Below are 72,089 nucleotides of genomic sequence, written 5' to 3' on the forward strand. Positions count from 1 at the left end.
TATTATTAATAATTTAAAGAAGACTTTTAAGAAACACTTAATACTACTATTTAAATATGAAACATATACTAAAATATAAAGTGATAAGATATACAATTTTCATTTTAAAAGAGAGACTTACATGGATAATATGGATAATATGACATATCCATGATTTTTAATTAATTATTTCTTTGAAGCAACACAAATATACAAACATATATACAATATCTAATTAAATACTATCTATATCACATTCCATAACATATAGTCGATAATAGGAATCTAATATAATTTACATTAGAATTTCAACCACAACATACAATGATTGTCTTAAAATAATACTTAAACCAATAATATATATATATATATATATATATATATATATATATATATATATATATATATATATATATATATATATATATATATATATATATATATATACAAACTTACAAATTAAAAACTTTAACATAATCACATGGCTCGAAAATGGTCCAAAGCCCTCAAACCAACACAAAAACCTTTAAACTTGTTTTCTTTGTGAATTTTGTATGTGATTTGTATTTGTGTGTCTCCTCAAAGAGATTGACCTTTGTATAGTAGACTATCCATTAATTGCTTATTAAACAGATTATATAAGTTATAAAACCTTTGAATAGTTAATCATTATTAAGAGACTTTTGAGTGGTATTTATTCAAATAGGAGGTTTCTAATGAATATGGTTTGAATAAAAATGCATTTATTTTAAGATATACTAGGCGAATATCTGCGCGTTGCGCATAATAAAATTAAAACTTTTGGTAATATTATGTTATTGAAAATATTTATATCATCTATATTAACTATAAAATAATAATTATTACATTTAGTTTACATAAAGTTATAATTAATTTGAACAATAGATAAAATAACCCTTATTAAAATCAAATCATTTAATGATTTCTACTCATGTTTTAAGTGTGTATAAGATTAGTTATATTTTTCAACTATTTTAATTACTACCGTTATGATTTATTAATTTAAAAAAAATGACGATGTTTTTAATTTCATCATGATGATTATTCAAATTATCAACAAGTCTTTGTAATCTAACATAATTTAATTTCTAAGTTTATATTATTATTATAAATTAATTTAAAAACAACTGAATTCAATTTTAGTTATTATAAAATATAGTTTTCAGACACCTTTTAGTTAATTCGATTAATTGATTTAGGTTCTTTTATATTTATTATATTTAATGTTTTCCTTTTAACTATGTTAAAAATATATATATTGAATTTTTTTAAATATTATTTGATATTTTACTTTAAGTTTTAAATTTTACACTAAATTTTTAAGCTTATTTGATATATTAATGCTGGTTATTTATTTTACTTTATTTGATATTTTACTTTATTTAACAATATAGTGAAGTTAACAAATTAAGTATATCATATTCATAAGTCACAAAGTCTTCCATTTATGATAATGTTTACAACTAAAAACATATTCAAGTTAATAAATTAAGTATATTATATGGAAATATGAAGAGTTTGGAGTTTCAAATGAATTTGGTGAAAGAAAAAATGTTTCCTTTATAATATAGTATGATATGATAGATATAGATTCGCTTTTACAACTACTACAACTTTTGTCAAGACTATCTATCCTACATAGTCCTCTATCAAAAAGTCTATTTTACGTATTCAGTCATTTATACTACAAGACAAAATGGGGTGTTGCATTGGCGAGTACCATTCAAAGCACCAATTGTATAACCAAGTTTCGTGAAATGCACAAGACAATTACAAAGTTCAACGGGGTGTACAACAACTTGAAAAACCAAAGAAAAAGCGGAAAAATGATATGAACGCTTTCGAGACAATGCTTGAAATATTTAAAATCGACAATATTAGTGTAACGTTGAGTTAGGGCTATACATTTAGGGAATAATAATAGATATTCGTTTTATCGAACAATTATGATACTCGAATAGGTTAATTGTTCTTCGTACTCGTTACAATTTATATAAATACTTATTTATTATATACGTGTTATGTGGACAAATATTATGTGCATATAATATTTGTATAAAATCTTGTTATTAAATTATCGAAGAGCGATAAGATAATATCTTTAATTAGATGATTATTTAGGATAAATAATCTTAACGAATGCTGTAACGACCTTAAAATCAAACTCTATATATTATAAGATGTATTTGGTCTAAATATTGTCAATGGTGAACCCAAGTAGTGAAACAATATTCATGTTACATCCGTTTTTCGAAAATAATTGTCCATATATATTTTACGCCGTTCGTTATCGATTATCGGGTGTAAAATACTATCCATTATTATATTGATATGAAATTTATAAATATATATTTAATAAGTTATAACTTTAAATAAGATATATGTTTAATATTGATTATATTAATAAAAAGTATATGTAAATGAAACATTTTTATTTAAATTAATTAATACACTAGTTTATAACCCATGGAAACCACGGTTACAAAATAAAATAATTTTTGACAGTTAAAAATCATAATTATTAATCAATTATTTTCAAAAAATTATTAATTAACTGAGTAATGTGATTGAAGATGATAACCAAAACATCAAAGGTTGAAAGAAAATGCTAAAAATTATTTGATAGTGGAAGAAATTATCGAGTAGATCTCCAGATTCCAGATTCCAGATTCCAGATTCCAGTGAGTATTTATTCAATTTTTGAAATTTGAAAACGCTATATATTAGGCTAAATTGTACGCAAATACTAATCCGATCAGTATAAATGAGTTATTCCATTTATTGTTATTGATTTACCTTCGAAGTTAAGTGGATAGTTGTTATAAAAGAAATTAATAATGTTACTGTGAATATATTTCAGTTAACTCGATGATTTAAATTAACTTTTATAAATTCTTTTTAGAATGATGTCCAGTTGTATTAGAAGCAATAATCTTAGGTACGATTATGATCGATTTTATTGATGTGGTTAAACCTTTGAGCAAGAGGTTTTGTTAATTCGTTTAAAGCTCCGTATCAAGGAAAGTGAAAAATATTTTATGTTATGATATTATATAAAGTTTCTTTAAAGAATATAAAGCATTCATGGATGTATCTTGCGTGACAAAGTGCATATCACGACATGTTGCATATATATTATATATATATATATATATATATATATATATATATATATATATATATATATATAAGGGTTCAATTGAGAAAAAAAAAATGTTGAGAATGGGGGAATCATTCTCAGCCACACATTTATTTTGCCGCAAAACACTTAGGCGTACCGTCAGAAATGGATAACGGATAAACATGTGTTTTCCAACCAAACACGTTTCCTTAAACTATGTTAATCATTACCTTAATATACATAAAAACATATTTTTTTTCGTTTTTTTTATTTTTAGAAAGCCATTATTATCGAAAAATTATTTTAAATATATCAAAATTCATAATTTTTTATTCTCTATAAATAGACATCCATATTGATATACTTTTAAGATAAAAAAAAATTTATTTTTTTTAGAGTTTCACCTCTCGTTATTCATAAGTGAATAAAAAAATCTATCAGATTTTTATTACAGTATATTCGTTATTCACTTATGAATAAAACGTATGCGTAACTTTTTTTATAGTTTAAGTACCGTTCATATATGAATATGACACGCAATAAAGTTTTCTTACTTAAAATATATTTTTTACATCATCTTTCATCATATATTATATTTATATATGAATAAAACGTGTATTAGTTGTCGTCATATTTTATATTCATATATGAATAAAATATTTATCAAATTTTTGTTACAGTTAATTTATTATTCATATATGAATAAGTAGTATAAATGATACTTAAACTGTAAAAAAAATTAATTATATATTTTTATTCATAAATGAATAACGAATGTACTGTAGCAAAAATCTGATGCATTTTTATTCACTTATGAATAACGATAGCTGAAAATATAAAAAAATAAATTTTTTATTTTATCTTAAAAGTATATCAATATGGATGTCTATTTGTAGAGAATAAAAAATCATAAATTTTTGTATATTTAAAATCATTTTTCGATATAAATAGCTTCTTAAAAATTAAAAAAACAAAAAAAAACTATGTTTTTGTATATATTAAGGTAATGATTAACATAGTTTAAGGAAACATGTTTTGTTGGAAACACATCTGTATTCCTTATCCATTTCCGCTGGTACAACAAAGGCTTTTGCGGCAAAAATAAATGAGTGGTTGAGAACGATTCCCCCATTCTCAACCTTTTTTATTTTCTCAATTGAACTTACCTATATATATATATATATATATATATATATATATATATATATATATATATATATATATATATATATATATATATATATATATATATATTTCTTCTTAATAAAAGAAACCTTAATCCACGTGTCATTCCCCTCAATACAGAATTCGGCCATTGTGATTTTACCCTTCTGCCCTCCCTTCGTTTATATATATGATATGAACCTGCGCTTTTAAATAATACGAAAATAGCTACACATATATTTGGTATGAATCCCTCTGATATACGGAAATTTTTTGGAATCATTATTTCAATCCAAAATTAACTGACTAACTCCAAGATTTAAGGAATTATTTGTGCATAAATATTCGTTTATAGGCTTTATTAGTTTTGCCAATTAATTTTTCAAATTTCAAATTATCATCATATTCAATACTTTACGGAAACTGATATCATCCCAATTCATTTTTAAAATACATACCATAATTTAGTGAATTAAATCCGGCCGGTAATTATGGAAAATCTTAAAATCAGCAATTCAGTTACCAAAATTCTTAGTTTTTTTTTTCTCGCCAGTACATTGCTTCTGTATACTCCGATTTAATTAGCAATCATTAAATCTTCCACTAATTTCTCAACTTAATCTCAATAAATAAGGATGCATATCTTCTTCAGATATTAATCGACGCAGCACCGCCACTGCATCCTCAAAACGATCGAAAGGTTGCATCCTCCTCCAAAGAAGAAATAAACTGATAGCATTCGCCTGTCAATCCATCAATGATGATGTAGATGATGTATGTTTACATGTCCTCTTTCTAACCGTGTGTGTGTCGGTGTATGTTGTATGATTACAGGTCATGAAGGTGATTGATTATTTCACTTATTCACTAATTTTTGTCTTCTTTGGTTTGTGTGCAGCCTTAAAACCCGAGATTCTCCACAGCCGAACCATTTTTCATAAAGTAGTATTCAACCTAATAAATGGGGCCTTACCGGAGGAAAAAGGCAATGATGTGCATCAGTTATTAGATATTATCAATCTAATATTTAGTTTCCCTTCCTGTCAGTTTTGTTATTGCAAATGTTGTTTCTTTATCTCAGTAAGACTACACTACACTGCTTGGTTTTTCAACTGTGTTCACGATGGTTTATATTTTTTTAGATGAGAAACATAATTAACCATTACCTTAGCTATTGGTGTTGCTCATGGTATCATAATCCCAGCACACATGAGAAAAAAGACGATTAATGAAAGGAAATGTGAGGTGGGGAGATGCCTTGAGGTAATAATCTATGATTTTATTTGAATCCGAACCTAATTTGTTGTCTTTATGGTTGGTGTTTCGTATAACTTACTTATATAAATCTAAATGATGTTTTTAATATCTGAATCCAGATTTTATTTAATTACACCTAATCTGTGTCAATGCATATTGCAATCATTCTTAGGTACAAACACATTTTGGAATCTATCAAATATTTATGTTACATGTTGATAGTCATAGTTTTTTATTATAACTATGGTAAAGAACAAGTTTATTTTATGATTAATGTAACATCCGGATACCCAGGTATCTTATTTTAAGTATTTTGTTGAATTTTAGAAAGGGACTCGGCGAGTAGGCGCTCAGACTCGCCGAGTGGAATCGCGCTTCTGCCAGCCTGGATTTAATGAAGGGACTCGGCGAGTCCATGCGTGGACTCGGTGAGTCCTCGCTGTTAAATGAAGCCCTAGTTTTCGGGGCTTGTGCCCTATTTAAAGGCCTTTATGGCCGTCATTTGAGGCCACCTTGTTCCAGAGAAACCCTAGAGAGAGTGAGGAAGGCTTGAGTGCAAGAAAGGGCTTATAATCTTCATTTTGGGGTGATTTTGCTAGAGAAAGAAGAGAGGATCCATCTAGAGCGTGAAGGGAGCTTGGATTGGAGCTAATCATCTTGAGATATTGTCTCTGGAGGTATAACCCTTTCTATTTCGTATTGATATGATAGATTTCATGATTTTAGGGTTTTTACCTCCCTTTTTTATAAGATCTAGTGAGTATGAGGTCCCCTTTGTGTTGATGATATCAGATCTGGACCTTGAGAGGTCCATAGAGTCACTACCTTCTAGCTTTTTTGCAAGCAAATAAGCAATTGGAGACTAGGTTGCCATTTCTAGTGATATTTCTCCATTTGAGGCTTGATATGGGTTGCATGCACGTAAAGGTTGCACCTTTATGTGACTTTTGAATGTTAGAAGGATGGATCTACTGTTTGGTGAAGCAGATCTGACCTCAAGAGATCTTTTGAGAGTTTTCATGGGAGGAACTCGCCGAGTCCATAAGGGACTCGACGAGTCGAGTCGGGTTGCCCCGTGACTCGCGATCTGTAACGACCCGGGGAGTATAGGGTTGACTCAGTGAGTCAAGTGAGGACCAGGGACGAGGAGGCAGGCATGTACTCGCCGAGTCACTCTAGTGCACTCGGCGAGTCTGGTCAATGTTGACTGTTGACTTCTGTTGACTTTTAGGGATTAGTCAGTGTTTGGACTTATGAGCCATTAGAGGGGCAGAATGGTCTTTTACCCTTCTCAGAGAACTTATAGAGAGGAGTTGGCCTAGCCTTTAGAAGTTGTATTAATTAGAGAATTTATTTATGTGATTAGGTGAAGGCTAGTGCAGTATTTCAGAGTTCGAGGTTTACCGAGTTACTCGAGGTGAGTCTTCTCACTATACTTTACCTAGGGTGGTAATTAGAGTTATGTGACAGAGTATTTTGTATGCTTTTGCATGATGTGATTTATATGTGATTTATGCTATGTATGTTACAGAGTTTACAGAGTTAGGACCGGAAGGTCCACAGAGTTAGGGCCAGAGGGCCCACAGAGTTATGGGACTGGAGGGTCCCACTTAGACACATTGACCGGAGGGTCAAACAGAGTTATAGCCTCGAGTGGCTAATATGTGTTGTGTGTGGTATTTTGGGGAACTCACTAAGCATTTATGCTTACAGTGTTTTGTGTTATGTGTTTCAGGTACCAGTGAGGATCGCGGGAAGGCGCCGGCATGATCAGTACACACTATTGGAATTTTATATATTATGATCTTGGGATGTGTTTTTATGGATTTGATATGTGATACATCGGAATTCGAAAATATTTATGAATGAAATTATATTTTAAAAAGTGAAAAATTGTTTTGAAATTTACGGTGTTACAAGTTGGTATCAGAGCCTTGGTTTGAGGGATTCGGGTGCATCTTCGGATGAATCTGAACTCAAACTGAGGAATTGAGAAAGTTTTCATAAAATAAACAAATTTTCTAAAAGAGTAAAAAGATTTTGAAAAAAGCAAAGCAGAGCAGTGTGTACGATCAGCTAGCGCCTGAACGGTGATTTCCCAAAATACCCTTACATTATGTGTTATAAGATGTGTTATGATATGATATGCATGCTAGAGTAGGCTAGGTATTACTATTAGGACTAGAGTGGCCTGATCTGTGATGCCTTAGCCTAGGAGTTACTGCTACTATGAGATGCTTCGAGAGTAAGTAGGTAGCAGCGAGAGGAACTTATGAGTGGTTTACTAGAGAGTAGCCTGGGTTTAGTGAGATATGGAGTACTGGTGACCTGGGATCCAAGGAGGAGGACTTAGGGTGAATACTGATGCGGTGTGGACGGTAGTATAGGGCCCGTACTACTGAAGACACCGGAGCAGTACGCACTCTAAGTAAGAATCCTTTGGGTACTAAGAGAGCAAGTAGGGTCGAGTATCGAGTGTGAATATACTCGAGCGAGTCTCTGATTCCTTTTGTGTTGTATTTCAGATACATCATGGTTGGGACGCGCCATCACCCAGGGGGCAGTGGCGCCAGTGGTACCAGTGATGAGGAGATCCGTAGGCTGATTCACGAGGAGGTGGCCGCGGCCATCCGAGCTGAGATACCAGAGATGTTTGGGTCTATCAAGACCGAGTTGATCGAGACTTTTGATGAGCGGTACGCTGCTCTCACTGAGGCTGTTGTTGCTGCGGCCACCGCAGCCGTCGCTGCTGCCAGGCCGCAGGGGGGTGACTCGTTGCTGTACCGATAGTTCAGCAACACGAAGCCACCAGAGTTTGATGGGACGCAGGATCCAATTGTTGCGATGAGATGAGTTTCTGATATTGAGGGATGCTTTTATACGTGTTCTTGTCCGGAGCATCTGAGAGTTCGATTCGCGCTGAACCAGCTTCGCTTGGGAGCGAAGGACTGGTGGAAGTTTGTGACAGCGCACTACACACCTGCAGAGTCTGCCGCAGTGACCTGGGAGAGGTTCACCACTATGTTTCGTAATGAGTACGTTCCCCCGGTGGAGAGGGAACGTTTGGCCCAGGAGTTTCTGAACCTCAAGCAGGGTATTGAGTCTGTTACTGTGATCACCAGGATGTTCCATGAGAGGGCGATGTTTTGCCCTGAGCACGTGTCTACCGAGCAGGCACGTATGAGTCGGTATCTGAGTATTTTGAGGAGGGACATACGAGAGTTTGTGGCGAACTCGTCATACCGGACATTTGTTGAGCTTCAGGCAAATGCCCGGAAGAGGGAGATAGAGCTAGAGACTCAGGCTAGAGAGGAGGCGGAGTCTCAGGGGAGAGATCAGCGACCGGCACAGTCCCAGCCGGCAGCCAAGCGGGCCAAGCTCGCGGATTCGAGATCAGGGAACTAGAAGGGCCGCACTTGTGGCAAGTGCAGCAAGGGTCACGAGGAAGTTTGTAGAGCAGGGTCTTGCTACAAGTGTGGCAAGGGGGGGCACATGGCCAAGGATTGCCCCAAGGGGTTCGCAGTTTGTTTTCACTGCAACCAGACCGGACACCGGAAGGCAGAGTGTCCGCAGTTGCGAGGGTCAGCTCAGGGAGCTTCTCAGGGATCTGTCCCTGCTGCCTTGCGAGCTACGGAGAGTCGGCCAGTGAAGGCCGAGGTTATTTGTTTCATATCATTCATATGGCGATAAAAACCAAAATTACTATATAAAGATGCTATAATATGAAGTAGGATGTCACTCACACACGTTGCTGCAGCATGAAGAATAAAAGAAGGATACTATAAAATTTTTAATTAAAAAATGATTATAGACAATAAGTTAGTGTTTGGTTTGCAAAATCTGACCCACACAACACACACAGTGATGAAATAGGAAAAGTAAATGAAGGATGCTATAAAAACATTTGTTAAAATATGGTTATAGGTAATAAGTTAGTGTTTACTTTTCAAAATATGACAGAATTAGATTAATGATTCTAGGGAACTAATTCTAGTTTGTTTGATTTTCAAAAAAATAAAATAAAATAAAAAATTTCAGACAAAAATAATCATAGGACCTCACCATCTCAAGGATTTGTTAGAATGTAGTTTTGATCCACAAACAGTTAGGTGAGAACCAAATTGCAAGTACCATAAAAGTAGCACAAAATCTTGATACCAATGAAAACAAAACAAAATGTAAGGTGGACAAGTTCTTACCTTTAGTTCAGAAGGTTTTCTGGAAAACTACTGCCCTAGTAAATCCAAAACACATCAGATGAGCCAAGTTTAATTGGGTCATTCTGAAATTATAAAAGAAGTTAGTATCAAATCAACAAAATAAGATGTGTTGATGGGATCACAAGAACAAATAATTTGAGGTAAACAAACTGGATGATGTAATATTCGTACTTAACAAACTCTTTCTTTTCCTTTTCCATTTAATGAGTGTTCAAAGTAAAAATAACATTTAGTGAAATAATAAACATTAAATGTATTGTGTGAGTTTTTAACACTTTATTTAAGCACATTACAAACACACATGTAGAACACAGGTGAAGATGGTAGAACTAGTAATCACAATCCTGAAGAACCTAGAACATCTTAGAATTCTCTAGGACACTAAAGTATAACATAGAACCTTATAGAACTTTGTATCCAAATAAAGATATTGTAAGAACGATCTAGAATACTCAAGAATATACGGAACCTAGAAACTTCCCTTTGAGGAGGTGTAAGTATCCTATAAATAGGGGGAGGACTCATTTGTCCAAACCATCGAGAAGTTTGCATTGTAAAGATGTTGTGTTCTATAATAGAAGTTTTCTTTCGTACTAGAAGTGTTCCTTGTCGTGTCTCTTGCTTTCTAAGATCATTAGTATATCTAGATCATCGAAGTTAGCCTGACTTAGTTGAAGATAAGCTAAGTGGCGCATGGTGCTTGAGTCGTCCTGTGACACGTGTCTGAACCAGATTATCCTGAAGTCCAAGCTTATTGTACTCAATGATGTCCTCATGTAGAAGCTTGAATATAGTATAAAAGCCTAAATCTCACAAGTGATTTGATAGTTAAAGCGTAATGAAGGGATACCTTGATGAATACTGAACTATTGCACAACCATCAGCTGGCTCACCATTTTTCATATGATAGTCTCATAGATAGGAAAAGAGAAAAATTAAAAACATACAAAGAAAGTTAAATTCCCAACAATTTCTTAATCGGTTGAATAAACTCACAATGGAAATAAAAAAGATAATAAAATAAAAGATTTCAAAATACTTAAAAAGTTGATATTAAGAAAATAAGTTAATGTCTCAGGAATTAAACCTTACCTCGATTTCCAATTTCCAAAATACCTCTATTGCACAAATTGAAAAACCTATCAAAATTGTACCCTATGTTCGATTTGAAAATTGAAAACAGAAGAAAAACTCTTAGGGCTCAAGTAGGCAACATACACGAAATAGAAAACGAATACCATTGATGAAGATGTCAATTATTACCATTACAAACCGAATTGAAACGGGAGGCAACGTCGGCCCAAACAGTATGCTCGTCAGATTATAAAGAGGACGAGAAGAGAAAAACAGAGAGAGGCATACTGATTCAAAAAAAATATAGCAACAAAATTACATAACGCTTACTTTGACCGTAACATATAACCCTAATCTTGTAGCTTCAAGTGAACCCACGAAAAATCAACCATTTTTTTTACATTAATTGGAGAGAAAAAAAACTTTCTGATGAGAGAGAGAGAGAGTGAGAGAGAGAGAGGAGCGGAAAATAAATTGAGAGGAAGAGGAATAGGAACCATATGACATATATGCCAAAGGTGTGTTGGGAAAGCGGTGGTATGGCGAAATGGAGAAGATGACAGATATAGTGGAGACGAGATGGCGGTGGACAGTGGTGTGCTGAAAAGGCTTGCGTTTCTTTGTTAAAAGAAGAAGATCCTTGACTCAAATCTGCAAATGATTTGGTTGCAATCGACAATGTTGATTTGGTGGGATGCGTTTTGATCAGAAACAATTTTTTCTATAAATTAGGAAACTATCTAAATATTGCCAAGGAATTGAAATCTATTACCTAATTTATAGCGATATCAAGAATAACTAAAAACACAATTGGAATTTGAGCGGGAAAATAAAATTGAGATAAATATAAGAATGACACGTGGCATTTAGTGGGTTTAGAAGAATGTCATGTGACATGTTTAGGAGTCTTTTATTAGAATAGAAGATAGTTATGTATTAAACTAGTAAATTATGAATGTTGGCGAAAGGAAAGAAAACGTATATACAATTTTGATCATATATATATATATATATATATATATATATATATATATATATATATATATATATATATAGAGAGAGAGAGAGAGAGAGAGAGAGAGAGATAGGTTCAAATGATTCTCACATCTATTATCTGTAGAATGCACCAATAAAAATTTAGTAAAATTTATATGTATATTAAATGATATTCATACTTATAATTCTTTTTTATGAAAACTAATTAAATTCTTCATTAATGTCAACATTAATATTCTTTCAGAATGAATTCGTATCTAGAAGAATGAGAGTATTCTAGAAGAATGAATTCGTATATATATATATATATATATATATATATATATATATATATATATATATATATATATATATAATGTCAACATTAATATTCTTTCAACATTAATATTCTTCCATTCAACTTTATTGTATTTTAAGTGAACGAGTTCTGAAACAAAAAAACGAACCCATACAAAAAAACCTAAATGTGAATTCATTGTGAAAAAATATTATTGTTGACATTAATGACGAATTTAATTAATTTACATAGAAAGAGAATTATAATTGTGGATATAGTTTAATATACATACAATTATGGAAATCATTTAATATATATCTTTATTTAATTAAATAATTATTTAATTTTACTAAATTCCTATTGATGCATTCTAGCACACAATATATATATATATATATATATATATATATATATATATATATATATATATATATATATATATATATATATATAGGATCCGGTTCCGGTGAGGACACCTTAAAAAAATTGAAAAAATCTAAAAACAAAAAAATACAAATCATAAAATCGAGCATAATATTATATCTGGAAAAAAATGGAAAAAAAATTTGCATCACTAAAATTGAATCATGGATCATAAAAATGATTCATGCTTCAATTTTAATGAGGCAAAAAAAATTTCCAATTTTTTTTTCTCTCGGATATAATACTATGCTCGATTTTATGATTTGTATTTTTTTTTAGATTTTTTTTTCAATTTTTTAAGGTGTCCTCACGAGTCCTCACTTTAAAAAGAGTCATCACCCGATCTTTTATATATATATATATATATATATATATATATATATATATATATATATATATATATATATATATATATATATATAATCATACATGGATTTATAAGTTATTCTATCACCACATAAAACCATGTATACATATGCATGCATACCAATATTAAGTGGATAATAAATGAGAAGACAGTAATGAATTAATTATAAATGATATTTGGATAACAAACGAATGTACACGTACCCATGTATTAATTACTAGTTGTGAGACTCATGTATTATATGAGTTAATTTTTTTTTTAAAAAAGTTAGATATAAAGTTTAAATATTTGAGAACTTTAAATTTATAAGAAAATAAGAAAAATAATGATATATTAAAATTGAAATGTTTTTTTTATATATTTTAAATTTAAACAAATAATTTAAATAAATAAACAAAAGAAATTAATAAACTTTAATTTGGGAATTTTGAAATGAGAGGTAAATCCATTAATGAAATTGATATCTATTTATTACTACATTTATTGTAATTATTACATTAAAATATTATGTGAAAATAAAATAAAAACCCTATAAAATGACATGTGGAAAAAAAATTAATTCATAATAACAAAAAAATGACATTTGGCAAATTGAATGAGAATGTGACATGTGTCAAAAAAAACTTTCATTTATTAGAGTAGATAGGGTATGTGTGTTAATTAGAAGGGATATGTGTCAAAGTTTGGTAGTTACACATCCATATTGAAAAATGACGATGCCATAAGATCGTACATAATTATGACACAAACTTTTAATATAAATAGGATCTCTTCTCCAGCATACCAATTTATATATAATTTCTATAGAGAATAATTAGTAGAGGGCATTTGAAATAAAGAAAATCGAAGACTCATATCAATCGGCAAGTTGACATATCACAGCCAACTATAAATAGCCTAAAGTGTTGTATTACGACGCCAATTACAAAAATACGCTTAGAGAACGATATAAGGTTTTAGCAAGGTAATAAGTTGGAAAACAATGTTAAGCTTGAAGCCACGACAATAGTTAGTCTCCACTAACTAGCCAAGTGAATGAATGGTTACTTTCAGTTTATACATAGATACAATTATTTAATTGCTTAAATGCTATATGTGCTTATTATTTGTATTTACAATACTTGTGTTCTACTTGACTTACTTGGCTAAACCCGGTTGTTGATATAATACTAAATTATTTATTTTATCGTATCTTAAACATATTGGGTAGCGATGGATTGTAAAAGGTGAAATAATAAAACGGCGAGGGCGTTCAGGTACTATTGTACCAAGGGTGAACTTGTTGGATTAGTGTCTAAGCCCGTAACTATATTTGGTATGTACTTGACCCGGTTGTGCATGGTCCTTTTGGGTTGCCTTCACCAAAGCAACCTGATAGGATGATTTATGGAGAAAGAGGATTAATTATGATTTATTAATATATTATATGAATAATATATTAAAGGAGAAATCATATTGTTTAATTAATATTAGTCAAGAATTAATTGATAGTTAGTTTTGTGACTAAAAGACATTAATTAAACTTAGGGGACTGGAATTGTAATTATAAGATAATTGCAATTGGGCTATGGATCACCTTGGAACATAGGTTGGACGAATTCTATGGGAAGCCCATAAAGAAATCGTCCAATGGGTGTTCTAAAGGGAGTCCATGGGCTGCTTAGGGCCTAAGCGGTCAAGTTAGGGTTTCCTAGTTGAAAACCCTAATAGCCTCACTATATAAAGACCCCTATGGCCCCAAAAACGTGGTAAACTCTCTTGGAAGAACCCTAGGTCGTTTTTGGTGCTCCTCATCCCTCTCATAAGTCATCCTCTTGCTTGTGGTGTTTGTAAGCCATTAAAGGAGTGACACTTGTGACCCTAAGATCCAAAGACAAGAAGATTCAAGCCATTGAAGAAGAGGTAATCATCTAGATCTGCTCTTATGTGATAATTTCAAAATGCATATGCTAGATTAGGGTTCTTGAGTCTTGGATGAATTGCATGTACAATAGAGAAACCTAGATCCAAGCATTAGGGTTTGCATGAGCACATAGGATGTTCTTTTGGCCCATAACCCATCAGAACTGTCGTCTAGCAAAGTATAGATGACGACCACAAGCTATTCTAAACAATTTAATGGGAACACTAGCAGACTCACAACCTGTAGGTGTTAATGAACGGTGTGTTCATTCGGTGTACTCTATCCCCCTCATGGTTGCCTTAATGAAATATATTGTTAATGAATCCCCAAGGCAACAATGTCTATTGTTGCTCACAGGTGGTCTCTTAAGATCATCATTATAGAACAAGAGAGTAAGAGTAACGGGAATGGGTAACTGTGTTATTTGTTTTTGGTGAATTGTATAATTAAAACAAATTAATTATATTATTATGGGTTGAAAACCTATGTGCTCATCAAGCTTTCCCAAGCCTGACCCACTTAGTTTCTTTGTATCACAGGTAGTGGCGTAAGAGCACAAGTGTGATGATTTTAAATATGTAGAGAGATTTCAAGGGGAATAAGCCATTAGAATAATAAACTATTGTAAGGTATGTAGTATTACGTTTATGCTTATGTTTTTGTATTGACCATGACATCCCGAGTTTTTTTTTTAAATATAAATGAAATACACTTGATCGGAAATGCTTTGATAATGATGTTGTCATGTTTTTGGGAACAAATTCTGCACTATTACGCTTTTGAAAAGAATACTCTGATTTAAATAAGCATAAACAAATCGGTCTTTTTCAGTCGTGAAATTGGGGATGTCACAATTAGAGGCCGTTAAAATTGTCGATGTTTGGAAGTTTTTATCTAACCAACAAAAATGGAAAGAGTTTATTGAAAAAGAAGAAGAAGAAGGTGGTTCAAAAAGAACAAAAAATTATGAAACGAGTTACACAACTTTATCGGATGTTCGTCTCGGGTTTAACTTGAACCAAGATGACGAGCTTGATTTCGAAGATATAGTCTACCTGATTGATATAAATAAGGTAAAAAAAAGAGGGTCTTCATCTAATGCATCAAGATTGAAAAAAAAGAATTGCCTAAGAAAAGAAAAGCATAAGAGAAGTAAAAATACGAGAAGTAAAACAAAAGGTCGTGATATGAGATTTTTAACGTTTTACAACGACATCTTTCGGGAGACAAACTCGCTATGGTTTTGAGGCAAAAGAAGAAATTATGAAAAATATTTCAAGTAGACTTATTTTGTATTTTTTTTATTTAATTGTCGTTTTCAAGTATGTAATGGCTTTTAATTAAATTAATAAAATATTTTTTCATTATTTTAAATATTTATATAATTATTAAATTATATTTTAATATATTTAATAAAAAGGAAAAAAGAAGTGAGAGATAACGATTTCCAATAAAAGGAAAAGTGAGAGGGGGAGGGGGGACCAGAAAATATTGTGTCGATGATATGGTACATTAAAAGTAAAATGTGAGGTAGACTGATGAACTCATTAAAAAAAATCTTCTTTAAAGATTAAAGATTACATTGAAACTAAATTTTTTAAGTTACATTGGGCATGTTCGCAAAACTTGATGGTAGTTGATAGCGTTTTATTAAACGCTACGTGAGATAACTTTTAGATTTAGAACATTTTGTTTAAATTAAACGAAAATTTATAGTGTCAAATGATCCTTTTTGTGTAAAACCGAAGGTTTAGTTAGATGTTAGATATTAGAAATTACAAACACTATGTACCAAAAACACCTATTGAATTTTTTTTATTTATTTTTTTTTTCAAAAATCTAAAGAAACAAAATTATATGGATACTTAATACGTTGGATTAACAATTTAATAATGTCACACCGCCAAAACCCTAATATATGCTATTGACTGGAAGAAAAAGAATTTTGTTCGTTTGACGAAAATGCCCTTGACCTTAATTCACTGTAAATAGACCAATCGCGGGACTCTCCACTTTCAAAACCCTTCAACCGCAACCCTCGCCGCCGATCACCACACGATTCTACAGGGAGACAAAGAATCAGGCCAGGATGAGTCGGAGCCTTGGGATTCCGGTAAAGCTGCTGCACGAAGCTGCCGGACACATAGTGACGGTAGAACTCAAGAGCGGTGAAGTTTACAGAGGAAGCATGATAGAATGCGAAGATAACTGGAATTGCCAACTAGAAAACATCACTTTCACTGCTAAGGTTAGTACACCTGATTCTTGTTCTCAATGTAACCGATTTGTGGTTTCTAATTCCGCTATCGCTTCGTTCATCTCTTCTTGATTTACGTTTTCTGGGGTTTCGTTAGCCACTCGAAACCTAATTTTTCGGGTGGCTCTGCAAAGGGTAAAATTTATGGTTTTATGCAACCAAACGCTGACAAAATTCGGAGTGTTCCTAAACCCTATACCATAGACGACATCTCTAAGAATGTGCTTGAAACCATAATAATCGTGTTAAAATAAGTTTGCATTGACAATACCACCACTTCAGTAGAAATTCAGATTTCTTTTATTCATATAGAAATTCTATGTAATTGTCTGGTAGAACAATATGAAATTCTAGAATCCGTTTTCAGATTTATATCTGCTTTGGAGATTTATCACCATTAGGGTATATTACCGTACTCCTTTTCGTTTGTGTAATTTTAATGGATTAAGATTTCATAGGTCTAGCAGGTTTAGATTTTAGAGTGGTCTTTTTTGTTAGTCTAGATATTGATTTAGGCCACAACATTATAATATATTGTTCTTCTGTTTTGGTTGTGTGTGATTTCCATTTCCTAGTTGTAATCGCCAATAGGTATCTTTTCATGTTTTCCACTATTACTTTCTCTTATCTACCATTGTTCTACCATTTTGAAATACCATTATCACTGACTTCATACCTTCTGATAGGATTTTGAAGCACTCAGATTAGTACCCTCTTTAATTTTCTTGTATATTCCAAGGTTAATACAGTTCTCTTTTCTTACTGATTGATCGTGTCCATATTTTTGCAAAATTTCTGTGAGTGTAATGCTAATTGTAAGTCATAATACTAATTACTAAACTTTAGAAATTATGGAGTGGAAGAAAATTGCAAATGACACAAGTTTTCTTGAACTTTTCTTTTTGTGAGATTAAGTTTATATTCTTGAAAAGCATGTAGCTTGATATTGTTGTGCATTTTTTCAGGATGGGAAGGTGGCTCAACTTGAACATGTCTTCATTCGGGGCAGCAAAGTCAGGTTTGAAATGATTTTTTGAGTACAACTTTTCATTTTTTTTCTCTCTATTTACAATAATATTTTGTTTTTTCTTACACTATTTAGTGGAAATGTTAACATATTCCTAATAAATAAATCTTGCAGGTTTATGATCATACCAGACATGCTTAAGAATGCTCCTATGTTCAAACGTTTAGAAGCTAGAATTAAGGTAATTATTATTATTGCTATTATTATTTTTATTATTATTATTAATGTAAATATATTTTTTTGTATTTTCAGGGTAAGGGTTCAGCACTTGGTGTTGGTCGGGGACGCGCTGTTGCCATGCGGGCTCGAGTAAGTATTACAGTTAGCTGTCACTCTCACTATATGATAATTTGAAAAATAAATAAAAAAACAAGTGCATATTTTTTTTTGAAAAATGTAATTTGCATTTTTTTTTTTTAAAGCTGTTGGGAGTAATGGACTAATGGTTATGCAGGCTCAAGCTGCAGGGCGTGGAGCTGGGCCTCCTGGTGGTGGTAGAGGAAGGTGATCTGATCTGTTTTAGAATTAAAGTAAAATCAAATATTTGTATTATCAATTTAAAAAAGAAACAGATGTTTTGAGTAAAATCAGGTTTACCATTTGAGTATGTAAGATTTGAATCGATGTTTAATTTGAAGAGTCTATGATGCATGTTGTTTTAGATATGTGAGTCGTATAAACGTTTTGAAAGAGCAAAAAAAGAAAAAAGAAATAAACCACCTTTTTTCTGAATTTGAACCTGTTAAGTTTGGGCTAAATATAAGAAATTAGAAATGTATTTTTTTTGATTTTTTATTTACTATAACGTTGTACTTTTATTCATTTTATTTTTGAATTGTATCTTTTAAAGAAATGTGTTTTGAAAATAAGAGAAAAATTAACACTATATTTATCTTTCCAAGGTTTAAAGAACATAACGACCATTCGTTTTGACAATTTCGTAGGGTTTTGAGTAACGGGTTCTAGCTTGCTTTTTTCTAACATCGATCCTAAAATTTTAAATTCTCATATCTAACTTGTCATTTTATAAGCTCTTCAATAACATTACAATAACTTTTCTACATTCTAGTCGTAGAATATTCATGCGTGTCCTCTACCTGAACTCATTTTTTATTATATCTTATGTCAAATGAAATGTTTAATATTTTTTATGTGATTAATTTAGAATCGAAAAAAAAAAGAGATAGGAAAAAATTAAATTTAAAATATAAGTGAATGTTGTGTAGTTTTAGATTATATTCTTATTAAGTCGTTGTAATTTGAATATCCACTATAAAAATTGGGGTTAACCAGTTTCAAATTAAACTTTTTTCATATTAAACTCGATAGAATACTGTTACAACTATGAATGTTATGAAATTAGCTTTTTGGAATACAAGGATAAACTGATTATTTAGTTTCATTAAGTCAAGACCATATGTATAAAAACTTTATCCAAACAAACATTACTCAGAACTTAACAATGAAAAAAAAGAAACAACCCCTAATCCATAAAATCAATTTAACTATCACAATTAAGAACTAACAAACCAATTAATTTAACAAGAATCGTTTTCAAAAACAGAATACACTGATTAAATCAGATAAATACTAACATCTTAATACCATAACTTTTCCTTCCAACAAAAACATAAAATCCTGAAAAATCTTATTCATTTCACCTTTGACATAAAAAAGTAAAAAAAAAAACCAATACATTCAAGCAATATGTTGTGCAAGACTCAATATCTTAACATGCTTTTTCTTCCTCAACTCATGTGGAACAGGTCCAAAGACACGTGTCCCGATAGGCTCACCTTGTTTATTCACAAGCACAACAGCATTATCATCAAACTTCACTTCACTTCCATCACACCTCCCCTTTTGCATAGCTGCCCGAACAACCACACCATAAACAACCTGCCCTTTCTTCACTTTCCCACCCGGTTGTGCTTCCTTCACTGATGCAACTATCGTGTCCCCTAATCTTGCCCCTTTCTTCCCCTTTAAAGCTTGTATGCACATTACCCGTTTTGCCCCTGAGTTGTCTACAACTTTCAGATTCGTCCTCATCTGTATGAATGTCCTTATTTGCTGTTGAAAAGTACAGAAAGATTCAAGATTTTGTAAAATGGTTTAAAAAAGAATCAAACTTTATACATTAAAGAACAACACCTGAGTTAAGACATTGTTGCAGGTGGCTTCTTGTGATGATGATCTTTGGATACTGGAAGACAACAAAGAATGACCCACTATACAAAATAGGTCAGAAAGAATCATGAAATGGAAAAGTTTGTTGAGAGAAAAGATTCAAAACTTACCACGAAAACATTTGGAAAACGAACTTGCTGCCATTTTTGAGCTACCTGTTAATGTCAGATGAAAGTTTCGGAGTTAAGTTTCATGTTTTCTGTTGAGACATTTCATCGAACACCTCATGGGCATAACTTTGTTAGCTAATGTTGATCCATCCTAGGGCTTTTCACAAGACAAATATACTAATATATTAACGTGTTCAAACAAATTCACAATGTAGAAATCCAAAAGCTCCAAATCGATTGAAGTTGAGTTAACGAGCTGGGCTCCATTTTGATCTCACACCATTGATACCCAGCAATTTGTTGGTAAACAATAATATATCAAATTAAAAAGCGATATCAATTAACAGAAAACTATCAAAACGACATCTGTAGTGGAAAATAAGTAAAAGTGATAACTAAATACTGTGTAAAAGAGAAATCCCCCAGGGATCATCCGGTAAGCTGACGTTATAGAACAGCCTACTAAGATGTCGCCGCTAAGTTGTTAACAGTTAACATTGAGGTTCAAACATAAATTGGTTCATGGCACGAAATTCACAAATTCATGACTTCAAACAAGTGACAAAAATTAACACTGAGAGCCTATATACAATGATCCAAACAAGTAATTAACATATAATACAGTCAAACTAATACACCATAACACTAATCCAACAAGTAATTTAGGGTTCACAAAATAAAAAAGCAAAATTAGGTTAAAATTTACTTGAGTTAGAGAGGTGAGTATGGAAGAAGCCGAGACAGAGCTTCGTGTTCTTGTCTAGTGTTCGTGAGGCGATTGTTCTTGATATTTGATGGGTCCAAAAATATTCCTCTATATAAAACTTTTAGAAGCTAGCCCATGTTTTATGTATTAAAAACCGATTTAACATAATCCAAAAACCCAATGTTTTAAAAACCGGTTTTTTAGTTGAACCGGTATAGTGACCGGTTCCCGGTTCAACCGGTCCAACTGGTTCGACCGCCGGTCAACGGGTTTCAATATTTTTCATGTTTTTTTCTATTTTCTTACACATACATACATATATAAATCATGAATTTGATGTTTACAAGTTCAAACATTAAAAATACATATAAAAATAAGCTGTAGATGAATCCAAATACATTAAAATAACAGATAACCATAAGTTTTAGTGTTTTTTTTTGAACGGCAGCAAAAAGTTTTAGTGTTTTACTCATATACGTCAAAAAGAAAAAATAAAATATAATACCGAAACAAAATATAGTTTTAGATGAATACAAACACATAAAAAAACTTTTTAACATTTATCATATGTTTTCATTTAGAAAAAACTAAATAGATTTGAAAAAAAATCATCAAAGTTTATTATTTAAATGATTTTTTTATGAGTTTTTTTTCGGTTTAACCGGTTCAACCGAGTTTTTCTAAAAACTGGCCGGTTCAATCCAGTTCAGAAATCAGCATAAAACCGGTGATAATTGAACCGCTCCCTCCTTCGGTTCCCGGTCCAACCGGTTCGACCTCCTTTGGTGCCATAATTGGATTTTAACAGGCTTTGAGCGAATTTTAATGCCATGTGTGAATGTTTGGTATTGCGTGAGTGAAGGGTATATAATAACATTTATCTTAATCGATTAGTTTTTTCTAATTTAATAGATAAAATTAGACACTTGGTCTATTTGATTTGTTAAATTATACCGATTCAGTACAAATATCAAATTGTTTGTGTTTGTCCTTTTGGGTTTCATTTTGTGTGTGTTAAGTCCTAATGACTTTTTTTTTTTCAAAATTATTATAATGGTGGGTGACATCAAGGACTATAAGTATAATGGTGGTGTGGAGGGTTGCTAGACGTGGTGTACGACAGGGAGTAAGACCGAACATGTTTCTCTTCCTCTCTCTTATCTAACCAACCACTAGATCCTCTATAGAAACACCACCACCATCAGCCACCGCTCACTCTCTCCATCTTTCTGCTAACGTCAACCACCACCACCGAGTGCCCAGGTCATTTTAGGCATATTGAGCTTGCCAAACTTATGTTTCATATTGGATTTATGAAGACAGTACAATAATATGTGATGTGTGTGCTTTAATTGCTCAAAAATCATTTTCGATAATGTATTCTATACAAATGCAATTTGGATTTTTTTTGGAATTATGTAGCTGATATCAGAAACATATGAAGATTCAATACCATGAATTTCATTATTTATGAAGTTTTGATTTATAACTTGAATTGAAATATGGTTTTTTGTTGTAATCCGTTTGGTAGTGTTATGAGTTATGACCAAGTGCACAGAACTTTGTATACTAGTATGTTTGGATCCTGACGCCCTTTGATTGTTTTTGGTTCTACAGGTGGATCACAAATTCAAGCAAAGTCCAAAAAATAAGAAACGCAAAAAACATGCTTTAGAAGATTCTAGATGCTTGTAAACGTAAAACTAAATATGATGGTGGTGACAAGATCGATTTTCAAAACCAGGATATGGATGAACCAATTTTAGAAAAGTCGAGGTGGTTATGGTGCCCAACAACCAAAGATCATCATTAAAGGTATGCAAATGGTCGCAAAATAAAAGCTTCAGAAGAAGAAAAGCGACGACTCAGAAAGAACATATAACATGAGAGGTGAGGGAGACGATCGATGGTGGTGGTGGCTGACCATAGTGCAATCCTTGGGGTTTTAAGGGTGGGTGGGGTTGGGGCTAGGTGAGGGGTAGAGTTTATTATTTTTAAACTTTATGAATGATACTCGTGGTTTGTAAAAAATGATTTTCCCTCACATGTCTTGCATGTGTTCTGACTATCAGACTAAAATAGAAGGTGTTATCCATAAGGACCGTCTATGGAAAGTTTTTAAACCACAGGGACAATCCTCGACAATAGAAAATGTTAGGGACTAAAACCGAGATTCTGGGGAAACCACATGGACAATATTTATTAATTTTTGTTTTTATTTTTAGATTTAATATATATATATTTTTAAAACTAACTTTAAGTACAAAATATTATATAAACATTTCCCTAACCCATTAACCCTAAAACATATTCCTCCCATTTCTTTCTTAAAAAGAAGCTACCACCACCTTCGGTTATCGTCATTAACATTAACAGTCACCACTAACAACACCATCATCTATCGACTTCAACCCCATCTTCGACTTACTCTATCTCTTTCTTTCTCTCTCTCTCTCTCTCTCTCTCTACTAATATGAACCTCATCGGAGATCCAGAGGATTCGTTGGAGCCACCACCATTCGACAAAGATCCAAAGGATTCACTTTTGTTCTCTCCAGATTAAACCACCGTCACTGGAAAAAATCCTAGTCTTTGTCATTGTAGATATTGAGATTTATAGGTGTGTATGTTTTTGTATGTTCATTTCTAATTTTTTGGGTGTCGATTTCAAATCCAATGTGTGTATGTCGATTTCTATATCTACGAGTGGTGGTAGTGGCGGATGGTGGTGGCAAATAGTGGTGAGGGTGGTGTTTATGTTCTTGAGTGTGTGTGTGTGTGTGTGTGTTTTCATGAAGATGTTCTTAATATGAATGTATTCATGAAGAACAAACAAGATAGGCGGTGAAGATTAGAAAGGAAAGAGATGGTTTTTTAATCGAAAAATAAATAGAAATATACAAAAAAATATATAAAAAGAATTAAAGATGGTAGAAAAATAATTTTATATGCAATAAGTACCAACCATGTTGTAACACTCTAAATTTTCAAACAAAATTTTCATTTTTAAAACCACATAAAACACAATCTCACATTTCTCAAAACTCAAATGTATAAGTTGTTCAAAACTCAAGACAACAAAAGGTTTGACAATATCCCAAAATCCTCAAAACATAATCTTAAGCTGGTGTGTACAATCAAGCCGACGCCTTCCCGCAATCCTGAGAGGTACTTGAAACACATATCACACAACACTGTAAGCACGAAGCTTAGTGAGTTCCCCAAAATACCACACGCAAATAATTAGCCTCTCATGACTATATCTCGATAAGGACCCTACGGTCATGTGTATCAGTGAAGACCCTCCGGTCTCACAGCTTGGGTCGGACCCTCCAATCCAGTATCTCAGTGAAGACCCTCCGATCTCACAGGAACAGAATAACTCAATAAGGCACAACATAAATCACAAAGACAAAATGCATGATATCACATAACTCAGTATAAGCACATAAGACCCTCCGGTCACACAATGATTACCACTCAGGTAAGTATAGTGAGAAGACTCACCTTGCATAGTAGAGCAATATATCCACACTCGAACTGTTGGTCTAGACTCCGCCCCTCCATAGCCTCCAAAATCCACAACTTGACCAAACCCTAAGGTCAACGAAAGTCAACAGTCAAAGCTGAACCAACTCGTCGAGTGCAACTCATGAACTCGTCGAGTTCCTCAATACTCAGTAATCACGAAAACCCGAGTCAACTCGCCGAGTTGCTAGCCAACTCGTCGAGTCCATGCAGAGTCTAGAAGATCGGGGAAAACCCTAACTACTCATCGAGTCGTTCCACCAACTCGTCGAGTTTACTCTGTATACTAAAACCGGAAAACCCAACTCAACTCGTCGAGTTGGATGCCCAATTCGTCGAGTTCCTCAGCCCTTTCTCATTAAACTCATTCCAGTCAATTCCAATGCTTCATACTCAAGATCCAACCTCCTAGGATGGAGTTACCACGTAAAGTTGCTAACTTTACAATCATGCAAGGCCTCCCAAGGCTAAATCACCCAAAACTAAGCTCAAGAAGGGGTTTAGGACATGAAGACGGGTCAAAGCTTCATAAAGCTTGAAGCTTTATGCACATGGGACCTAGATAAGTCCAGATCTGAAACTCATACCCTCTGGGCAAGTTTAACTCGAGAATGGCCCTCATTTTGCACCAAAAAGCCCATAAACTCACATAAGAAGAGATCTAAGGAATGGAAAGCCAAGGTAAAGACTTTTTACCTCCCACTGGATGCCAACACGATGTAGATGCTGGATCTACAAGCTTTCCCTTGTTCCAAGCCTCTAGGTCCTCAATCCTCTTCAAGGAATGCTCCAAAAACACACTTTTGGCCTCACACACACACTTAGCTTGCTAGGGTTACTCTCTGGACATGAAAGGGGGTAAGGGAGGCGGGGTAAAGGACTCAAGGTCGTTTAAATAGGCTGCACATCCGAGAAATTAGGGTTTCATCACACAGCCTCAACTCGTCGAGTCCATCCCTTTAACTCGACGAGTAGGCTTCCTGTCCCACGCGTCCTGATCAACTCCCACACGACGAGTTGGGGCCAACCAACCCGTTGAGAAGGCCCTTCAACTTGCACTACATCCTCAAGTTTCCACGTCCAGGAAATCGGGGTGTTACAATTCTCCCCCACTTGAATTAGATTTCGCCCTCGAAATCACTCTTTATCAGCACATCGATCAAAACAAATAAACCGAGAGGCATCATCGGAAAATCTCATATCATACAACGCTCTCCTTCCCAAGACATCCAAAACCGACGGGAACTCCCAACCCGAAAAGGACAGACCCCGCTGCCGATGCAGCATCGGCCCTGACTCTCCAAAACTCGGAAACTGTAGTGGTCTATCTCCTCGAAAGACCGCCCATGCAGAATATCACCATACCAATCGCTCATCGAATCTCGAACCGATAACACTCTCAACTCTGATTATCTCATCGCGACTAATAGGGACAAGTCCTTGACCATAACTGGCTGTTGATCACTCACGTCAGACATACTAGTCGATCCCGATCGTAACTCAAAAGGAACAGAGGGGTCACATCTCACCAAGGTCCAACCACCAATACTGCTATCAGAACCAATCTAAAAAATGAATTTCAATACTCTGCTCTCAGACACTAGAAGAATGACCATGCCCGGTCGGAACTATCCTCTGATCTCTACAATCATAAGCCCCAGCTTCCTCTCAATGTTCCTCCCAACACCGAGTACCCGGTCAGCTCCCGACCCAAGAGTTGAATCTCCAAGGCTACCCTAGCCCATCCGACAATACGACTTCACAATCGTCCTATCCATCCGAGCTGACTCATCCAATCACACTGAACACCACAATCACGACGTTCGCTTTACCCCAAGCGATTACTACAACCGATTTGAAATCGCACCCCACATACGACCTCGGTCGTCTACTACTTGCTACTTCATGCGCGTCGTGGTCCTCCTCAAACCAACGAACCGATTCACCCAAGTCTAAAACATCAAATGGGAAATACATCCCACTAAGAATGAAATCCATCTGAGACTCCGAAATCCCAACCTGCTCGTCCTCCACACAGATAGAGCCAAACTCACCCACAAGAGTCTGGTCCGACACAGAATTGGAACCACTCGTTCCAATTTGGCACTCATCTCGTGACCCATGTTCCACGAATCTACGCATGCATTATACCTCGATCCTTCCGATTTGCGACAACCCCTCTCTAACTCAAAACACCATGGTTTCCGACCATCGCTGAGACACCAGTCTCGCCCCTGGTTCGGCCACCAGGTTCCCATAGACTCAGTTGGCAAGACTACTCAGGCCTAAAAACCCCTCTGTGTCGCACTCTGACTAGTGAATGCCACGGTTCCCCGTAGTCTTACATCACTCTCTCACTGACTGGTGAGTGCTACGACTCCCCGCAGTCTTATAACATTCTCTCACTGGCTACTGAGTGCTACGGCTCCCCGTAGTCTTACGATACTCTCTCTTACCATCTCGTGAATGCTACGGCTCCCCGCAGTATCACAATACTCTCTCTCACTGACCTGTGAATGCTACGGCTCCCCTTAGTATTACGATACTCTCTCTTACTGACTCGTGAATGCTACGGCTCCCCGTAGTATTACGATACTCTCTCGTACTGTCTTGTGAATGCTACGACTCCTCGTAGTATCACAATACTCTCCTTCATTGACTCGTGAATTCTACGGCTCCCCGTAGTATTACGATACTCTCTCTTACTGAATCGTGAATTCTACGGCTCCCCGTAGTATTACGATACTCTCTCGTACTGTCTTGTGAATGCTACGGCTCCCCGTAGTATTACGATACTCTCTTTTAATTGCCATGGGATCACCCCACGGTTTTCCCTGACAGTCCTAAGTGATTACTCCCACCTGGATCCACTCACTCTCTTGTCACCCCACAATCTCACCATCAAGTTGTCACCATACCATGTTCACTAACTCATGCTCCGCGGTCCAACATATATAGGTGCGCTCACCTTCCCAAATTATGCATCACTGCTCTTGACGAAAATTCTCATAGATAAAGCACTTTCCCTCAGTACAGTTCACACCCCTGGACAATCCCCGTCTGGCGACAATTTACTGATGGTCTCACATCTGGAAATATAGTTGCTTGGTGTTCCATTTGTTGTCTGACAAACCAAAGTCTCATAGTAATCCAACAATTTAGGGCATCATACTCGGATACCTCGATACACCATCACAGAATCTCACGATGTCTTGCCACAACCACTGATCTTCCACTCACACAACTCGAAGCCTTGAAGTACTCCAACTCACAACTTGAAGCATGGAGGAATCGTCAATGACCGAGAACACGTTGACGACAATCCAAAGCCCCATCCTCTACTGATCAAGCCCATGCGAAACTATTCATACCGACTCTGAAGTTGACTGACACATCAACTGCTGCCTTTTTCGGAATACAGATAACAACCTATACGTCGAACTATCAATCTCTCGGCATCGAATCTTGACCTCCGCAGCCCAACCGTCTCGAAACTTAAACATTGACACACCAAAGAAACACATACCATAATCAGATTCCTATCCAACGACCACCTGCCGTGAAGACACTCATTCTCTCCTGAGCATATGAAACATACATCATCTCGCTCTATACCTTGCCTTGACTACCACATAACTCAAGTCTCATATACCCGGACCGCAGATCCTCCTATCTAATCTTCTGAACTGCAGCTCAAGCAGATTGATGATCCTCCCAACAGAATACCCAGTTCTCCCCCACTTAGGGTTCGAACCATCGTCCATTGACATGCCAAACAGACTGGCTCACCAGATGTACCATTCCCGACTCATGGAACGTACCATGCAACACTCGATGATCTTCTAGATAATGACCAAATAACTCCAAGTATCCCGAATCTCAGATGAAAACCTCGGAATCCTCCCAATGTGACTGCCTCTAGTCACCCAAAATCTCATACCGACACATCACCGAACATCTCGACCGTCCCGAATTAGTTACGACTCTCAACCTGAGAGTAATGAACTATCACACACACACCTCATCTCTGATTCCTCAGCCACCATGCTGTTGTGTGAATTATCATAGAAGCAAGAGACCTCACTCTCATAGTCGATATACGACGTAAACAACGAGGGCCACCGCCCCGGTATACTCCTCTTGATTACCTGGAACTGCTGCAAAAAACGTGCCTTACTATACTCATTTAAGGCATATCCTTGTCCTCATCCATCTCAGTCCCCTCTGGTGACTCTCTCACGATATATGAATACCTCGCAGAAGACATACCACACATACTCTGGTGAAAATATCTCAACTAAATGCTACCCCACAGGGTTTACCTCCAAACTCTGAAACCGGAAACTCGTTATCTCCTTCGCTCCATACGGGAAACAGAAATAGTGTAATTCTCGTCACAGAAATTGACATCTCAGCCATCGGCCGATCACTCAACCCATATTGCAATCCTCCACAGTGTATCATCTCCACTTTTCCTCAAGTCCTGCGACTCCAACTGGCACCTCACCAGTCAAACCCCTCGGGATCTAAACTCAATTTTCCTCGCAAGGTACACTCTATTGAAGCTCTACTGACATGACCCTCTGGCTCCACAATCTACCACATCCACTCTCAGTCTGAACAACCACAACGGGATAACTAGTAAATACGGAAGCACACTCCGCTACGAGTCATGGTACCCGAACCATGTTATCTCCCCTTAATCTGCTACTTAGAACCTCTGGAGTTCTCCCTGTTTTGAGTATGGGTCCTCTACTTTTAGTAGTACGGGCCCATACTACCTGCCACATCTACCCATAGTTTCCACACGGATCGTCCCAGATTTCGTAAGTAGCTGCTCAACCTTCTCGATCTCCAATCCCATTACACATGTTCGCTCTCCAACAGATACTCTCCTCTAAACAGCGTACTCATCAGACTAAAATTACTCCCTAGGCTCTCCTAGGTTCTCGCACTTCTCTGCCATCAGCTGCTGAAGAACCCCTCACGATGCCATCCATCTACCTCCTGAATATCATCATATTCACTTAGTAGTTGGCTCCCATCATTCAAGAGTTCCACAAAGCACAAAGAAAGCAGCATTCAGGCATCGAATAACCTCCACCAGCACATAAAACCACTCTAGTATACACTCCACTTGCTCTATCCACAACTCAAAAGGCATCACCGAACTCAGGCAACCCTACCCCTCCTGGGTATCTAACTACTCTCTCAGTAGATTCCTCAAATGCACATCTAGGTATCTCTCCTAGATTACTACGCTACTCAAAGCTCTCTTTAAAAGATTCCTGCTAGGTACTCATACTCAGCACATACATATAGCAAATACCAGATAATATCAATCAATAGCATCCCCTAGGCTAAAGCATCATGAATCAGACAACTCTAGCTCTAAATTCATGAAATACCTAGCCTATCCTCTAGCATGCAACTCTAATATCTCATAAGCATCTCATAATATAAACAAGTAATGGTATCTTGGGAAATCACCGTTCGGGCTCTGGCTGATTGTACACACTGCTTCATCTCGTTTTCTCTTAAAAGCTCTTACTCGTTTTAGAAAAATCATTTCTCTTTTTATAAAATTTTCTCAATTCCTCAGTTTGAGTCCAGACATACCCGAGAGTACATCCGAATCCCTCAAACCAAGGCTCTGATACCAACTTGTAACACTCTAAATTTTCAAACAAAATTTTCATTTTTAAAACCACATAAAACACAATCTCACATTTCTCAAAACTCAAATATATAAGTTGTTCAAAACTCAAGATAACAAAAGGTTTGACAATATCCTAGAATCCTCAAAACATAATCTCAAGCTGGTGTGTACAATCAAGCCGACACCTTCTAGCGATCCTGAGAGGTACCTGAAACACATATCACACAACACTGTAAGCACGAAGCTTAGTGAGTTCCCCAAAATACCACACACAAATAATTAGCCTCTCATGGCTATATCTCGATAAGGACCCTCCGGTCATGTGTCTCAGTGAAGACCCTCCAGTCTCACAGCTCGGGTCGGGCCCTCCAATCCAGTATCTCAATGAAGACCCTCCAATCTCACAGGAACAGAATAACTCAATAAGGCACAACATAAATCACAAACACAAAATGCATGATATCACATAACTCAGTATAAGCACATAAGACCCTCCGGTCACACAATGATTACCACTCAGGTAAGTATAGTGAGAAGACTCACCTCGCATAGTAGAGCAGTATATCCACACTCGAACTGCTGGTCTAGACTCCGCCCCTCCATAGCCTCCAAAATCCACAGCTTGACCAAACCCTAAGGTCAACGGAAGTCAACAGTCAAAACTGAACCAACTCGTCGAGTGCAACTCATGAACTCGTCGAGTTCCTCAATACTCAGTAATCACGAAAACCCGAGTCAACTCGCCGAGTTGCTAGCCAACTCGTCGAGTCCATGCAGAGTCTAGAAGATCGGGGAAAAACCTAACTACTCGTCCAGTCGTTCCACCAACTCGTCGAGTTTACTCTGTATACTAAAACGGGAAAACCCAACTTAACTCGTCGAGTTGGATGCCCAACTCATCGAGTTCCTCAACCATTTCTCATTAAACTCATTCCAGTCGATTCCAATGCTTCAAACTCCAGATTCAACCACCTAGGCTGGAGTTACCACGTAAAGTTGCTAACTTTACGATCATGCAAGGCCTCCCAAGGCGAAATCACCCAAAACTAAGCTCAAGAAGGGGTTTAGGACATGAAGACGGGTCAAAGCTTCATAAAGCTTGAAGCTTTATGCACATGGGAATGGAAAGCCAAGGTAGAGACTTTTTACCTCCCACTGGATGACAACACGATGTAGATGTTGGATCTACAAGCTTTCCCTCGTTCCAAGCCTCTAGGTCCTCAATCGTCTTCAAGGAATGCTCCAAAAACACACTTTTGGCCTCACACATACACACTTAGCTTGCTAGGGTTACTCTCTGGACATGAAAGGGGGGTAAAGGAGGCGGGGTAAAGGACTTAAGGTCCTTTAAATAGGCTACACATCCGAGAAATTAGGGTTTCATCACATAGCCTCAACTCGTCGAGTCCATCCCTTCAACTCGACGAGTAGGCTTCCTATCCCGCGCGTCTTGATGAACTCCTACACGACGAGTTGGGGCCAACCAACTCGTCGAGTAGGCCCTTCAACTTGCACTAAATCATCAAGTTTCCACATCCAGGAAATCGTGGTGTTACACATGTAAAAAATAAAACCACAAGGACCAAGTATGTAGACGATTTGATAGTTGTATTAAATCAACATTTTTTGACAAACCATATAGACCAACTGCGTAATTTTGTCAATTTAATATTTATAATTGATTTTTTCCAAACGTGATTGGATTGGAACCGGGATTTACTATGTCGAGTAGTCACTACAAATTAGTGTCTGCCTATAGGTGGTCGGAGCTACTAAAGATACTAAGTTTCCAGATTTTGAAATGTATGCTCCAACCAACATAATTCGAATTTTATCGATATTTTGGTCTTATATACTTTTTGGGAATGGCGAGGATTTATTAAGAACACAACTTAGAAATGAGCCAAGTTTAGAAAAGTACAAATGAATTACAAAATATTAAAGGGATTACAACACCATAAAGTCCAATTATAGTTTTTAGGTTTTCCCTTGTGTTTTATCCACCCAAACACCAATGAAATCACATGTTCTGCAGTTTTTAACGGGCTTGTTAGAAGTTGATTATATAACTTATCATTTCTCACCTTTCAAATACACCACAACGCACCATAAATAATCGCAAGGAGTATTTTTATCTTCTTAGGACAGTGTCTCCAGTGTGATGCATATTGATGAACTCCACCACTAAAGAGCATTGTTGTTGATCAATATTGTACTAGTTGAAAATCTAGTTGAATGTTTCTTGAGAGAAGGTACAGTCAACTAATAGATGATATGAGGTTTCCGAATTCACATCACAAAGGGAACACTCGGCTGAAGAAATATTCACTCCTCTATGAGATATGGCAGACGCAGTGGGTATGCGACCCAGACATGTAACACCCATATAAAAATCGTGCCAAATTTAAACTTTTAAAACATTTCAAAACCATTAATCATTACAAAACTTGTTTTCAAAATGTATAATTTCAGAGTATCCCAGAAACATAAACATAAATATGAGGAGCTGTACGATCACGCTTTTGCCTTGTCGCGATCCCCTGATGTACCTGAAACAATAAACTGAAACTGTAAGCCCGAGGCTTAGTGAGTTCCCCTAAAATACCGATACACTGCACATAACATATATACAAATAACAACATGTACTGGGTCCACAACTTTATAGTCTGGATTACCCCTGGGCCCACAGTGTGAGTCTGGATTGCCTTTCGGGCCCACATCTCACATCTGGATTGCCACCGAGCCCACAGTACGAGTCTCCCTCAGCTCGTATTTGGAATGCTCCAGAGCCCACAGTACGAGTCTGGCATGCCCCACCTGGCCCTCAGCTCGTATCTGGAATGCTCCCGGGTTTGTTGGTTACCGCACGGAGCAGTATCACCTCAACCCATCCCACATAATATGTCGACATATAACACAACTAATGCACATACAGATGATCACATAATACTACAGGTAGTCCTACAGATCTACCTAACTGGCATATCAACTAGCATGCAACACTAACTCATACTTAACATACTACCACTGCTAGGATATCATATCCAATGGGCCGGCCTTGGTGCCTTAGACCCCTTAGTATAGTGAGGTAACTCACCTCACAAATGTCGCACTGAAGTGATAAGCTCAACTCCCGAATCACCGACACGAACTCCACCACCTATAGTTACCATAAAACCATTTTCATAAATTTCCAAATTACCAAAATACCCCAGAGGTGAAACTGGTCAACCCTTGGTCAAAGTCAAAGTCAACAGGCAAGGTCAACAGTCCATGTTGACCCGACTCATCGAGTGCAGTTCACCGACTCGTCGAGTCCTTCCTGAACTCGAGAAGTTGTGAAATACTTGGTTGACTCGTCGAGTTTCCCTGCAACTCGTCAAGTTCATGCGTGTCCAAATGTCGGGAAAACCCTAGTTGAACCGCCGAGTCACCCCACTGACTCACCGATTCCATGTAGAAGTCCTTGCACGACAATCTTCATCGGACTCGCCAAGTTGGCCATGCAACTCGCCGAGTCCCTTCAGTCCATTATCCATTCAAATGCTTTTTAAGCCATTTTAAGGTTCCATATTATAGATCCAGCTTCCCACGACATGTTTATCACGTAAAGTTGCAAACTTTACGTGCATGCAAGGCTATAAATACTTATAATGTCAAAACCAAGCTTGTAATGAAGTTTTACACCTAAGGAGAGGTTCATACTTGCTAAAGCTGGAAGCTTTATGGACTTAGAGACCAAGGAGACTTCAGATCCAAAATTGCAACTTCAGATCTTAGCTCATACCCAATATTTAGCCAAATGAGATCTAGAAAGAAATGAGGTCAATGTAACGTCTTGATACCTTCAGAAGATGCTAACTGAGGTAGATTTCAGATCCCCACATGCTCCTTGCTTCTAGCCACTTGTTTCTCCAAGCTTTTCTCACTAAGATCCACCTTCCAAAGGTTAAAATACACAATAATGGAGCACACACATGGATTAGGGTTTGCTGGACTCTCAAGAGGCTGTAAAGGGATAAAGGAGGCTAATGGTCCTTTAAATAGGGCGCAAAACCCCGAAAATTAGGGTTTCATCCCCCAGCTCCTACTCGTCGAGTCCTATCTTGGACTCGGCGAGTCGGTCACTTAACACGTGGCCAAACCCGCTCCTACTCGACGAGTCAGGGCATCCAACTCGTCGAGTAGACCTTGCAATTTATGAAAATTAAAGCCATAAAATTAATACCTGAGAGTCGGGGCGTTACAATTCTCCCCCACTTGAACTAGACTTCGTCCTCGAAGTCTGCTGCGGTGAACATCTCTGGATAATGCTCCCGCATCTCAGCCTCCGGCTCCCAAGTCCACTCGGATCCCCTCCGGTGCTCCCATTGTACCTTTACCAAAGGTACTTCCTTGTTCCGTAGAACATTCACTTTCCTTTCCAGAACTGCTACCGACCTCTCGACATATATCAGGTGCTGATCGACCTGAATATCGCCTAATGACACCACGGCCTCCTCATCCAGAACACACTTCCGTAATTGCAAAACGTGGAAGGTACTGTGGATCTGACTAAGCTCCTCGTGTAACTCGAGTCTATATGCCACCTTGCCAACCCTGGAAATGATCCTGAACGGCCCAATGTATCGGGGACCCAGTTTCCCCCTCTTCCTGAAGCGGATCACACCCTTCCAGGGTGAGACCTTCAAGAGTACCATGTCACCGACCTGAAACTCCAACTCAGATCGGCATTTGTCGGCGTAGCTCTTCTGCCGACTCTATGCGGTCTGCAGCCGCTGTCTAATCTGCTGAATCATATCGGTAGTCTGCAGGACTACCTCGGTTCGACCCATCACCCTGTGACCCACCTCACCCCAACAGAGTGGGGTGCGACACCTCCGCCCATATAACAGCTCATACGGTGGAGCACCAATGCTGGAGTGAAAGCTTTTGTTGTAGGAGAACTCTGCAAGTGGTAGGTAGGAGTCCCAGCTCCCACCGAAGTCAATAACGCAGGATCTCAACATATCCTCAAGAGTCTGTCTCGTCCGCTCACTCTGGTCGTCCGTCTGCGAATGATAGGCTGTACTGAAATGCAGCCGTGTGCCCAGTTCCTCGTGGAACTTCTGCCAAAATCGGGAGGTAAACCGAACATCACGGTCTGAGATGATAGAGACCAGAACCCCATGGAGAGCGACAATCTTGCGTATATACACATCGGCCAGCTTCTCGGCCGATGATCTCTCCCGAATGGGCAGAAAATAAGCACTCTTGGTCAATCGATCCACGATGACCCAGATAGCGTCGAACCCCTTTGCCGTCCTTGGCAGCTTGGTGATGAAGTCCATTGTGATCAACTCCTATTTCTAAATGGGAATCTCTAGAGGCTGCAGCTTACCATGCGGCCTCTGGTGCTCGGCCTTGACCATCTTGCATGTTAATCACCTCTCAACGTACCAAGCGATTTCTCGCTTCATGCACGGCTACCAATAACTCAATCGCAAGTCTTGGTACATCTTGGTGGCCCCCGGGTGAATAAAGAATCGAGACTTATGATCCTCCTCCAATATAGTCTGTCTGACCCCATCAGGCATCGGAACCCAGACCCGACCGCAACGGTTCAATAATCCCCGGCTATCCTGCACAAACCGGGTGTTCTCACCCCTGATCCTCTCGAGTTTCCAGTTCTCCTGATGCATACCCTCAGCCTGGGCTTCCCTGATCAAGCCCACAAGCGGAGAATCCACCGCTATCCTTATACACATCGTTGGGGTGGAAAACCCAGTTGAATTGCGGCTCAGAGCGTCCGCCACCACATTCGCTTTACCGGGGTGGTAAAGGATCTCGCAATCGTAGTCCTTGACTACATCCAGCCACCTGCGCTGCCTCATGTTCAGGTGCGGCTGATCCATGATGTGTCTCAGGATCTTGTGATCCGTGTATATGGTACAACGAACCCCATAGAGGTAATGTATCCAAATCTTGAGAGTGAATACCACTGCTCCCAACTCCAGATCATGAGTAGGGTATCTCGTCTCATGCGGCTTCAACTGCCGCGATGCATAGGCTATCACCCGTCCCCTCTGCATGAGGACCGCTCCTAGTCCCGTGATGGATGCATCACAGAACACCACAAAATCCTCAACTAATATTTCAATTGGGTGTTATATTAAGGATTAAATCGACTAACTTGAATTTCTCCCGTTATTAGATGTCAAAATCTAACAACTATGGTCTTCCTAAATCCTTTGGAAAAAGTTTTCCACATGAAGATGATGTTCCACGATTGGATTGTGGAAATGGAAATCATGCTTCACTTCCTCCACCTCCTCCAATAGTTCTCCCTGACCCACGTGTTCGAAGAATTGAAAAGTTCAAGGTCACTCAAGCCCTATTGGCAAACAAACACGAAGATGGAAAGTCTGTATGTGCTCATGTCTTGGATATGAAGTTGCATATTGATGGATTGGGAATGTTGGGTGTCAAAGTCCCTAGGAAGCTGGCTATTGACTTGGTTCTTCAATCACTTCCTAACTCATATAGTGAGTTCATTAGAGAGTACTATATGATGGACAACGACGTGACCCTCATTGATTTGACTTATTTGCTTATTGCTGCTGAATCAGAAATGATTTGGCGGACTGGTCAAGCAAATTTGTCTGGTAAATCAATGTCCAAACCTTCTATGAACAATGGCAACATTGGAAGTCTAGAACACTTTTCTCTATGCAAGAGAAAGGATAAGTCTGAGATAGTCCCTTGTGTCATTCCCAAAGAGTCTGTGTGTTTCTACTGCCAAGAGTGGGGCATTGGTCACGAAGCTGCCCTAACTACCTGAGAGATCTAAGAGATGGGAGAGTCAATATGTATGACTCTGCTTCAGGTAAAATCCACTATCTAACTCTATTAAGTTCTTATTTGTAGATTCATAATACATGATGTGATATGATTACATTTTGATGTTTTTGTAGGATCGAAGAAAAAAAAGGAAGCTTAAAGGAAGAGTGAGATGAGTCTGATCACGAAGAAATGGATTTCGATCGCATAATTCGAAGATCGGATTTTTGAGCTGCTATTTAAGAGTTAGGATAGATTGCTTAGGAATATGTAATAAGCATAGTTTTCATTTGAATTTCGTTGTAAGGACAAGTTTTTTCCGCGTTTTATAAATAAATGAAATTTAGAGTTTTATCTTATTTATTTATCCTTGCAATGTTATTTGTGAAAATTGATGTTTGTTTGTTTTTATTGTTAGCAATATGAAATGGATATGATTCTTAGTTATGTTGTTTGTGGTAATGTCAGATATTACCAAATAAGGAAAGATTCTCATCGCCCAAGTTTCAATTGGACAGAAACTTGGAATCATGCAACTGGTATTGTATGATGAATGAGAACCTTCGTATTTGGGAAATTAATACTAATTCCTTGTTCACATAAGTATGTGAGTCGAGTAAAGGACTAAAGGATCTAGTACGCATTGTTGTGCACTAGGTCGAGTCCACAACAAAGAACAACAAAATATTCGTCATGATTTGCTAAAAGATTAGTAAATGTGGTTATACTTAAAAGGTTAAGTATTATTCTGAATCATTGGAAAAGTTTCAATGAATAGCAGAATGAATAAGAAGAATCAATTAGGCAGAAAGATAAAAGTTTCTCCAATCTGAAAAGATGGGAGAGTACTTAAGTGTCGTATTTTATGATTAACTTAGTGATTATGAAACCGTGTCACAATTGATCCTCTAAGGACACCTTAGTACACTAGTATGGCTAAGAAGAGGAATCGACAATTGTTGAAATGGTTAAATCAAAAGGTGAATCATACTTCGTTCCAAAATCGAGTCTTAGAGTCATGCTCTAAGATTGTGACTTGAGTGACACATCTTAAGAAGTTTTAACACACTCATCAAATGTGGAGTAAAAAAATGTTTTATTACTCTTGTACATTTGAAATTGGTAAGTTGTGATGTCTTGGATAAGACAAACACCAACTAGGACCAATTGTGTGAGGTGTTTATCTTGATAAGAAACCACACTAACTCTTTAATATTTGTTTGACAATAAATGTTTCTTGACAAAAGAATCTTATATGTCAAGAGTTCAGTGGGAGTCTTAATGATCTTGAAAAGCTTCAAGAATTGATCAAACACTAGCACACGACTTGAGGTTTGCAACCTATCGTGTTGACATATTCCTGTTTCTGTGGCGATTCCAGTAAAGTTGACTATGCATGTGAGTTCTATGAGTTCTTAGTTGTTTGCATAACAACTTGGAAGCAATGGTAGGCCTTTGTGCTGCCAGGTGACAAGAAATTAAAATTGAACAAGTTCAGTCCATATGAGTTTGGATTTGTCACTAACCTTGTTTTGTGATTATGGTTATGACAGATTCACATGGATAGGAACACAAACATCATAAAATCTAAGTGAAAAGGTTTCTTTCCACTTCATGAAAATGATTGTGAGGAAAACACTTTCACTAGGAAGATTTTAAGGAGATAGGGATTGTGTAAGTTGCATTCTCAAATTCGATTATGATTACGGCATCCCTCTTCATAGTTCGAATTGTGAGATTTGGCAATTAGTTTGAACAATTAAGACTTATGTTTGTAAGTTCTGAAATTGTTCAGATACACATATGAGCTATCTAAGGAAAGGTGTCTGAGTTTGAGAAGCTTAGATAAAGGCTTATCATAGCATCTCGTATCAGAAATATAAACTTTCGTTAAGGAAATCAATAAGTATTGATTTCTAGAAGTCCAATTGTTTTCTGAGTGCATGTCAAAGTTAGTGGGAACATAAGTGTTATGCTAGTAAAGTAATAATTATCATGTTAGTGGAAGCATGATTATTATTTTAAGTGTTGCAAGTTAGCAATATTAATTATAGAAAACAAAAGATTCCATTTTGCAAAGTTGCAGGGGTTGAGAGGTTGTTTTGTTATAATTAAGGGAGAGAATATTATACTTCATTTAAAATCTAAAAACTTAGATCGAGAAATTTTAAATAAATTTAGTCAAAAGATATATATGGATGTTATGTTGAAAAGATTCAACATAAGGGAATTGTATACATGGCAATATTATGGCAAGAGACTGTAAAGTATCACGTTTTCATTGCATATCGTATCCCATACGCTTCAGGTATAGGATCGAGTGCATATGCTGTAATATTCGACCGTTCTGATTTTTCAAATGCCTAGGGCATTAAGAGGGAAAAAGAAACAGAACCAGATATGACTGAAATTAATTAAACAACTGTCAAGGACAATCTATGGTTCGCCAAGGATTGGTCACTTGTGCGCGGTTGGAAGTAGAGTATTGGATGGAACATATCGACATTATTATGAATAGATACGATTCTATTTAGAATGAGTTGTCATATGGCAAATATGGAAATGTTTCCATAAATGGGAGTTGGATATCAAGAATCTATGTCTAGATTAGAAACTTTTATGCAAAAAGGATGTTCAAAGGAATGTACTTTGAATGTGAGACTTCGTATCTATTGAATTGCCCTGTTACAATCTCCAATAGAGCACTTTGTAATATCATTGGCAAAGTCTTGGTGGCTTTGGTGTTCTGACATTACGAAAGGGTCATTGCATGAAATGTTAGAATCTAACATATTCTAATAGTGGCAAGAATTTTGTATTCTTACACTTATGATAAGGATTAGGAGTTGTGAAATGAGTATCGTTGGAAGTGTGTTCAATTGATATATTTCACAAAGTATGGACCATAGGTAAACATAGTGTGCATGCTTGGAGCATGGGACAACTATTGTTATAATTCAAGTAATAAGTTAATTATCTGAAACATTATACAATGAATAATATGTAATCAATATGGTGACTAAATAAAAGGTGGTTTATTTATACATCAAGTTTGAGGCCATATTGGATTCGATTATTCTTGTGTTTCACTTTGCATGTTTTGACTTCCCGAATAATATGATTATTCAAACCATCCACAGTCGATATACTTTGGAAGTAGGTATTGAGGCAAGACTGTCATGAATCCGACTGTAGATTGTCTAAAGCGTTTTAGACATAACAAAGGTCTGCTGCAGTGTTCATGAGTGCTTCTGAAATAAGATTTGAGTATTGGATTAAACCCACGCTCACTTGAATCACTTCAGGATTTTATCACGAGTGATTAGTGAGACGATAATATCTTATATTCTTGAAAGCGAGACATGTGAGTTGTAATTTACAAGTCGGTTGCACATTGATAATATGTAAACGCACCAGTAACTTGGTGTTATAAAACATATTGTTGTTTGTGATTTGATGAGTAGGTAAAAGCGAGCATTTGAGTCGAAGTTTATCCGTTCCTTTTACCCTATGAGGGATAAAAGCGATATTTGTAGGCCCCTCGATGATTTAGTGATGACACCCTAAGCGCTTGGCCAAGCCTGGACTAAGTTGATGTGTTCAATTGTAGTCTGTTGTCAGTCGTCATAAATCGAAAATCGGGAAAAAACATATGAACAGAGAGTATGATTAAAATCCATGTCTCAGTTCATACGATATCTAGAATGGAGGAATATATGATCCCTTATTTAAAGGACGAGTCAGAGTTCGACAACGGCTTTTGAAAGCTACGGTTGCTGATCAGGTTCTGAAGGCATACTTGTAAATTGTTATTAGACTTATCCAAGTGGGAGACTGTTGGATTAGGTGTCTAAGCCCATAACTATTTTGGTATGTACTTGACCCGATTATGAGCATGGTCCTTTTGGGTTGCCTTGACCATAGCAACTGATAGGATGAATTAAGGAGAAAAAGGATTAGTTATGATTTATTAATATATTATAATATATTAAAAGAGAAATCATATTGTTTAATTAATATTGATCAAGAATTAATTTAGAATTAATTTTGTGGGAAAAAGAGATTAATTAAATAAAGGGGACCGATATTGTAATTATAAGATAGTTACAAAGTTGGGCTTGGGATCCATAAGGATGCAATGGACGAATTCTATATGAGAGTCCATATAGAAATCGTCCGAGGGCATTTTGGAAGGATCCACTGGACTGCTTAAGGACTAAGCAACTGGATTAGGGTTTCCTAGTTGATAAACCTAGAAGCCTAACTATAAAAGGAACCCTCTAGGTCACCAAAATTCGTGCCTAACATTTCTAAGAGAACCCTGGACAAATTTTGTGCCTCCTCCTCCCTCTCCTAAGTCATCTTGTTGCTAGTGGTGTTTGTGACTCCATTAGAGGTGCAACATTTGAGGCACTAAGCTTTCAAAGGTCAAGGATATTCAAGGAGAACTGGTTATTACTACATAACAAGAAAGGTAAGATATAAACCCTAGTTTATATGTCATTTTGATTGTTGTATGCTAGTTCTTATGATCATTGCTTTGGTATTCAATGTTGTTGTGTTCATAGTAGAAAACCTAGATCAAAACAATTAGGGTTGCATCTACACCATAGGAATGATGTAATGCTCATAACCCATCATGCTTAGCGGCAAGCAACGGACACTTGGCCTTCAAGTGGCCAACCTGATCACAGTGATAACACAACCTCATACTTAGAACCGTGGAGGGCTGGCGACAATCCTTCGCATAATGCCCCTCCTTGCTACACCTGTGGCACCCACTAGCAGCTCGACAAACCCTAGAATGACCATTGCCGCACTTTCCACAAGTGCAGCTATGCTGACCCTTGGTCCTAGAATCAGCTGTCTTAGACCGCTTCGGTGCCGGCTATGACTGTGTCGGGGCCTGTCGCTGCTCCCTCAACTGCAGGTCAATCTCCAACTCACGCCGCCTAACGGCCTCCTGTAAATCCAGTAGAGTATCACATCGTTGTGTGGAAACGAACTGACGAATGTCAGTCTTGAGCATGCTCAGATAACATGTCATCTGGGCCTACTCAGAAGCAAACTCCGGGCAGAGCATCGCCCTTTCAGTGAACATGCGGGTGATCTCCGTCACCGACTCTCCATCCTGTCTCAACCTCAAAAACTCCTGAGCCAACCGTTCCCGCTCAACCCGTGGAATGTATCGAGCGCGGAACATATCCCTGAACTGCTCCCAAGTAACAGTAGCTCTCTGATCATCAGTGTACGATCCTGTCGTCAATCTCCACCAGTCCTTGGCCCTGAGCCTAAGCAGGTTCAGGGCACATTTGACCCTCTGGTCAGTAGGACACGAGCAAGTAAAGAAACACCCCTCCACATCCGAAATCCACCTCATGGCTTTGATGGGGTCCCGAGTCCCATCAAAAGTAGGGGGCTTCGTGTTATCGAAGTCCCTGTACTGGAAAGCCCGAATGGCTCCTCCCCCTCCTGCCGCTGTTACAGCCGATGCAGCTGCAGCGGCAACCGTCTCTGCAAGGGCTGCGTAACGCTCATCAAAGTACTCGACCATGACGGTCTTAATAGACCCAAGCATCTCCGGTAGCTGTGCCCGGAACATAGCGGCAACCTCATCATGCAGGATCTCTCGAATCCTGGCATCTAGCTCCTCTGTCCCCATCTGCACCACAGTCTTGGGTGCTGTTGGCCCCTCCAGGCCTCCGTCTCCTTATCTTGATCCTGACCCGGATCCAGTCACAAAGCGTCTCGTAACCACCATTCTGAAAACATACCAAGAAGATATCAGATAAGCCACATAATAACAGGGGACCAACTTCCAACTAAACCCTAGGGGTTGTGATTTCCTTGCTACGCGTATGGGTCCTGTGCTTTCAGTAGTACGGGCCCATACTACCTTCCACACCTACCCATATTTGTCTCAAGTATCACCACAACACCCTAACCATATATATATATATATATATATATATATATATATATATATATATAAACATAACGAGCACTCAATCCTCACTCCTAGAGGAATGCTAAATATCTCATAACCGGCCTCCCAGCCTCGCACGACCCACCCATCCATGAAACTTCCACCAACCCTGCAGCACTAGTGTATGCTAGTCATACATAACGCTGCACCCTATAGACTTTCGAATACCTGATCCTACCCTAAGCCCTTCATCAAACAAGAACAGGAAATAAGGCCAAACCAAACATTCTCAGGCTATAAGATCTTAGTTATGTACGACCGTGATGCATACACTAAGCAACTACAGTAACGATGTCAATTTCATATAGAGAAAACCCTAGGCTAGCAGGCATCATGTAATCAGGAAATTCTATCATGCAATTCCTGAAGATCCCTAGCCTAGTACTAGCATGCTGTTCTAACATATCACAATATCAAATAATTGTATGGTATTTTGGGATCTACTTACTGGCTCCGGCTGATCGTACACCCTGCATCCTCCTTTGATATTTTGAAAACTTTTTTTTTTGAAAACCATTTTAAAAATCTTTTCCTTGGTTTGAGACTGGATTTACACAAGTGTTCCTCCAATTCACTCAAACAAGGCTCTGATACCAACTTGTAACACCCATATAAAAATCGTGCCAAATTTAAACTTTTAAAAAATTTCAAAACCATTAATCATTACAAAACTTGTTTTCAAAATGTATAATATCAGAGTATCCCAGAAATATAAACATAAATATGAGGATCTGTACGATCACGCCTTTGCCTTGCCGCGATCCCCTGAGTGTTTGAATAAGTTTTGTGCTAACAATAGTATGATACTTTTAAAAAGTCTAAAAAGTATTTTCCTTGTAAGTATAACCATACTTGAAACAATGTTTGTAAAGAGTGTTTGAATAAGTTTTGGAAACCAAATTGTATCTTTGTATAAATAAATCCATACTTAAAATAGTTTTGAAAACAACCAAGCCCATGGTTTGTAGTAAAATAGAGAGATTCTAGTTAATGTTTATAGTGAGTCCTATAACCGAGCTATATGACCGAGTGTACCCCTACGACGCTTCATTGTACGTAATATTAACGATAGTAGATACTTATCACCCACTTCGATTGATTGGTCGAGGTTGTAGCTAGCAACCGCAGGTGGGGATGTCAACCCCGTATAGATCTATACATACGTATCTTGCTCCGAAGATTAACAGTTATAATAGTGTGGGTATGCTAAGTATTTAGACTTAGCTAATGAATATAGTCCCCTAAAAAGCCCTTAACTAAGGTATGCAGATAACTCTCAACCCTAACTTATAAGTGGACAAGTTAGTAGGCTCAATGAATTGTATAGAATTTATAAAAGTCAAGTATAACTGGTATGTATGTATAGTATAAGGTACTCGCTTTTATAAAGAGGTATGCTTCAAGAAATGTTCATGTAAAAACTTTATAAATATACATGCATAGTTTGAATCCTTGAAATACTACAAAGTGTTATGACATGATTTTTATGACATAAGATGTCACATAAAATCATAGGGTTTTGTAGTAAAATGGCGTATATTATTTTTATTAGTTGTATCATTTTAACAACATAACATATGTAAATATTGAGGTTTAAAACTAGTTTATGTGTTCATAACATATATATGTCAAACCAATATTTTATTAGTTATAGTTTTTACATAAAATAATAATATTTTATGTGTATTTTTACATAAACTAGCACAAGTGAGCACATGTATTCTCCCATAAAGCATATAAAAATATAAAAGAGGGGTCATAGCACTTACCTTAATGTGTGATTTGTCGGTTAATTTTGACAAACTTGACGTGAGAACCGCAAACTTGACGCTTTCAAATCGAACCGTCAGGACTAATTTAGTTACCTAATTAACCAAAAAGAAAGTTTTGGTATAAATTAATATGTGCGGGGTTGTTTTTTAACTTAAGTAAACTATAGGGTTGATTTGTTAAATTAACTAAATGGAATGTGACTAAATTTGTTAACCATTTTCAAATGTGGGACTGAAATGGTTTATTTAAATCAAAGTTTGGGGGTTTTGGACTTATTTTGCAAACAATTTCCATGGGAAAGGGTTATGAATTAATTTGGAATGAGAGTTTGGATGGTTAGGACTCATTTTATAAAGAAATTTAAGGGGAGAGTAGGTTTTGTTTAATATAAAATGAAGTTTGAGGAGGGACTTGATCACCTCCTGTAATCGACGCATGCATACAAACTTAAAAAAAAAAAAGGAAATATGTCTTCGGTTTGGGCATCTTACATCGAATGAACATCATAAAAATAATAAAAGGGAGGTGGTGGACTTACGAAGCAGCAACAGGTAAAAGGTGGTGGTTGCCGAAACTCTAGCGGCAGTAGGCGGTAGCCTCTTGCTGCCTCCTTTTTGCGTTTTCTGCTTCCAAAAATGAGGGGGGGGGGGGGGGGGGGGGGGTTAGGTTCCTGGTGGAGGGAGGGAGGAGGGTGGTGTTTTCTTGATAAATTAGTAGAGAAAGGAGGTGGAGGAGTGGTGGTTCGGTGGTGCATTTATGGTGGTGGAAAGGTGATGTTTTCTAAATCAAGAAGAAAAAAGATGGAGAGGGAGAGATTGAGAGCTGATGTCATTGTGATTTGTGAGGATTTGAGGGAGCCTTAAGCCTCTATTTATAGTGTAGGAAACTCTTACAAGACCATGCTCCATCACTCCATGCTTGTACCTTTTGAGGGAAGTATGTAAGCAAATAAGAAGGGAAGAGGTAAGGTGGTGTAGAGGAATGGACGGTCACGTGGGTTAGGGTAAGGAGGAGAAGGAAATATGATTTTTTTTTTGTCTAGCAAGGCTAGGTGGGCCCCACAATGATGTCATGTTTAGCAAAAGTTCTAAAAACAATCATAGTTTGGTGTGTTGAAATCCCGACATTAAATAATTTTTCTGAAAGTGTCATTTGCTAGAGCCGATTTCAAGGATTCCAAAAACCGGAACGGATTAATTTTTCGGGTTGTAGAGCTCCGGGAAATTGCGTTTAAATTTTCGCGTCTAAATGGTCTGAAACGCTCAATTTTTCGACTTTTGCAAATATTTTTGCTAAAAATATTTTGAGTATGAAGTTAAATATTAGACCATAGCTTGAGTCCAAAAATGCTCTCAGAATTTTCATATGAGGTGTGCAAGTGCCTCAACGGACCGATTCAGTTTTAGCAGTTTAAAGAAAATCAATGTTTTACAAGTTTGTTTTCTTATAATTGTCGTAACTTTTGCATACGAACTCCGTTTTGGACGTTCTTTATATTTTTGGAAATAGGGGAACATGTACTATGAGACTAGAATGTTTTCTTCGCTCACAACTGCTTAATATGAATTTTTAATTTTTTAGACATATTAATTGGGGTTGCCGTTTAAACTGTTTGATTCGTTCGACAGTTTACACATATGGAAGTAAGATACCATCTGGTAACTTATAATAGTGGGAATGAAATCATTTATTTTAACAAAGATGCACTAAAACTCAATGAGTCAAATTACAAAGATATTTACTATGAACTGACTGTCCAAAATTTTAGACCTAAATCCCAGGATGTCACAGGCGGCAACGCTACAAAGATGAAGGGATGTCGGGGTTGTAGGCCAAGAAAAGGGGAGGGGTGATGCTGGCTTCGGTGAAGGGATAGGGTGCATATGTCGACAGGGAAGATGAATGGGTGATACACCTGAAGGAGAACGAAGGGTGAGTGAGTGAGTGGGTTTCTGAAAATCGACATTAGAATCAAACTCAAATCCGACTTTGAAACTCAAAATCAAACCTCAAACTAAAATCAAACTGAGAAATCGAAATTGAAATCAAATGTAATCGATGATATACGGTTGTTTTGGGGCACCAACAATAGAAAAGGGACAACGGAAAAGGGTAGTGTTCAAGAGCATGCTTCACCTCCGCCTTCTCCGATGAACGTCGCCAATATGCCTTGAAGGAAGAACACGGGGGAAATACCACCATCATTGGACGCTGGTGGCGGGGGCAACAAATGTTGGGGGTGAAGGATGGTGGTTGGGCTGGTGGTCGATGAAGGAAGAAGAAAGGAAATGTCGACGAGAGAAAATGTAAGAGAGGTTGGGAACGATTAGATTAGGTTTAGGATTTTTTATATTGATTTTATATAATAATAGATCAAAAAAATAAAAAATAAACGAATAAATAAGGGTATTATAGTCATTTTAGGTTTATCAGAAACCCAACACACAACAAAAATACATTTTAGTGACCAAACTAATAGATTACCCTAAACCATATGGACCATGTAATTTACTTTTATTTATATCATTGGTCTAGAAAATCAATCACCCATTAGGAAACTTCCAAAATTGAAAATTCAAAAAAGGGTAAAAAAAGGAAAAAAAAAAGAAAAAAGAAAAAAGATGGATTTAGACTTTTTTTTGTTGGGCTTCATTTGGAGCCAAACCTTGTTTTGAATACCCCCAATGTCATTTAACTCGCGCCGTCTCTCTTTCTTCCCTTTGGATCGGGCGAATTTGCAGCTAAAAACGGTAAATCTTCATGTCAATTATTAGTTCAAACTGAATTTGAAATCGATATCATCTTCTTGTAAATAGGGATTTGATTTTCTTCAACTCGAAAATTTCGCCTCTTTTTACTTACAATTGTGTAAACTCGATTCTCAGAGAAATTAGTTCCTAATTTACTTGGATCTGAATGTGATTCGAAGCTTGTTTTTGTCTCTCATTGTTCTTGGATTCGTACATTTATGAATCGTGATAATTTTCCGTTCCATGTTTAGGGCAATATTCCTCGAGTCAAATTCATTCAAAATTAACTCATCGCCCCCAATTATAATTCGTATTAATCTATGGAAATGATTAGTAATTGATTACTTTTGTTTTTCATTGATGGATTTTATCTTGTCCACAGGTCAGATTAAACGAATTTGTGTAGAATTTCATCACAGAATAATCAAAATGATTAATTCCGAGATTAACACGATCGATGTAACCGGCGCAACCGCATTCCATAAACAGCCGATTTTAGCAGCCAAAAAAGTCGCACTGAGAGATAATAGTAACGTAAATCGCGACACAAATCCCGCAATTTTGCTTCCAGTTGAGGGACAATCGTTCATGGATTCAGCTAAAATATCTGGAATCAAAAGGCATACACCAGACTACTCTTCATCTTCTCTCTTGAACAATAACAGTACTGCACATGAACATTTCAATTACCCTCGCAGGAAAGTAAGCCAGTTAAATGGGAAGAATACGCATCCAAATTACATCGCTTCAAAGACATCTGTTCCTCGGTTTAAAGTTTCCAATGATGATGATCAGATGACAGAAAGATTCATTCGTCTGCAGAATTTCATCAAGCTATGTGATGGATCTAATCATAGAGAGAATATTCAGTGTAAGTTGAATTTAAATTCTTTTTGTCCTGAAAATCAAGGTTTGACTTATGATGGTTGTGATCTTACAGTGCTCTTGCGATTATCTCCATTGGAACTTAGCAGACATGCAGTTGAGTTAGAAAAAAGAGCAATTCAGCTCACCATTGAAGAAGGTACGAAAATCAATGCTGTATATAATCTGTAATCATTATTAGTTTATTACTATAAATATAAATGATTATGTTATCTTTTTTCCTTTTATATATTTTTTTTTTATATTCTCTATTTGAAGGACAAGAAATGCAACGAATGCAAGCATTAAATATATTGGGGAAGCCTTTGGCAACCCGAAATACAATGCCAATAACACAGCACAAGAACTGAAGGTCAGATCAGTGTATGCCACATTTTTTTTTGTATTAATTTTTGTTTGGAAAATTTTGTTGTTTGATGAAATAATTTTTATGTATTAATTAATTGTTAATTCGTGAAAGCTTAGGTTAGATTCTAATTGATTAGCTTCATTATAACTTTATAAGCATCATTTACTATAATCCTATATGCCAAAATCGACAAGTATGTTGCAACGTTATGAAGAAAATACTTTTTTCCAAAATATATTTTGAAAAAATTACAAAAATTGGATGGAGGCATTTAACAAAATAACCATATTTTTGACTTGTTACACAATATAATTACATATTTTCTGATGAGCCTAGTGAAAAATAGACCTGACAAAACATGACACAACACGAAATTAGCGGGTTAGGGTCAGAGATTTCGACACGTTTATGTAAACGTGTTGACACGACACGACACGATAATTAAACGTGTAGGGTTAGGGTCAAGACTTTCAACTCGAAGATGACTCGAATATGACCCGTTTAATTATATACTCTCTCTGTCCCAAAATTATTGACCACGTTTGAATTTTTAAGTCTCTTTTGTTCAACTTTGACTTTAAATAATTTACTTTTTGTTATATAATTTTTTATGCAAGATATATGAATAGATTGTTTTTTAAATGTATTTTAATTGTTATAAGTTTCATCAAAAATTATATAACACAAATAAAGTTATTTATGGTCAAAGTTGACATGGAAAGACTTTAAAAGTCAAACGTGAACAATAATTTTGGGACGGAGGGAGTATTATTTATAATAAATCTCATATTTTTATAAATATATTATATATTATAGACTTGTAGTGGACCAAACTCAATAATTAGAAGTAATATTCAAATTTTCAAAGTTATTTAATTTTAGTCATACTCACCACCTATCCCTTTTCTCCCAAACTTTAATTTTTTTCATTTTTCCTTCTAAACTTACTATAAATTTTGTCATTCCATCTCATAACTCCAGTGTTTCACTTTTTCCTTTTTGCCTCCACAACTCCTACTTTCTAACTTTTAAAATATTTCAACCCGACATGACACAATATATTTACAAGGTCTAAATCTTAACCCGAAACCCGACACGAAAATAAACGGGTTGACACGGCATGACACGATAATTAAACGGGTCGGGTTAGGGTCAAACCCTTTCAACCCGTTTAATGTCTTGACACGACACGACACGACAGGTTTACCAGGTCTAGTGAGAAATCACTATGCCGCGAGATGGCTATATAAATGCCCCCAACACACACTAACACACACAAATCTTATTTCTCTTTTAGAAATATTCATATATATTGAAATTTGAAGATACACATTTATATATTATGAAATTGTTCATTGAAAAATGTATGATTTTTTTTTGAAGTTTCTTTTTGTAGTGGTAACATTTTGAAAAACTATTTTGCAGCATAAAATGCTGCAATAGCCAAAAAAACATGATTGTTTTGAGTAGTAAGTAAAAAATGGTTATTTTGATAAAAAAAAAAAAGAAAAACAAGTTTGTAAAAATCGCTCGACGGTCGACTAGGGTTAAGGGATTAATCGGTCTTGACGGGGATTAATCGGGGACCATATAGTATTAATAAAATATTAGAATTAATCAAAGATTAATATATCTTAAGAAAAACAAATACTTCAAAATTAGGAAATAAGAAAATTTGTAATTTGAAAATTTGAAAATACGAAAATATGAACATTTTGGTATAATATTTAAAATTTTGAAAATTTGAAAATTTTGGAGTAAAAACAAAAGTTGATTTTTTGATTTTTTTTTTTGACTTTTTTTTTTACTTTTGTTGACCGATTAATCTCGCCAAGACCGATTAATCCATAATTTTCGTCAAGCACCCCTAATCCTAGTTGGTTGGAGAACGCCAAACGATTAATCCATGATTAATCCCGATTTCTACAACCTTGAAAAAATGGTTGTTTTTGTGATTTTTTTCCATTAAATTTTGACAAAATTTCAAAAATGATCCTTGTGGTATGCATATTTTTCGAGGTTGAGTCCAAATTTCGACTTTTTTTGGCTTCATGGTCCTTTTGAGCTAGTTTTGTTGTGTTTTTGGTCCCTTTGAATAGTGAAATGACTATAATACCCTTGGGGTATTTATTTCCATTTTTCTTTCATTTATTTTTAAATCTAATACTAATTTATTTATTTTAATAATTAAAAAAATAAGAAGGTGGCCACCTTTGCTCTCTCTCTCTCTCTCTGACATACACACAAATTTTCAAGACCCATTACATGTTCAATGCCCTAGAGAGATGTTCTTAACCTATGATGTTCAAATGCAAACGATACATAAATCAGATTAATCCTTCCAAAGTCAAACCAAAATCTCTCCAAAAAGCCAGATGAAAAACATATACATCTGGAAATCTATTTACAAAGCTGAAACTGGGGTAAAAGGTTTTACGTGTTCTTGAGTTGTGGGTCTGATTTACATGGTTTCTTAAATGGATGAACCAATGCATATTTTTCTTTTTCTCAACTCTCTTCATCTCATTCTCTTTCTGTAATCCTCCTTGTCTCCATATTTTCCGACAACGACATCCCATTATCTCCCTTAGTGTCGTTAGGGTTGTTCACTATTCGGATAAAACCGAATTATCCAATTGGACAATTTGGATTGGACTATTTGGTTCGGATATTTGGATTTTTGGATGGGTTTTCAACAAAACCGAATTATTATTTTGGATTTCGGATTGGTTTTGGTTTATAAAATCAGAACCGAATAGTCCAAAAAACGGAATAAACATTTATAATTTATCTATTTATAAGATATATCTATAGTTATTTATTAATTTTGTAATTTATTTTTTCAAATAGGTTCAAAACGTTTCACCCGATAAAAAAAACATTAATATGCATTTTCTCTCAAAAGTTTTCTGCCTATAAAATATTTAACTATAATATATCTTCTTATTAGTTGTTTATAAATTTCAAATCACAATTAAATAATTTGTTTTTGCTTCTTATGTAAAGTTGGGTAATATTATAATTATATGTCGTTTTAAAATGTTTCGGTTTTTGTAAACCGAATTATAAAAACCGATCCAACCGAATTATAATTGGTTCGGATCGAATCGGATTTGAATTTAGTTTGGACTATTCGGATCCATGTTTTGAAAACCGAAATCAATTTGGATTCACTTGATTGGATCGGATCAAACCGATCCATCCAAACGAACACCCCTAAGTGTCGTCGTTAGTGTCCTGGAGAAAAACGACCTTGACCTCCCTCCGTCAATAACGTCGGTGTACTGGATCTGGACCCACCTCCCACCTTATTCTTCCCCACCATAATTCCTCGTTTAAATTCGTCATTATGGACCTTAGAAGATAAAGATGGTGATGAAGAACACCCTTGTTTCTGGATCATGTCGTTCACAAGTCGATTACTTTGTTTGGAGTTTTGTACATTTCCTCTTCTTCATCGTCGTTTGTGTGAGCCCGCCCTGCCCCCAAGAAAGAACGGATCCTTGTGGTTTTGATTCACCAAATCACCTCATATTCTGTGTAATTTGATTTGTAGTTCGATCCCATCTCATGACCATCGAACCCTCGACCTTGTCTGTGTGGTTCTGCATCACTGAGTTTAGTTGACACAGAACCCAAATCTGGAAAATCTTTGAGAATCCCCTGAATCATTTAATCCAACGGCAAACGACATGAATCTGGATGAGCTCAGAAATTTCACCACTCTCCCCCATTCTTCCTTGTTCTTGATAAATCCACGACCACTACCACCACCACCACCGGATTCACACGCCGGTAATGTTATACTTTCTTGGTTAAGATGGAAGGAAGCAAAAAAACTTGCAACGCCATGAATGATGGGTCCTTGAAGTAACAATTTCAGGTGAGTAATCGACACGTTGTTGACTTCAAGAACATGATGTTTGTTATCGTTCTTTGTGATTGAAACTTTATGGTGTTGAATCAAGGTTAGTGAGCAGGCTTTTATGGGTTTTTGAACAGATCTTGGAGTGTTAGTTTTTCCAGCGAGATGTGGAAGGCGAGGAGGTGTTTGGTCATGTAAGGAAGGATTGAGAGGTTGGAAATGGCGGAATAAGGAATGGTAAAAATGGTGGTTTCTGGTGTTGATAGGAAGAGGTCCAATGAGATGCGTAGGAAGGTGGCTATGAAGTTAAATCAATTTTATCGGTGATCGGAGAAGTGATGGTAAATGAAAGTGGGTCTAGGGGGAGAGAGAGAAAGAGAGAGAGAGAGAGAGAGAGAGAGAGGAGAGAGATAGAGACTCTTATTTTTTAATTGTTTAAATAAGTATTAGATTTAAAAAAAATGAAAGAAAAATAGAAAATAAATACCCCAAAGGTATTAAAGTCATTTCAGTTTACTAAGGGAAAAATCCGCAACGAAACTAGCTCAAAAGGACCACGAAGCCAAAAAAAGTCGTGGTTTGGACTAAACCTCAGAAAAAATGCATACCATAGGGACCATTTTTGCAGTTTTGTCTTAAAATATTTATATGATAATTCTAAGCTTGGACTATATAGAATATAAAGTGGAATCAGAGGGTTAAAGTGCAATTAATGAAATGATGAAGCATAGGGGGTGAGTCTCAATTTAGCAATTTAGAAAAGATAAAATTGCAAAAGTGGTCCACGTGGTTTGTCATTTTCTATGACTAAAGTCCAAACCTTTTAAAATTTGCAGATATGGTCCTTTTCGACTAGTTTTATTGTGAATTTGGTCCCTGAAAAACTGGAAATTTCTATTTTATCCTTTTAATTTCTTTTTCACTTTATTTTTTAATTATGTTTTCCATTTTTGTCAATAAAAAAGTAGAAATAAATCCTCTCTCTCTCTCTTTCTCTCTCTCTCTCTCTCTCTCTCTCTCTCTCTCTTTGTCTCATTCTCGTCTTTCTTTCTTTCTTTTTTTATCTCTACAATATGCAATGCACCAAAAAACTCAAATGTGATAGTCAAAGTTTAATTTCCCTAAATCAACAATGTGAGAGACGAAAAATTACATAAATCATTCTAGATCAAGAACAAATCATTATAGGGTTCGGGTCGATTTTTGAAGGTCAAGAAAAAATTAGGGGAAGATGAATCTCTCAAAATACCTCAATAATACGATGAAATAGATTGAGAATCTGAATTGTGTTTTGAAGACTGATATACATGAGGTGAATCGATATGGTTAATTTCAAGAAAGTTTTTTGGTCTTCAGTTTGAACTTGAATCCATAATCAAACTCAAATAAAATGGGTTTATCAATTTGATAAAAGGATCATGATACACCTGTCAGATTCATAAGCATTTATGATTCGAGTTTCATCTTCATGAAACTAAAAAAATTAGCGATTTGCATGTTTCAACAAAAGATGGATAATGGGATTAGGGTTTCTCAGGCGATGATGGTGGTGGAAGCTTCTGAGGTCCTTGATAAGGGGTGGGGCAACAAAAAGGGGTGGCAGCCCAACGATCGTGAACGTCACCGTTGTTTAGGTTTAGGAACGAGATCAAATCAATGCACGTGACATGTTATTGTTCTTGCTATTGGGACTCATCTTTTGAGCTTAGTAGAGAGTCATCAGAAACGATGAAGAGATATGCAAGTGTAAGAAGAGAGGGATGAGGCAAACGTGGGTAAGGGAAAGAAGAAGACAAAAGGGTATGGGTGTGAATGAAATTTATTTCTATTTTTTTATTAACAAAAATTGTAAAAATAATTAAAAATAAAAGGAAAAAGACATTAAAAGGGTAAACTAGACATTTAATGTTTTCCTGGGATCAAATTCATGATAAAACTAGCTGAAAATGACCATATTTATAACTTTTCAAACGTTTGGACCTTAGTCACAGAAAATAGGAAAACCACAATGACCATTTTTGCAATTTTGTCTTTAGAAAACTTTGAGGACTAATATTATTTGGGCCATTCGACTTTATGCGTGTGGACAATGGAGAGTATAAACAAGGGAAAATGACTTAAAATGACAACCAATAACACAAAATTTATTTTTTAGGTCACTAAACTTAATAGTATGAACCTCCTGTTATGAATTCAAATATTATAAATTAGCTCTTTCTCAAAACCATTACAAATAAGTGGTTGATAAAAAAAGTATTCCAATTATTATATGTAATATGAATTATAATTTACAAACCCATAGAGATTTAAATGTATATAGCTAGGAGAAGTGTAGAGGTGTGGTGCAATGTTGTTAAAGCTAGGATGTCCCAAGGTGTGTGACATCATAAAGATAGAAGATGCACAAAGTGCTATACAAAAGTGAGATGTTTCAGAAACCAAAAACTAAAAAAAAAAAATATAGAATCCAAAGTCACATGTAAGAGTATATATAATATATTTGATATTAAAACAATTAATAAACATTATTAAAAAGCAAGTGAAAAGTCATTACAGAAAATGAAAACACATGAAAGTTTCAAATCAATGTTGTACTTAAAAATCTTTTTATTATATATATATATATATATATATATATATATATATATATATATATATATATATATATATATATATATATGAGGGGGGGGGACTAAATATATTTTATACAACTAATATTTCAACAAAATATATATATATATATATATATATATATATATATATATATATATATATATATATATATATATATATATATATATATATATATATATAAAAGGGGGCTGGGGAGAAAATATATTTTATACAACTAATATTTCAACAATAATTTGGATACAATAAATAGTTACATATAATTTTTTTAACAATTATATTTTCTTTGCTACCCGACTGCTCCAAAATTGGTTTTCCAATGACAAATTTATCAATGTTCCTTACTTACAGCAATTATATTATCTAACTAATATCAATTTCAGATTTCTAATACAACTATATACTTGAAAAAACATATGAAATGATGGTTATTATTCCATTACACTATATTAATGTATTTAGAAAGAAAATATATTAAAAAAATGTGTATAATCTTTGATCTTGGTTCCACCGATCTACTAATTTTCATGATATTCCTGCCATCGTGACCCACAGCAATCTCTATATGTCCATCCACAACACGAACAATAACTTAATCTCTCATATAATCCAACAAAACAAAACCATGATTCTTTTTGTAAGTTCAAATATAGTACAAAACTTTTAAAAAAATGATTGAAAAAAGTATAAAACATAAACAAAGTTAATATTGAAGTTAGTATTTTAAAATAGATTGTTGTGCGGTGACAAAACCATTCATTACGACATGATTTGAGTAGTAGTGATTTTGTTCACATCATGCATTCTAGACATCACTTGTGTTTCGATCAATATTGTCATACTAGAATTTCGACTCAAAATGAAAGCGCTCCAAGACAAGGGGTACTCCTAAATACACGAATGAATTCGTGTAGGGCATAAAATTTAGTAGTTCTACCTTGAGCGTACGTCTAATCCATTTCATTTGTCAACTATTTTTATTTAAAACCTCATAACTTATAACAATAATATATATTGGCCCTTTAACTTTGAAATCCTTCGTTCCAATCCATTTTTGTTGTCAATCACTTTTATTTAAAGCCTTATAACTTATAACAATAATATATATTGGCCCATTAACTTTTAAATCTTGTCATTTTATCTTTATTTATAATAATAATAATAATAATATATAGCAAAATGATATTTTTATTTTAAAATGATACTTTTATCGATTTTTTAGAACGAATGTTGACCATTCATTTTAAAATGATGTTTTTATTAAAAAAAAATCGAATATATTATGACTTTTAATTTTTAAATCTATACAAATTAAGATTAATATCAATATATATTTTTCAAAAATACGATTATTATTATTATTATTTTTATATGTATTAATCATAAGGTTTTCATGTATGATCAATTTGTTCACATGTAATTAAATCTTGTTTTTTCAAGAGATGAAGACACCAGAAACAATTTTGACAAAATAACGAAACCGAATAAAGAAGATGGTGACACAATGAAATTTATAACATTGTACTTTCATTTAACGTAAGTGATTAAGATCTCATTTTTGTTATAGCCATGGGTCATGGTTAGCACGAACCTTCCTAACATATATATAATCACATTCATATAAAATATTTTGATGTTTTGAAATATATATTAAATACATACATGTATAAGCTATAATTATATTTACTATACATATATATTATTTCAAACAGTGTTGGATTTTCATAGTTTATAGAAAATAATACATATTGTTTTAATTATATATTTTTAACAGGGATGTGTACTAGACAATTATGTTAAGTTATTGGCCATGTTGAACGTTATTGATGGAGTTTAGGTGTTTTTAGTTCAAGAATAAAAAGAATTCAAATAAAGCTGATTGCGTCAAGTCAAGTGGGGTTTTGCAAACGTGATAATACCAAGTCTTATGCTATTTCCGTTTATTTAGCTTTTCCTTATTACTAGCGATAGTTTGTTTTATCTCTTTGTAAGCTCTAGTATTTAAAACCAGTTTGGCATCTTTTAATGACATCGAATTCAGTAAGTACCAGTGATTAAACTCTTTCAGTTATTACCATCACTAGGAACAATCATAAGATTATCGGTTAACAATAATCACATACAAAAATAATTTTAACAAACCATATAAATTTATATTAAATATATCGTTTACATATAATAAAATATATAACATTATCGATTCGGTTTCCCTATAAGACAAATATCGACACTACTTATTAGTTAACAAAAAATAGAAACTGAATAATCGGTTTTAAAAATGGTTCTGTTAGTATGGGTCAGTTGCATATGTTAATTCAGTTTTTTGGTTATTATACAATTCTTTAATTTTAATAATACTTTATAGTAACATGTTTAAAATAAAATTTTAAAAAACAAAGAGTAAATTACATGAATGGTCCCTATGGTTTAGAGTAATTTGGGCGTTTGGTCCCTAACTAATTTTTTTAACTCGGAAGGTCTCTATTGTTTGTATTTGTTAAGCGCTTGGTCCATGTCTTACCTAAAAAGACTATTTTTCCCTTGATTTTTTAAATTATTTAATAAACACACCCCAACCCCACCCCTCACCTTACCTTATCTACCCCCACCATTTTACATATTTAAATAATAATATTTTTTGATAAGACAAGGACCAAATGCGTAACAAAAACAAATAATGGGGACCAAGCGCGTAACAAAAATAAATAGTAAGGACCTTCCGAGTTAAAAAAATAAGTTAGGGACCAAACGCCTAAATTACCCCAAACCATAGGGATCATTCATGTAATTTACTCAAAAACAAAAATGTAAATTTTGAAACTTAAATAAAAGTACGAGGACAAAATTTGAAAATTAAAATAACCTTATATTTTGGGATTACTAGATTGATTGATGGAAGACTGCTTTGCAATAACTATTGGTGCATATATACATTTATTCGTGCCTTTAGAATTACCCCCAAGATAAATAATATAGAGTCTTTTTTATACTAACAACCTTTTTTGCATTTATGTCATATTGATGAACTAATTAATAACCATTATTTAAAAAGTCTTCTGATTTATAGTAGTTAAAAGATAAATTTAAGATGTGTGACGGTTTCAAATTTACAAGGATCAAAGAAACTAGCTTATTTTACAATAAATATATAAATAATAGAATAGATATATTACATATATATCTTTTTTATTATAGTTAAAAAGTTACAGAAAGACAAGTTTTAAAACCATTCAATGTATTTAGTATAAAACCAACTATTATAATTAATTAGTATTGTTAACTAATTTGAAATGTCATAACTTGATGTCTAGATAGAGGGTTTTTTGCACTTATTTAAGTACTAGTTAACTAACTTATTTTTATTATTAAAAAGAAATTAAAAGATCAATGTGAGTGTTAATTAGATATGACGAAATAAAAAATACCTTTTTATATAATATAGTAAAATAAATATAAATACATTGTTATTATTTATCATAATCACTAGGTTATAACCCGTGGAAACCACGATCGGTATATTTAAAAATTTTATATAGATAAAAAAATAGTAAATGTTAAAAAAAAACAAAGATATTATCGATTGTAAGTAATTATGAATTAATTTGTTAAGCAAAATAAACATAATAATGTTATTAGGATATGATTTTGTATTTTTAAATTTTAAATTGAATTTGATTTGTTACCAAAAAAAAGAAATAATAAAAATCATAGAAAAATGCCACGTGTCAAAGAAACATTCTAAAAAACTGACACGTGTTATTTTTAGGTTTCATTTATTAGAAGAGGTGGAGGTGTATTTTATAATCGAAACAAATATATGAAAATTACATTTGTGGTCCTTGAGCTTTCAAAATATCTCGTACGACCTACAAGGTATATTTTGTCTAAAAGTGTACATATTTGCATGGTGGTATGGACTCTATTACATAGATGGTGTTTAGCTTATGAAAAATCATAAGTACTTTTCAGCTTATAGCTTATAAGTTGATAAGTTAGGCGTCTCTTACTTATTGATTTTGACTTATTACCGGTATGACACAGATATAAGTTATTTTTATCTAAACAACCTTTTTAGCTTATACCAGTGTGGAACCGGTAATAAGTCAAAAAAACTCTATTTTTAAGCTTCGCCAAACACCCTCATAGATGAGTCATGAGTGTCCCTTATTGAATTTCATAATGACCTGGGATTTTTTAAATTATAGAAATTTATTTATAAAGAAAAGAGAATTTGTCAGAAAAGTTCCAATATTTTCGAAAAATTTTCACTTTAGCCCCAGTTTGTTTTGAACATAAAAGTCTCGATTATTTCATTTTGGCTCAAGTGAACAATTTTTTTTTTCTTTTAACAGGAAATGACATATTATCATGCAAATTCAAATAATCGGGACTTTTCTGTTCGATTTTTTTTTGGACTAAAGTGAAACTTTTTCGAAAATATTGGGATTTTTCTGACAATTCCTCTAAAAAAAAATATAATATTGGAGAGAATACGTTATTTTGTTATTTTAGTATCAAATTTATATGTTTTAATTTGATGTTTTGTGATATACAGGAGTTGAAAATTATTTGATGCTAAAAAATATCATAATTTTAATGTTTTTAAATTGCTAAAGAAGTTTCTAAAAAACACTTATGTGTCTGAAGTATGCCAGGAGAATTCGAAAGTCTTTATGACATATTCATGTTATGTTTGACGTAGTAGCTGGAAAGTTAGTTCGTAACTGAAAAACTAATTGTTAGTTGATAAAAATTTGTGTTCGATAAAATATGTTTTTTGATAATTAATTAAGAATATATTAGAAATTTTTTAAAAAACTCCTGAAATAAAGGTCTAATAACTTTTTAAAAGCTTATAAGCTTCTTTTAGTATAGTTTATTAGATACAACAACTTAAAAAACATCAAAAACTAAACATCAAATGCAACCTTAAATTATTCCAACTACAACTATTGTGTTAATCCTAAATTCTTATAGAATATTCAACACACTGAGCAATCAAATATACGTGGAAATATTATTAAAATCATGAATTGGAAATTTAAACTATGCCTAGATTAAAAAGTCATCAAGTGGTACCAGGGAAATCATAGGAAATTTCTTAGAATTATTGATAGATAAAGACTTATCAATCTGGGTCTAGATACGTGTCCTCAAATAATTGATCGACTGATTAATTATAATTATATACATTTTTTAATGTATTGATAAAAACTACATTTAAATTATAGAAATTTAAGAAAAACCATTATCTTTTTAGGATTAATTTGTGTTCCCTTTTATTTGCTTATTTGATTGGTTGTTTTATATTTTATTGTCTTTATTTTTCATTTTTTTATTGTTTGTCTTTTATTGTTTATTATTGTTATATTAATCTTTTTGTATTTTTTAATTATTATTAGATTAGTAGCAACATCACGTATAATTTCTAGATTAAATTCAACTGATCATCATAAAACATTGTTTAAATATTTCTTTATATTAATATAACATTTTTTAATATGTATTTCTTATAGTTTCTCGTCATGTGATTATTATAAATCCAATATAACATTACTGGGGCCCTGGACTTTGCGTGTGTGGACTCTGGAGAATAAACCAAACCACAAATGGGCCTGGCGATATTAAGCCTAACCGAAGGCGGATCAGATTTGGTTTTCTGAAAATTATCGTATGTGGCTAAAATATTATAGGAGAATCGGAAAATCTATATGCCATATAAAATTATTCTAACTACAATTCTTGTTTTGATCCTAAATTCTTATAGGATATTGCAACACCCTAAACAAACAAATACATTTGGAAATATTATTAAAATTATCAACTGTAAAAATTATTAAAAGGTATTATGAACTGTAAATATTATTAAAGGGTATGGTGTCTAACAATGCATCAAATATTTGGTGTCATATATATATCACTATTGGATGCACTAATATATTCCATTTTTGGCCCACGTAAAGGTAAGGTGCCATCCAATAACTCGAACAATTTGCAATTTAAAAAAAAAAAAATCAAACATTTCATAGCATTAAAATTAAAAACCATAATATCAAATTTAAAAACCAAACAATTTTATTAACGGAGAGTGATATTTGAGAAATGAGAGTAATATTTGAAAGAAATTGAGGTGGTAAAATGGATAGAAAATGTATGTATTTATCGTCAATATAATTTTCCTTTGCGAACATCTCCAACGAATTTTCCTTTACCTACAACATAAGATTTCACAATATTCTTACATCCTCGCCTGGAACTACTATCACCTCTCATAGAACAATGAGTAACATCTAGTAATTTTTCTTCCATTATTTTTCATAGGCTTAATATATGTCACAACCTTAGCATTTTTTTTTTTCAAAAAAGTTCTATTATGGCTCTTTCTAGATAATCTGTGCAAATGTTTTTTACACCACCCTATACTATCCTACTGTACACATCAATCTAATATTTGTTGACCCTGTAGTAAGTCTGTTGACTTGTTGACTGACTTCCTCTTTATTTTCGATAGTAACCTATTTTGTTCGTAATTTTTTTTCCCAATATAGTAAAAAAAATTTCTTTAGAGTATCGGGTATGGGGACGTTTTCCCCTGTTATTGTCGACGTGGCGGCTTCTTAACGGTGTGGTAATGCCCGGAACACTGCCCCAAAGTGGCGTTATGACGTCCGACGTTGCCACAGTAACGGCTTGCAACGCGTGTTCGTCTGATAAAAACTGAGTTTGTGCTTTCCTTTGACCAATTAACGGCCACTTTTTTTGTAAAAAAAAATAATTTTTATTTACTTAAAATACACACCATCTATCTCAAATTCATTCACATCATTCTTTTCTTTCTCTTATATTTATAAAACTTCAATACTTCTCCAAGAAAAAAAAGATCCGTTCGACTCGTCCAATGATGATCATGATGACGATATGTTCGTCAGTATGATGTACGAGTATTGCACGAACGTGCTTGTAACACCTGGTTCTTGGTACGTATTCTTTTATCAAATCTTTAAATGTTTAGCATTTTGGGTCTTGGACTCGGCGAGTTGAAGGACCAACTCGCCGAGTAGAAGCGGGATGGGACGCGGGGTTTAAGTGATGTACTCGGCGAGTCGGGTCCCCGGACTCGGCGAGTAGACCCTGTTTGGACAAAAACCCTAATTCAGGGGTGTGCACCCTATTTAAACACCTTAACTCGGCCTCCTTCGTCCCATTTACTCCCAGAAGACCCCCATAGCAAACCCTAGCCGTTATTGAAGAGTTTTAAGGCATTTAGAGTGATCTTGGTGATTTTGTGGTTCAAGGAAGAAGGAAAAGCTTGAAGGATCAAGAGGAGGCTAGAGGGATTCAGTTGTGAGCATCATTTGCAGTCTTCAGAAGGTATAAAGTCTATACCTTGCTCTTTCATTTGTTAGATCCCTCTTTGGGAAGATTTAGGGCTTTTATGAGCCATTTTGGTAGCCAACCATGTTTGCAAACGTGGTTGGGGGTTTGAGCTTCTGAATGACATCATTCAGAGAGTCACTAGGCAGATTTGGGTTGCTTTTGCACCCATGAAAGGTTCCATGTGCCATATGAGCTTGTTGTATGTCCTTTTGAGCTCAAAGTCCCATGCAAGCACGTAAAGGTTGTAACTTTACGTGTTAGATCGATTGTAGAAGCTTGGATCTATCTTTTGATCAAAGGATGTACATCAGAAAGCAAAGATTTAGGGTATGGACGTGACCAACTCAGCGAGTCCACTATTGAACTCGGCGAGTCTAAGGGTTTTGCCCTTTCTGTTGAGGGTCAAAAGAACCCAGTTGAGTGTGGAAAGGTTTTAAGGGGGTCCCAGGGAGTGACCCAACGTTCTGGACTAAGCCATTATGCTGGAAGTTCATGGGACTCGGCAAGTGCATGAACGGACTCGGCGAGTCCAAGGCAATCTCCTTAGAACTCGACGAGTTGTTCATCAACTCGGCGAGTTGAGGACAGATCTGGTTCATCAGATAAAGGACAACTCGACGAGTTGTTCATCAACTCGGCGAGTCGGATGAGTTTTCATGGGGCGTTCGAATGAGAGAAGAACTCGTCGAGTTGACGGCCCAACTCGACGAGTAGGGTCACGGATGAGGACGAGTAGAGAGTGAGGGACTCGGCGAGTTGACGGCCCAACTCGGCGAGTCGGGTCAACTGGAAGTTGACTTTGACTTTGACTTTGACTTGACTTGGTTGGGGGTAAATGGTAATTTTACCCTAAGTATAGAGATCAGTTTCTAACTGAGTGTTTATGGGGTTTGTAGCCGGAGGATTTCCGGAGCAGCAGCGGACGGAGGTTTCCCGCACAGATTATCAGCAGCCACTTGTACGAGGTGAGTTACCTTCCAGTAGCGGTGGGTCTACGGCCACAATGCCGGCCCACCAGTAGGAGTTGCATGATAGATGATTGTCTCTGTGATATTCATCTAAGGTTGTTACTACCTGTGATATGTTATGTGCTAAAATGATATAACGCTATGTACTAGTGACGGTAGGGGGAGATAGTCCCCAGATTACCGGCCGATAGGGTCGAAGGGGCGGTCGTGCCCAGACATGCTAGATAGATTATGTGATAAATGTGTTATGTGGTAGTAGTAAGGGGGTGAAATAGTCCCCAGTACCCGGTCGAGAGGACCGAAAGGGAGACCAGCACCCAGATATGCTAGTCAGTACCCGGTCGAGAGGACCGAAGGGGAGACCAGCACCCAGATATGCTAGTCAGTACCCGGTCGAGAGGACCGAAGGGGAGGCCAGCTCCCAGATATGCTAGACAGTATCCGGTCGAGAGGACCGAAGGGGTAGGTCGGGCACCCAGATATGCCGGACAATATATGTATGTTATGTAACCGTATGGTATGTGGTACGATGAGGGAACTCACTAAGCTTTGTGCTTACAGTTTATAGTTTTGTTTTCAGGTACCTCTTCGTCGAAGAGGAAAGAGCTGGCGCGGTAGCGGCACATCATACACACACATTGATTTCCGCATCATGAGTTATTCTGGGATTTATACTCTGACATTATTATGTTTTTATAAAATGGTTTCCGGACACGCGACATTTTTATGAAATGATATGATCAGTGAATGTTTTATTTCTAATGTTTGCTAAGTATATGTTTCAAAAATGAATTTTTTTTGGCTCGTATTTTGGGATGTTACAAGGTGGTATCAGAGCCCTGGTTTGAGGGATTCGGACACACCTTCGGGGGATGTCTGGACTCAAATCGAGGGATTAAAAGATTTTTTTTATAAAGAAATGATTTTCTAAAGACTGAGTAAAAGAGTTTCGAGAAAGAACGAGGTGTGTGATGTGCGCGACCGGCCGAGCTCAAGTAAGTTTTCCCCAAAGTACCCATACAAGTTTATGTTATGATTATCAGTTTCAGTTTCAGTAGAACAGCATGCTAGAATAGGACTAAGGATCTAGGAATGATGCCTTATGTGCCTGCTTTATGTGTTCCAGCTTTATGAGAATTGCATGCTAGTACCGAGTAGACAGTAGTAGGATAGCCTGTTTAGGTTATGCCTGATAGTATGAGCTTAGCAGTGTATGCTAGTACAGATCAGTCGATATGATAGCCAGAGTAGTACATACATGATTATGTGTACTCAATGTCCGAATGCTGCTTGCTATGTGCTTTTAGGAGTTCTAGTTGTCTTTCACTAACTAGTAAACGAATATGTTAAGATACATATTGCAAGGACTAAATAATTTCAGAGGGTTGGGTCTAGCCCTATTTCGCAGCTCTCGTTTGAGTCCAACCGTTGTAGGGTAGGATCCCTCATTCGAAGAATTATCTAGTCTGAGTAATATGTAATAGTATTCGCAAGCTAGTTAGGGGAAGAAAGCAAGGACTTCTTATGCAGCTGAGGGCGGAGAGTGAGTTGGCGACTTCCTAGGGCGAGCCTAGGATGAGATTAGCATGAGATCAACAGTAGTAGTAGGGACTTGGTGGATTCGAGGCAGTTCTTGAGGAAAGTACGGATATATGTGGAAGGTAGTATGGGCCCGTACTACTGAAAGCAGAGGATCCGTACTTGAATTAAGGGAGGCTGAGGCGAGACCAGGAACCTTGCAGAAGACGTGATCCCTTTAGATGTATCAGTACCACTGACAGTTGTCGTTATGTATTGCAGAATGGTGGTACTACGCTCGAGGCCAGCAGTTGGTAGTTCAGGAAAGAGATCGGGTTCGGGATCAGGTTCCGAGCCAATAGACGAGAGGCTACGCGAGTTCATCGCGTCAGAGATCACCAGAGGCATCCTTGATTCGACTCCCATTATCTTCGGGTCGATCAAGGAAGGGATAGTGGAGTTGATGGAGGATCGCCTCAGGGCATTCAGGAGCGACATGGCATCTGGCCAGTCAGGATCTCGCACACTGTCCTTCAAGGACTTCCGGGGCAGTGGTGCGCCGGATTTTCACGGGGCGAAGGACCCCATAGCTGCCAGGCGATGGATTGCAGACATTGAGTCTGCACAGTTGACTAGCTTCTGCCCCGAGGGGTCGAAGGTGAGATTTGCAGCAGGATGTTTGAGAGATCGAGCTAGGGATTGGTGGGAATTCGTTGGTGACTCGTTGGGAGCCTCGGCTGTCGAGGCTATGACCTGGTCGGACTTCGTGACCAGGTTCAGGGCAGAGTTTACGCCGGCTGTCGAGCTTCAGCAGCTGGCCAGGGAGTTCCTAGATATGAGACAGACGACGGAGACTGTGGCGGAGATCACCGCCAAGTTCCGGGAGAGAGCGTTACTGGTGCCCCAGTACGCGGGTGATGAGGATATGAGGAGGACCCGCTATCATGACATGCTACGAGCTGACATTCGGGAGCGTGTCAGTTTTTCAGCTTGCCCTACCCTGGACTCTATGGTTGCTAGGGCAAGGGAGAGGGAGATAGACCTGGAGCACATTCGGAAGAGAAAGGCGGAAGAGGGGCATGTTATGGGGGCTTCGGGGAAGAAGCCCAAGGGACCAGATGCGGGGCCGAAAGGCCAACAGGGGCGGGGCCGCTGCAGGAAATGCGACAAGACGCACAAGGGAGCATGCAAGTTGGGATCGTCAGGCTGCTACAAGTGCGGCAAGTTAGGGCACTTCAGCAGGGATTGTACCGCCCCTGCACCCGTGTTACAGACGTCAGAGTTGCTGTGTTTCCACTGCAACCAGAGGGGCCACAAGAAGGCCAATTGCCCCCAGTTGACAGCAGCAGCGCCAGTAAAGGCGCCAGCTCCAGCGACCCTACGGATTACCGATGGCCGGCAGGGCAAGGCAGAGGCTCCAGTGGTGAGGAGTCGGGCATTTCAGCTGACTACCGAGGAGGCACGCGCTGCACCCGATGTGGTGACGAGTATGATTCTTTCCCTCTGGTTTATCTTTATGACGTTATTGTTATTGATATGTGCTCTGTTTAGGATCGTTCCATGTGAACGGTATCCCAGTACAGGTACTGTTTGATTCGGGCGCTACCCGATCATTTGTTTCTCTTGCGCTTAGCAAGAAGTTTTCTGAGTCTTCGGGTATGTTGGATTGCCCTCTAGAGGTCGAGATTGCGGACGACCGATCAGTGCGAGCATCTGAGGTCTTTCGAGATTTTGTGCTGAGGTTATTTGAGGAGCGCTACTTGGTAGACTTGGTTCCCATTCCATTGCGTGGGAACAAGGTGATTATAGGCATGGATTGGCTCAGCCCTAATGGGGCAGTGATCGACTGCGCGCAGCAGTTGGTGCGGATCAGGACCCCAAGTGGGGGAGAGCTGGTGATTCAGGGCGAGAGGCCATAGCGAGGACCAGCCTTATGTTTAGCAGCGAGAGCTAGGCGTTACCTTCAGCAGGGTTGCGCAGGTTATGTCGCGTATGTTATGGATACCCGGGAGGCGGGTAGGGCGACGGTGGGCGAAGTGCCCGTAGTACGAGAATTTGCGGATGTATTCCCCTAGGAGTTGCCAGGGATACCTCCGGAGCGACAGGTGGAGTTCAGGATCGACCTAGTCCCTGGTGCGGCTCCGATAGCCAAGGCACCGTATCGGTTGGCTCCTCCTGAGATGCAGGAGTTGTCTACACAGCTTCAGGAGTTGTTAGACAAGGGTTTCATTCGACCGAGCAGTTCATCCTGGGGAGCCCCGATTCTGTTTGTGAAGAAGAAGGATGGGTCGCATCGTATGTGTATAGACTATAGGGAGCTGAACAAGGTAACAATGAAGAACCGTTATCCACTCCCGAGGATTGACGACCTCTTTGACCAGCTTCAGGGAGCATCTTGGTTCTCCAAGATAGATTTGCGTTCAGGGTATCATCAGATGAGGGTTAGGGAGGAGGATGTGCAGAAGACGGCGTTTCGGACGCGTTATGGCCACTATGAGTTTGTGGTGATGCCTTTCGGGCTCACCAATGCTCCTGCCGCGTTCATGGACCTCATGAACCGCGTGTGCAGATCGATGTTAGACCGGTCTGTGATAGTGTTTATTGATGATATCTTGGTTTACTCCAAGACGCAGGAGGAGCATGAGGAGCATCTGCGAGAGGTTCTAGAGACCTTGAGGAGGGAGAACTTGTACGCCAAGTTCTCCAAGTGTGATTTCTGGTTGCGCGAGGTGCAGTTTCTTGGGCACCTTGTCAACCAGAACGGGATTTCGGTAGATCCGGCCAAGGTAGAGGCCGTGATGAAATAGGAGGTTCCGAAGTCTCCATCTGAGATTCGGAGTTTCCTGGGATTAGCTGGCTACTATCGGAGATTCATCCAGGATTTCTCCAAGATAGCATTACCCCTGACCAGGCTAACGAGGAAGGCTGTGGTCTTTCGTTGGGGGCCTGATCAGCAGGCAACGTTCGAGACACTGAGACAGAGATTGTGCGAGGCGCCAATCTTAGCCCTGCCAGAGGGCATGGAGGATTTTGTTGTGTACTGCGATGCGTCCATCTCAGGTTTGGGCGCAGTATTGATGCAGAGAGGGCACGTCATCGCCTACGCGTCGAGGCAGCTGAAGCCTCACGAGGCGAACTACCCGACGCATGATTTGGAGTTGGGGGCTGTTGTGTTCGCCCTCAAGATGTGGCGACATTACCTCTATGGGGTTCGATGTACGATTTACACGGACCACAAGAGCTTAAGGTACCTCATGGATCAGCCGAATCTGAACATGAGGCAGCGTCGGTGGTTGGACGTGGTAAAGGATTACGACTGCAAGATCCTTTACCATCCGGGAAAGGCCAACGTGGTGGCCGATGCGCTTAGCCGCAAGGCGGCACCGATCAGGGATATCTGTCTGAGGATGACAGTGGTGACTCCGCTTTTGGAGCGGATCCGGGAGGCTCAGCAGGAGGCTATGAAGGAGGAACATCGGAAGAGCGAGCGGATTGTGGGACATGTTTCCTCCTTCGACTATGATAGTCGAGGGTTATTGACACTACACCGTAGGGTGTGGGTACCGTATCACGGGGGTGTGCGTCAGGTTCTGATGGAGGAGGCGCACAAATCCCGATTCTCCATTCATCCCGGGGCAACGAGGATGTATAGAGATCTTCGTCTAGACTATTGGTGGCCCTGCATGAAGCGGGATGTAGCATGGTACGTTGAGCGGTGCTTGACCTGCAGGAAGGTCAAGGCCGAACACCAGAGGCCACACGGCAAGATGCAACCGTTGGATATCCCGCTGTGGAAATGGGAAGACATCACGATGGATTTTACCACCAAGCTTCCCAGGACCGCACGGGGAGTGGATTCTATATGGGTCATCATGGATCGGTTGACCAAGAGCGCTCACTTCATACCGATCCAGGAGAGTATCTCGGCAGAGAAGTTGGCCAAAATCTACATCCGAGAGGTGGTGGCGCGGCACGGAGTGCCAGTCTCCGTGATTTCAGACAGAGATGTACGATTTACTTCCAGGTTTTGGAAGAAGTTCCATGACGAGCTGGGTACTCGTCTACATTTTAGCACCGCTTTTCACCCGCAGACCGATGGTCAGAGTGAGCGGACCATCCAGACTCTGGAGGATATGTTGCGGGCGTGCGTACTAGACTTCGGTGGTAGCTGGGATACCTATCTTCCTCTAGCTGAGTTTTCGTACAACAACAGCTACCACGCGAGTATCGACCGACCTCCCTTCGAGATGTTGTATGGGAGGAGGTGCAGGACCCCGATATGCTGGGGTGAAGTTGGCCAGAGGGTCATGGGGAGCACCGAAGTAGTGCTCAAGACGACAGAGAAGATTCAGCAGGTCCGGAGCAGGCTTCAGACTGCTCAGAGTCGGCAGAAAAGTTATGCCGATAAGCGTCGATCAGACCTGGAGTTCCAGGTCGGGGATAAGGTTCTCCTGAAAGTGTCGCCTTGGAAGGGCGTCATCCGATTCAGGAAACGGGGCAAGTTGGGTCCCAGGTATATTGGACCGTTTAGGGTTGTAGCCCGGGTGGGCGGGGTGGCATACCGGCTGGATCTACCAGCCGAACTCAGTCAGATCCACAACACTTTCCACGTCTCCCAGCTGCGGAAGTGCCTGGTGGATGACTCAGCAGTGGTACCCTTGGAGGACATTCAAGTTGACGACAGCCTGAATTATATCGAGCGGCCTGTAGCGATCCTCGACCGGAAGTCGAAGGATCTGAGGAACAAGAGGGTTGAGCTGGTAAAGGTGCAATGGCAGTACCGGAAGGGCTCGGAATGGACATGGGAGCCGATGGATGAGATGATGGAGCATTACCCAGAGCTGTTCCAGGATCGAGCAGCAGACTTCGAGGACGAAGTCTAAAATAAGTGAGGGAGATTGTAACACCTGGTTCTTGGTACGTATTCTTTTATCAAATCTTTAAATGTTTAGCATTTTGGGTCTTGGACTCGGCGAGTTGAAGGACCAACTCGCCGAGTAGAAGCGGGATGGGACGCGGGGTTTAAGTGATGTACTCGGCGAGTCGGGTCCCCGGACTCGGCGAGTAGACCCTGTTTGGACAAAAACCCTAATTCAGGGGTGTGCACCCTATTTAAACACCTTAACTCGGCCTCCTTCGTCCCATTTACTCCCAGAAGACCCCCATAGCAAACCCTAGCCGTTATTGAAGAGTTTTAAGGCATTTAGAGTGATCTTGGTGATTTTGTGGTTCAAGGAAGAAGGAAAAGCTTGAAGGATCAAGAGGAGGCTAGAGGGATTCAGTTGTGAGCATCATTTGCAGTCTTCAGAAGGTATAAAGTCTATACCTTGCTCTTTCATTTGTTAGATCCCTCTTTGGGAAGATTTAGGGCTTTTATGAGCCATTTTGGTAGCCAACCATGTTTGCAAACGTGGTTGGGGGTTTGAGCTTCTGAATGACATCATTCAGAGAGTCACTAGGCAGATTTGGGTTGCTTTTGCACCCATAAAAGGTTCCATGTGCCATATGAGCTTGTTTTATGTCCTTTTGAGCTCAAAGTCCCATGCAAGCACGTAAAGGTTGTAACTTTACGTGTTAGATCGATTGTAGAAGCTTGGATCTATCTTTTGATCAAAGGATGTACATCAGAAAGCAAAGATTTAGGGTATGGACGTGACCAACTCGGCGAGTCCACTATTGAACTCGGTGAGTCTAAGGGTTTTGCCCTTTCTGTTGAGGGTCAAAAGAACCCAGTTGAGTGTGGAAAGGTTTTAAGGGGGTCCCAGGGAGTGACCCAACGTTCTGGACTAAGCCATTGTGCTCGAAGTTCATGGGACTCGGCGAGTGCATGAACGGACTCGGCGAGTCCAAGGCAATCTCCTTAGAACTCGGCGAGTTGTTCATCAACTCGGCGAGTTGAGGACAGATCTGGTTCATCAGATAAAGGACAACTCGACGAGTTGTTCATCAACTCGGCGAGTCGGATGAGTTTTCATGGGGCGTTCGAATGAGAGAAGAACTCGTCGAGTTGACGGCCCAACTCGACGAGTAGGGTCACAGATGAGGACGAGTAGAGAGTGAGGGACTCGGCGAGTTGACGGCCCAACTCGGCGAGTCGGGTCAACTGGAAGTTGACTTTGACTTTGACTTTGACTTTGACTTGACTTGGTTGGGGGTAAATGGTCATTTTACCCTAAGTATAGAGATCAGTTTCTAACTGAGTGTTTATGGGGTTTGTAGCCGGAGGATTTCCGGAGCAGCAGCGGACGGAGGTTTCCCGCACAGATTATTAGCAGCCACTTGTACGAGGTGAGTTACCTTCCAGTAGCGGTGGGTCTACGGCCACAATGCCGGCCCACCAGTAGGAGTTGCATGATAGATGATTGTCTCTGTGATATTCATCTAAGGTTGTTACTACCTGTGATATGTTATGTGCTAAAATGATATGACGCTATGTACTAGTGACGGTAGGGGGAGATAGTCCCCAGATTACCGACCGATAGGGTCGAAGGGGCGGTCGTGCCCAGACATGCTAGATAGATTATGTGATAAATGTGTTATGTGGTAGTAGTAAGGGGGTGAAATAGTCCCCAGTACCCGGTCGAGAGGACCGAAGGGGAGACCAGCACCCGGATATGCTAGTCAGTACCCGGTCGAGAGGACCGAAGGGGAGACCAGCACCCAGATATGCTAGTTAGTACCTGGTCGAGAGGACCGAAGGGGAGGCCAGCTCCCAGATATGCTAGACAGTATCCGGTCGAGAGGACCGAAGGGGTAGGTCGGGCACCCAGATATGCCGGACAATATATGTATGTTATGTAACCGTATGGTATGTGGTACGATGAGGGAACTCACTAAGCTTTGTGCTTACAGTTTATAGTTTTGTTTTCAGGTACCTCTTCGTCGAAG

The 72,089-nt window shown here is 37.2% G+C and overlaps 3 protein-coding genes and 1 pseudogene across 4 annotated transcripts; 2 read left to right on the forward strand and 2 right to left on the reverse strand.

Moving 5' to 3' along the window:
- Window positions 1-16,760: 16,760 nt before the first annotated feature.
- On the forward strand, window positions 16,761-18,747 carry LOC145128873 (small nuclear ribonucleoprotein SmD3b-like). Its single transcript, XM_079063653.1, has 5 exons — window positions 16,761-17,050; window positions 18,025-18,077; window positions 18,201-18,267; window positions 18,339-18,395; window positions 18,541-18,747. Exons 1-5 carry the CDS (start codon window positions 16,892-16,894, stop codon window positions 18,592-18,594), a joined length of 390 nt encoding a protein of 129 aa, XP_078919779.1. The 5' UTR covers window positions 16,761-16,891; the 3' UTR covers window positions 18,595-18,747.
- An 853-nt stretch (window positions 18,748-19,600) lies between these two features.
- LOC145128576 (large ribosomal subunit protein uL14mz-like) lies at window positions 19,601-21,208 on the reverse strand. Its single transcript, XM_079063382.1, has 4 exons — window positions 21,093-21,208; window positions 20,387-20,431; window positions 20,241-20,317; window positions 19,601-20,159 (listed from the first exon to the last, which is right to left on the reverse strand). Exons 2-4 carry the CDS (start codon window positions 20,418-20,420, stop codon window positions 19,785-19,787), a joined length of 486 nt encoding a protein of 161 aa, XP_078919508.1. The 5' UTR covers window positions 20,421-20,431; window positions 21,093-21,208; the 3' UTR covers window positions 19,601-19,784.
- Window positions 21,209-47,510: 26,302 nt separating this feature from the next.
- On the forward strand, window positions 47,511-48,983 carry LOC145133676 (uncharacterized). 2 transcript variants are annotated; one of them, XM_079068616.1, is made up of 5 exons: window positions 47,511-47,608; window positions 47,991-48,228; window positions 48,307-48,479; window positions 48,549-48,632; window positions 48,752-48,983. In XM_079068616.1, exons 2-5 carry the CDS (start codon window positions 48,038-48,040, stop codon window positions 48,841-48,843), a joined length of 540 nt encoding a protein of 179 aa, XP_078924742.1. In that variant the 5' UTR covers window positions 47,511-47,608; window positions 47,991-48,037; the 3' UTR covers window positions 48,844-48,983. The 2 variants fall into 2 exon arrangements, with proteins under 2 accessions (XP_078924742.1, XP_078924741.1); XM_079068615.1 differs by having other exon boundaries at window positions 47,991-48,479.
- Window positions 48,984-52,358: 3,375 nt separating this feature from the next.
- On the reverse strand, window positions 52,359-53,012 carry LOC145130277 (fasciclin-like arabinogalactan protein 21; annotated as a pseudogene).
- Between the last annotated feature and the right edge of the window lie 19,077 nt (window positions 53,013-72,089).

The sequence above is a fragment of the Lactuca virosa genome, chromosome 8 (assembly GCF_052849685.1).
Source record: "Lactuca virosa cultivar CGN04683 chromosome 8, Lactuca_virosa_CGN04683_v6, whole genome shotgun sequence".
NCBI lineage: Eukaryota > Viridiplantae > Streptophyta > Magnoliopsida > Asterales > Asteraceae > Lactuca > Lactuca virosa.

What these genes read in the sequence shown, in the direction of transcription:
- LOC145128873 (XM_079063653.1), top strand. Translation starts at nt 16,892, where the DNA reads ATGAGTCGGAGCCTTGGGATTCCGGTAAAGCTGCTGCACGAAGCTGCC. An exon ending in ACATCACTTTCACTGCTAAG is followed by an intron (nt 17,051 to 18,024) that starts GTTAGTACACCT and finishes GCATTTTTTCAG; the next exon opens with GATGGGAAGGTGGCTCAACT. An exon ending in GTTTAGAAGCTAGAATTAAG is followed by an intron (nt 18,268 to 18,338) that starts GTAATTATTATT and finishes TTGTATTTTCAG; the next exon opens with GGTAAGGGTTCAGCACTTGG.
- LOC145133676 (XM_079068615.1), top strand. Translation starts at nt 48,038, where the DNA reads ATGATTAATTCCGAGATTAACACGATCGATGTAACCGGCGCAACCGCA. An exon ending in TCATAGAGAGAATATTCAGT is followed by an intron (nt 48,480 to 48,548) that starts GTAAGTTGAATT and finishes GTGATCTTACAG; the next exon opens with TGCTCTTGCGATTATCTCCA. An exon ending in TCAGCTCACCATTGAAGAAG is followed by an intron (nt 48,633 to 48,751) that starts GTACGAAAATCA and finishes CTCTATTTGAAG; the next exon opens with GACAAGAAATGCAACGAATG.
- LOC145128576 (XM_079063382.1), bottom strand. Translation starts at nt 20,420, where the DNA reads ATGGCAGCAAGTTCGTTTTCCAAATGTTTTCGTG. An exon ending in GTTTTCCAAATGTTTTCGTG is followed by an intron (nt 20,318 to 20,386) that starts GTAAGTTTTGAA and finishes TATTTTGTATAG; the next exon opens with TGGGTCATTCTTTGTTGTCT. An exon ending in GCAACAATGTCTTAACTCAG is followed by an intron (nt 20,160 to 20,240) that starts GTGTTGTTCTTT and finishes ACTTTTCAACAG; the next exon opens with CAAATAAGGACATTCATACA.